General features: G+C 36.3%; 4 protein-coding genes and 1 long non-coding RNA gene across 6 annotated transcripts; 4 read left to right on the top strand and 1 right to left on the bottom strand.

The window, feature by feature from the left end:
- Nucleotides 1-16,900: 16,900 nt before the first annotated feature.
- On the bottom strand, nucleotides 16,901-18,581 carry LOC125799419 (uncharacterized). 2 transcript variants are annotated; one of them, XR_007438322.1, is made up of 4 exons: nucleotides 17,518-18,581; nucleotides 17,350-17,432; nucleotides 17,227-17,262; nucleotides 16,901-17,159 (listed from the first exon to the last, which is right to left on the bottom strand). It is a non-coding gene; the product is annotated as an uncharacterized LOC125799419 (long non-coding RNA). The 2 variants fall into 2 exon arrangements; XR_007438323.1 differs by having other exon boundaries at nucleotides 17,350-17,415.
- Nucleotides 18,582-26,346: 7,765 nt separating this feature from the next.
- rdm1 (RAD52 motif containing 1) lies at nucleotides 26,347-36,861 on the top strand. Its single transcript, XM_049476161.1, has 7 exons — nucleotides 26,347-26,671; nucleotides 29,987-30,166; nucleotides 31,638-31,763; nucleotides 32,036-32,198; nucleotides 33,193-33,291; nucleotides 34,370-34,449; nucleotides 34,616-36,861. Exons 1-7 carry the CDS (start codon nucleotides 26,567-26,569, stop codon nucleotides 34,703-34,705), a joined length of 843 nt encoding a protein of 280 aa, XP_049332118.1. The 5' UTR covers nucleotides 26,347-26,566; the 3' UTR covers nucleotides 34,706-36,861.
- Nucleotides 36,862-42,968: 6,107 nt separating this feature from the next.
- LOC125799275 (interferon alpha-7-like) lies at nucleotides 42,969-47,488 on the top strand. Its single transcript, XM_049475562.1, has 5 exons — nucleotides 42,969-43,094; nucleotides 43,184-43,270; nucleotides 46,369-46,518; nucleotides 47,194-47,292; nucleotides 47,374-47,488. The coding sequence occupies exons 1-5, from the start codon at nucleotides 42,969-42,971 to the stop codon at nucleotides 47,455-47,457; spliced, it is 546 nt and encodes a 181-aa protein (XP_049331519.1). The 3' UTR covers nucleotides 47,458-47,488.
- A 9,067-nt stretch (nucleotides 47,489-56,555) lies between these two features.
- LOC111196927 (interferon alpha-1-like) lies at nucleotides 56,556-57,541 on the top strand. The gene is made up of 5 exons (XM_049475529.1): nucleotides 56,556-56,606; nucleotides 56,805-56,891; nucleotides 57,001-57,147; nucleotides 57,251-57,352; nucleotides 57,458-57,541. Exons 1-5 carry the CDS (start codon nucleotides 56,556-56,558, stop codon nucleotides 57,539-57,541), a joined length of 471 nt encoding a protein of 156 aa, XP_049331486.1.
- An 8,585-nt stretch (nucleotides 57,542-66,126) lies between these two features.
- Nucleotides 66,127-68,962, top strand: LOC125799261 (uncharacterized). The gene is made up of 10 exons (XM_049475528.1): nucleotides 66,127-66,252; nucleotides 66,376-66,462; nucleotides 66,564-66,710; nucleotides 66,814-66,915; nucleotides 67,021-67,027; nucleotides 68,016-68,110; nucleotides 68,234-68,320; nucleotides 68,422-68,568; nucleotides 68,672-68,773; nucleotides 68,879-68,962. The coding sequence occupies exons 1-10, from the start codon at nucleotides 66,127-66,129 to the stop codon at nucleotides 68,960-68,962; spliced, it is 984 nt and encodes a 327-aa protein (XP_049331485.1).
- The last annotated feature ends 3,127 nt before the right edge of the window (nucleotides 68,963-72,089 follow it).

Below are 72,089 nucleotides of genomic sequence, written 5' to 3'. Positions count from 1 at the left end.
ACAGGAGAAATCTGCATGACCGAGTCAGATTTGCAACATGGCTTGAGAATGATAACTGGTCATCCATTAATACGCCAAGGCTTCGTGCGTCTGCTGATGGAGTGACCAGTGAGTTATCAGAAGAGATGTGGTGAAGACTTGTAGTTCCTGGGATGAACAGAAGGTCAGTCTTGCTGGGGTTGAGTTTTAGATGATGAGAACTCATACATGACGACATCGGTGAGACATGGAAAGATGCTGGATTAAACCTGAGTGTCGTAAGGAGGACAAGAGAGGATTAGTTGAAGGTCACCAGCATAGCAGTGGTATGAGAATCCATGAGAAGATAATATTTCACCCAGAGAGCCAGTATAGGGTAAGAAAAGAAGAGGACCAGGCACTGAGCCTTGTGGAACCCCAGTGGAGAGCCTGCATGGGGCCCCTTGCCACGTTACCTGGTAGGAACGGTCCTCTAGGTACAATGCCAACCACTGCTGCGCAGAACCAGTGATTCCAAGAATGGTGAGGATGGAAATGAGAATCTTGTGGTTAGCCGGGGCAAAAGCAGCAGAAAGATCAAGAAGAATCAGGACTGATGACAGATTTGGCAGCTTCTGCTGCATGAAGCTTCTCTCTAACGGCAATGAGGGCAGTTTCAGTAGAATGCGCAGGTTTGAAGCCAGACTGGTTTGGGTCCTGAAGATTGTTCTGAGTGAGTGAGAGAGAGAGAGTTGGTTGTAGACAGAGCGTTCAAGGACTTTTAAAAGGAAAGGGATAAAAGAAACTGGCCTTTAGTTGCCAACATCCAAGCTGTCGAGTTGGTTTCTTCAAGACTGGAACCACTCCGGCACTCTTAAAGGATGATGGAACCAGGGTTCCACTTTTTAACTAATACATTTCCATGACCTTTTCATGACTCTTCCATGGCTTCAAGGCAAATTACCATGACCATACAATTTTTAAAACATCAGTGCAGACATGGACAATAAAACCAAAAATCAACTAAAACTTTAAATAAAATTGATTTATAGTAGATCTAAAAGGAATCAGATAAATGTTGACACGATGTATAATAATAAAAAAATGAGCTTCATTGTGTAGGGCTAAATTACTGAATTAAGTCGATATATTTGTAGCTCAAAATTGATCTTTTCCATCGATAAACTGAAACATATTTGTAGACCAAATTTCCATGACTTTTCCAAAACTTCCTGGGTATTTTTATTTTTCCAAAACTTATCCAGGCTTGGAAATTTGCCCAACAGGTTTTTCATGACCCTATGAACCCTGTGGAATATGACCACTGTAATTCACACCTCAACTATCCTAAACTAAACCCGAATGTACTCCTAAATCAACAAGTCCTAGCAAGTCCCAACATGCACAAGATTACCAAAATGGTTCTAACAGAATTAAGCTAAAGTATCTTTAAGTCAGCCTACCTTACAAGCAGAGGATAATCAAGTAAAACTCCAAGCAACCTTTTTCCCCCCATAGCTAATGTCATTATCTGTTTTAATACCATTGTGACTCTGCATGACCCTTTTAATAGCATCAGAAAACAACAGTCAATTCTCTGGAGAACGAACATATCGTGCATATGCGATGCGTATGAGGCCGTGTCTATGGATGCCACCTTACGCAAATTTAACATCCTGCGTAGTACAATACTGTTAAACCTTGTTCTCTGCACTATGGTGTAATCACTTATGACTCCACCAATCCTCACTAATTCCACAATGGCACCATTAGATGCTGTTGAATCAAAGGTTGGAGGTGTGTTTGGTTTTCATGTCTAAAATTTATTCTGTGTTGTTGATCATTAATATGTTCATTAATAGTAATCTCATTTTGTTTGTTTGTTAAAAGATTACTGATCAAATAAATATCTTAATCACTCAGGTGGTTGTCTCACTCAACCTTTTGGATGCCATTTTGTTTGTATGGTTTTGGATACAATAAGAAGCATTTAAAATGAAGAACTTAATTTGATTTTTTAATACCAGAATTAAAACTGGTTGTTTATTCCACATTTTACTACCAGGAGACAAAAGTTATAAACAGTGACATTAATTAATTAATTAATTAATTAATTGGTCCTCAAATGACAATGCAATTTATTTTGATAACTATCTGTCCTGACATTTTTTAAACCAGTGCCTAAATGTGTTTCGTATAATTACTCTTCATTTTTACACTTTTAAAAAGCTATCCATTTATATCATTTAGAACCGATTTCTAACTCTGAATAAAATAAATTCTGTTATTATTTATCATGAGCATTATGTCCTGTTCATGTTACATTAGGAGAATACTAATAATGCTATATGTTATGCTAATGTTTTATTTTATACAATATTTGCCATGTAGGATTAATCTTGTGAAAGCTACCAGTTAAAATAGCTTCTTAAAGCTGAGTACATTTATACATGCTGCTTAGCATGCTTGACTTTCGAAAGCATTCATGATCTTAACATGTTCTTCAGCAGTATCTTCTTCCTTGATGATGGTCTTGATGACCTTGATCAGCAATCCACTGCCCTTAATTCATCTATCATTGTCTTCCTTAAGAACCAAATCAGGACAAGTTAAGTTGAAGCGCCTTGAAACCAGCGGCCATCATTGTCTTCGAAGAGTTGAAACAGAAATAGTGAAAAGCGGCAGTATCTTGTGGAAAACACAAAAATCCTTACACACTTTTTTATAAATCACTGTTAAATGGCTACTCTCTCTCTCTCTCTCCCTGCCTATATGAGCCCTGGCTTCTGTGTGAGGGGCGCTAATCGCAGTATCTTCACCGTGGAATTTGGCCCCCAGACCTAACACTTCTGGATCTGTTCCCGGCTCTCATTCACAGAATCGCTCATTGCTTTCCTTATTTAAAAAGTAGCACATTTAACAGTCAAATCAAATTTATTTGTATAGCGCTTTTTACAACTGGTGTTGTCACAAAGCAGCTTTACACAAACATGATCACAGGACAAAGAATCAGGCAAAACATATTAAATATAGAAAATACACAATGCAAGGAAAAACAGTGTGGCCTTCAATGTTCATCAGTAGTATTTACCATACACAGTCTGTCACAATTTGATTTATGACCCCTGATTTATGGCTTGATTTATGATCTTTTGATTTATGGCATGCTGACTGACAAGGCTTGGGACATGTCTGATTGACAGGCTGACATGTTTATTACCCACCAGCAACCCCCCTCACCAGACGACCCCCGTCCACATTCACCCACTCCTAAGAACACCTGGCTTATTACAGCGCGTTGGTGTGACAGTGGGTGGGGTTCTTGTTTGGGGGCGGTGACATCAGTATATGTAGTATTTAAACATTTTCTTTACCAAGTTAAGTGTGTTTTAACTACAGAAAATAAATCATGTCTTCTACATTCACTCCAGCCTTTAGAGCACATAGCTCTGATAACTTTGTGTTTTGCGCCAAGAAAGAGAATCTACAACCAAGCGTTTACTAGCGACTCTCAAAAACAGTATAAGAGTGTTAAAATTAACCTCTACAGTTCTCAGGCCTATGACGTTTGTGGGGAGGTGCATACAGAACAACCGCCTTCTTCTGAAAACCTGTTAAAAGGAAATCATTCTACACTTCGGGTATTTGGCGACAAGACAGCCCTTAACACTCAAGGTGAAATGTATAAGAAGTTTTCTCCAGCAGACACTGCCAAAACTGACGGTGGCATCGCGGTCTACAACCACGAAGAGACGCCGATGTGTGACACGAGGTCTGTGGACAGCACTACGACCATCACTGGTCATGATGTTAACACAGACGATCCAATGGTCTACGCCGACGAGCGGTCGATGCCGTTTACAACAATATCGGACAACAGCTGGTTGGATCGGCTTTGTGAGGATTTTGGGGGTATGAATTTGACATACCTACCACCAAACTATTATTCGCCAGAGCTGCCAGTGGAGTCTAGATACCAGACATTGCCAGCCGGCATTGAAGATGACGAAACATTGGTTGAAGCTCCTGAAGTCAAAACTGTACCTACAAAACCGGACGACGTGGATGGTCAAGTATGCGCCACGGGTTTAAAGCTTATAAAGTCTGCTGTCGTAGTGATTCTACAGCACATTATACACAACAAACTCAAGGAAACTTGTCTTGGATGTGAAGTGGATCACCCCAGTCAGCTTCGGCATTCGTGTTGGTTTGAGCTGGACATCTTTTTCGAAAAGTACTACAATGATAACACGTTTATTGTTCACGCCTGAGTTGAAACATGCCATAGCAGGACTTTTGAAGTGTTTTGGGATACAGCTACCTTTTCTAAAAATTCAAGGATGTGCTGAAACCCTTGTCTGTGAACTACAGAATGAGCCGTATATTGTGGAAAAACTGCAGGAAATGAGGGAAAGTCTACGTGCTCACATATCCGATCAGTTTGTTTCTGATGCTGTTGACTGTTGGAAATCTGATCCAATCACTGATTAAGACAGAATGGGTAATGTTTGAGGGGTTCGACGTCTGTCAGACAGTGTGTTGAAATATCGCGTAAAGTTTGTTGTATAAATGTATTGAGGACAGCGATGTTGATTTAACACATTTCAGTAGTGCACATGTTGTTAATGCTAAACGTTTGCAAAATTTTAAGAAACAGATGGGTATTGTGAAATCAGTATCAGATGACTGGTACAATTTGATACAAATATGTATAGAAAATAATGAGCCATTCCATGTGACAATTGGTAAGATTCTGTCCCTTATGCCTAAGACAGTGCGAGTCGGCCATGTACTATGTTTGTGTACATACATACTAGATATTTGTGTGATGCAACTTTTAACAAAGAAACCGATTAATGTTTGTAAAGTGGTTGAAACAGTTGTTGAATATTTGCTTGAAAGAAATGTTGATGTATGTGTACAATTTCTGGATTACATTGATGCACAGTGAGTTGTGAATAAAATAGCGTGTCAAACATTTCCAGGGTCATTGTAAGGGCTCACCCAGAAAGGGAATCAAACTTAGGTTATTAGATCAAACCACCTTACTGGGTGAGCTACCTAGTAAAGGCAGTTAATAGGACCCAAGGGCAGTGTAGACAAGACTGAGAGCAGATTAGGTTGAAAAAAAAAAAATAAACCAAAGTTTATTTGGTAGAGGAGTGCTCTACCACTCTTTTAGCCAAAACAGCTGTGGTGAGAAATGGTAGGGATAGTTTTAGAGGTGGTGGGTCCAAAAAGAAGGTGGAAAACCAAAGAACAACCTGCACCCAATGTGGGGGTTTTGGCGGGAAAAAGAGAACAAAGGATGCCAGGAGGAGGCTGGCTTTCCCAGGGGCAGGGAAAAATAGTTAAACAAAACAAAATGGCTCCTCCAACAAAAGGAAAACTGAAAAACTGAGATAGGGGAAAATAAAGGAGAAAAGGAAGGCACAGCCTTCCTTTTACAGATAAATTATTTATTTATTTATTTATTTATATTTATTTATTTATTTATTTATTTATTACTTTTTCTTTTACTCTCTCTTTGTTGAGAGGAAGGGAAAAGGAGGGAAAGAAAGAAATTATGTCTCAGGGACTCGAAAGTATAAGGAATTGTAGCCACTTGGCCTCTCACACACACAAAGACACAGCAACTGCTGGTCTGTGTTCCTCACTCTTTTAAAACCAACCCACAGGTGTTCCTGATTAGGCCTGATTGCTACCTGAGGCTGCCCGTTGCCCCCCTCTGGTGGTCGGAGGGCGCCTAGCCCTTGAGCCAGCCCTTACAGTCATTCTTTTCAGCAAACACCGTCTATCAACATGTCGGATCTTCTGAAAACGGCTTATTACACGCCTTCTAGCGCTGGCTCATTAGGTGGTAAAAATCGTTTGAAACTATGTGTTTTCGAGGATACTGGTATGCGTTTATCTGATCAAGAGGTTTCAGACTGGTTAGCAGGCGAGGATGCATACACACTTCACAAACCCATACGTCACAATTACAAAAGAAACCGAGTAATAGTGTACGGTATTGACTCACAATTCCAAGCTGATCTTGTTGATATGAGCACGTATTCTAAGGAGAATGATGGATACAAATTTATGTTGACCTGTATAGATGTGTTAAGTAAATATGCATGGGTCCGATTGTTAAAAAATAAATCAGGTTTGGAGGTTGCTAATGCTTTTGCATCCATTCTAACGGAAGGTAGAATTCCTAAAAAGTTGCAGACTTTTTTTGACAGGGGTAAAGAGTTTAACAAACATTTTCAAAATATTATTTCGCAACATAGAATTACACATTTTGCCACGGGTAGCGAGCTAAAAGCAAGCGTCATAGAGCGATTTAATAGAACTCTAAAAAGTTGGATGTGGCGCTATCTAACAGCAACGAATTCAAAAAGGTACGTCAATGTTTTACAAGACTTGATGAGTGGGTACAACCATAGTTACCACCGTAGTATCAAAATGAAACCTGGCGATGTAACCAAAGAAAATGAATCTACGGTTTTAAAACACAGTATGGTGTGAAAAACAAACTAGAACAGAAACCTGTCTTTAGGTATAGGCTTGGTGATGTTGTGCGGATTTCTAAAGTCAGGGGTCCGTTTACAAAGGGATACAAGGAAAATTACACACATGAATTTTTTACCATATCAGAGTGTATCCATAGACAACCCCCAGTTTATACAGTAGGTTAAAAGATTATGATGGTGATATTATACAAGGGTGTTTTTATGAAGAAGAGCTGCAAAAAATACACTTGCCTAAAGATAAAACTTTTAGATAAAAAGAAACAGGGTAAAAAAATATTAGTTTTAGTAAAATGGTTAGGTTGGCCATCAAAATTCAACAGTTGGATTCCTGAAAATGATGTCGTGGACATACAAACGCCTTAAAATCTGTGCGCTTTATGAAACTGTTCATTCGCACAAAACAACAATATGGGTGAGAGTGGTTTTTGTGTCACGTTGCCGTGTAATTCGTCAACATCTGTGTACCCTAATAATCAAATTTCTAACTATAGAACCAAACTAAGCAAGCCGTTAGATTTAAAAGGTGACTGGGAAGTGGGTATTATAGAGATTCAATACCCACGAACATGGAACACCTTTGGTGATGCAGATGCTACGTTTGTCGTGTTTGATAAAAAAATCTGGAAAAAACAACCAAATAACGCTGCCTACCAGGTATTATAACAACATACCGACCCTGATTGGTGAGATTAATACACACTTAGTCGAACTATCAACAGCTCTTGGTTATGACCAAATAAGACACAGGGTTTTTATTAAGACACAAGCCGCTGTGGGGGTGACATTTTATGGGAAACTTGCTATCATCTTAGGTTTTAAACCAGGGGTGATTCTAGAATGTGGCGTTAAAGGAAATGATCTGGATGTTGTGCAGAGACAGCATGCACCACACCCTGCAGACATCTATGGGGGTTTCTACTCATTGTTTGTTTACACAGACATCATTGATTACCAGTCATTTGGAGACTGTTTTGTACCCCTGTTAAGATGTGTACATATAACAGGGAACCATCACGACATTGTCACTATTAGATACAACAAGCCACACTACGTGTCAACAACTAAGACACACATTAATGATATAGCTATTGAGGTTAAAACTGATCAGAACCAGTACATTGATTTTTCCTATGGTAAAGTGGTTGTGAAACTACACTTTAGGCCTGTAAAACAAGCAATAGTATTTTAAATGGAATCTTTTAACATACACGCCATGGACCCTGCCATGGGCATGCCGGGGTATGCCGGGAGCCCTGCAATGTATGGGGCTGGATTTGGTGGGTTTTTTAGAAATTTATTCAGAATGGCTATACCGTTTTTTAAGAAGGGGTTTAGTATAGCCAAACCGCATCTAAAAACTGCTGCTAAACATATTGTCAGTGATCTTGTGAGCAATGGTCTGTCCCATGCCATGGGGAACAACCAAGATGGTTCAGGCATGTTAGTGATGGCTCGAAAATCTGTGAAACGACCCCCTGGTAGGAGGCGTGGTCCATCTGCTAAGAAAACCAAGCGTGTCCCCAAAAAACAAATAGTTTCAAAAAAGAAGAGAAAGGGGAAACAGACGAGGAGGCCGTCCTGTAAAAAAGCAGCCAACACTATTTTCTGATCATGGCACTGCTGCATCGCATGTCTGAGGAGTGTATTAAGTCGGAGCTAGACTTGTTCACTGTACCATTGACACAAACTGCTATTGAAAAAAACACTTATGTGGAAATTCCACCGGTTTCGGCGATATCTGACACAGGCCCTTTGGAGTGTTTCATAGCCGGACATGGTGAAGATTATACGGATCCGAATAACACTTTGTTGTATCTACGTCTTAAAATCACAAATCCAGACGGAAGCGACATTGATGACGGTGCTGCTGTGGGTTTGATAAACTATCCAGGGGCCACCATATTTTCAGAGGTCGATGTGTCTCTCGGTGACAGACTTATATCACAGAGTGCAAGTACCTATCCATACCGTAGTATCATAGAGTGCTTGGCCAACTATGGCCGAGATACCTTGGAAACTGTTTTTTCTGAGGGGCTCTTTTACCAGGATACGGCTGGACATATGGATGAGACAAACCCTGCAAGGAACAATAGTGGATTGAGAAAGAGGGCTACGTACACAAACGCTAGCAATGTAGTTGAATTATTGGCCCCCATTCATAGCGATATATTTTTTCAGCAGAAATTGATGCTTAACGGTGTTGATATAAAAGTTCGTATGACTCGTAGTAAAGACGATTTCTGTCTAATGCGTAATGATGCGGTAGCATACAAAATTAACATACTCACAGCATCTTTATTTGTGAAAAAGGTGACAGTATCACCACCTGTAAGACTGGGTCATGCACAGGCGTTGTTGTCAACAACAGCAAAATACCCAATTGACAGAGTATGTATAAAAAAAATTTCTCTATACCTGGAGGAACACGTGTTTCTAACCAAGAAAATTTGTTCTTGGGTACGCTGCCAAAGTCTATGATTATAACGATGGTGGATAATGATGCTTTTACTGGCTCGTACACCAGAAATCCATTTCCTTTTAAACATTATGACTTGGAATTTCTTGCTGTCTATGTGGACGGTCAACAATACCCGGCTAAACCACATCAACCCAATTTTCACACTGGTTCCGCTGTTCGAGAGTTCTATCAGATGGCTTTAGCATCTGGAAGGCATCTGAAGAACAAAGCATTGCCTTTTGATAGGGAGGAATTTCTACAGGGCTACACTCTGTACGCATTTAACCTCACACCTAGGAGGTCAAACCAGGCAATATAAGACTGGAGGCTCGTTTCAGACAACCCCTTCCACACACAATAAATTTGGTTGTGTACGCTGTTTTTGACAGTATCATTGAAGTGTCTAACCGAAGGCAAGTTTTGGTGGATTTTTACTAATGAACACTTTGGAGTTGACCGCAGTTATGGACAAAGTGTCCAATAACAAACATTTTCTTGGTGTGTTAGCATGTGATCAACTACCTACAAATGTTGTGTGGAATTTACCAACAATGGTAATTATTAACACACACACATCTGATCTCCCCGGCGAACACTGGCTGGCCGTGTATATTAGTAAAGACCGTGTCGGATGTTTTTTTGACAGTTTTGGAAACAAACCCGACTATGACAGATTCCCTACGCCGATTAGAGACTTTCTTAACACATCATGCGTAGCCCAACAGTATTCGACCAGACAAGTACAAGATTTCACCTCGACTACATGTGGACAACACGGTGTTTTTTTTCTATATCATATGGCTAAAGGTTGTAGCTATGAAGAAGTGATTTCTAAATATAGTTTTAATTTAATAAAAAATGATAATATGGTTTCAGCTTTTGTGAAAAAATTTTATCCGTGTGTTTGTAAAAACAAAATGTTTAAATGTGTGCAGCATGTTCAAACAGGACAAATGTTTGTGTAATATGTAACCTGCGTAATGTTTGATAAATAAAACAAACAAAATAATTTCAACTCAAGAGTCATTTATTTACAAAATACAACATTTCAATCACTGTGAAACAATATTTACATAATTGACATTTTGTAAACAATACATACAAAAAATACATAAAATAAACAAAAACAAACAACAATACATTAGAAGTTTAACCATTTACTTCTGTCTATAACTGGTGAGATAAACACAGGGGTCTCACGATTCGTGCTTACTGTTTGATCTTTCACCGGTGAGGCATTATCAATATATTTGTTATTTTTCAACAATACAATCTGTTGCCTAACATGTTTATTTGGAATGGTGGAAAGAGGTATATTTAGAACAGCCAACGCTTCTAGAAACTCAGCCCAACCCCGAGGTCTACGGTCATCACCAACCTTGTGCGGTGCTGTGACACTTTTTACCAAGTCCAGAATGTGTGACCCTGCAACAGTTTGCCCATTTAAGACAAATTCTCCCAACTCATTCCATGAAAACACATCTTTTGATTTAGACATTTTATCTAAAACATATTCAACATTCCTCTTACTTCGTATGGGTACATTCCTGAGTATATCTTTAACTACATCGTTTTTGTCATCAGACTTGTCTATAACACTTGTTTCCTTATTAACATTATCTCTGGGTGGTAATGACAATGTTAAAGCGTTGGTCTCCATATCCCCCTGTTTAGCGATAGTTAAATATCGTTGTAAAACTATTGTGTAAAGTTTTACTTTCTCGTGAGCATCAAGATCGACCTGGCCCAAAACATTTCTAATAGACATGTCCAAATAATTTTCTACAAGCTGTCTGATGGGGCCTCTCGAGGTTTCGTTCTTTAACTTGTCCAGCTGGTGTTGCGGTACCAAAAACATTTTTTCAGCGTGCTCCATCTCTTCAGTTTACATTGGCGTTATCAAGCTTGTTATAAACGGTAAAGCTATACTTAACAACGGTAAAAGAAAGCCGCCTTTCTGATTAATGACCTTCTTTTTTCGGGAAACACCGATCTTTTTGTCAGCAATACATTTAATTTCAGACTTCTTATTCTTTAACATGCGATATTGTGTTGGTGTGAGAGGTATGGTACCATTAAGCACATTAAGGGCCACTTCACACAGAGTTAAAACAAACTCGTTGGATGCTGTTTGTAAAATAACACGTCTCTGCGCCGGTTTAGCTTTAAATAAAAGTTTAAGAAGTGGTAGGTTTCTATACAGTCTGTCAGACATGGTAACCTATCGTCGTTTCTTCTGAACGTAAACAACAGGACTGCTTGAAAGCAGATCAGTTCTGAGACGAAAGTCTTCAGGTGTCTTTGCTTTATAATCAATCATAAGGTGCCCAAATGGTTTACTTACAGCGTTTTGAAAACACTCCATGAAAAACTTTGTGTTGCCTGGGTACATCTGTCTACCTAACACACCAACCTGGTTGTTGTCTCTAGGGTTTTTAAATAATACGAGGTAATTTGTGTTTAAACTAATTGTCCTACTAGACTTTCCTTGAAAAAACAAATTTTGGATAAGGTAGATAGCGCTTAAATTTCGATGATGTACATACTGTGTGAAAAACCTTTTCTACCTCAGAGTTATTACTGGCATCTTTCATAACGTCGTCAATAATTAACAAATTATTTCTGTTAAGCGGTAGAATAGTGTCGTCATTTAGTGTTGCCGGTATCCCTTGAACAAAATTAATATTTCTTATTTTTAACATTTCGTCATAAAGAGGTTGCCAACAATCGTAAATGTATACAATGTTTTCTATTTTGTTTGAAACCAGCTCGTCAGTACGTTCAAGCAGTTGTTTAACAAAAAAGGTCTTTCCAGAATTTGACGGCCCGCTTATTACACAAGAAAAAGGGTGTTGTAATCTGAAATCAAACCCATTAACCTCTCGCACACCACGAAATTCGTGGGCATCTTTAGTAGCCATATGGAAGTGTTGAAAAATCAGACAACAGAACCCGTTTGTTGTAGACGACTTTAAAACGCTTCACCACGGACTTGTTTTTCAGTGTAAGGTTCTTTTTATTTCTAACAATGCCGTCTGCGCGAGCGAGTATGTGACGGGAACTGTCGCGATGTACAACGTAATGATCAACAAGATCAACCAATGTGTCGAGCCGAATGACTTTAGAATTGTCAGAATTTAGTGTGATACCTATAGCCTTCATACATGTTTTTCCATCTGATGTACGATAACCATAGGTTTTGGGACCGCCTGAACAGAACTCTGTAATGTAGCCACCGTCTCCAATCTCGTCTGTCAAATCGCCTAAGTAAGGCCCTAGAGGTGGTTCCCAATCACCTTCACGAGAAACAAAAATTACGCTGTCAGTATCACTGTACAAAAGTCTGTCACCTAATCGGTCCATTAGATCAAACAGTTCTAGGCGTGCATGCGCTGTTGTAAATGCGCCTAAAAACACATTAATGTCACGGGTCGGGCAACTGTCTCCGGCAGAGTAACACCACTGGATCAACGCTGTTGTATCAGAAACAAATGAGAAGTGTTTAACATCATACCCGTCACCAAATATGTGTTGTGAAAACTGTTCGGGATCTGTCAACATCTCTGACACAGGCAAATTTTCCCTCATGGAAAAACGACCCCACAAGCTATTCAACAACAGTTTGTTAATAGATCAACGTGCTTGGTTGAGACATAATTTGTCTGGATTCAGTTTAATTTTCTCCTTTTCAAAATAATCCCTGATGTACTCTACCCTTTCCTCCTCTGTGACGGCATTTGCGGGATAACCGCTTGCCTCCTGTTTGTACTGCAGAAAGGTTTTTACATACTCACAAAACAATGTTTCTGAACTGTCTGGAAAATGCCAAACCTCGAGGATTTTTGTCACCACATACCCTTTCTCAACGGCCTTCATCAGTTCGATGCTAACCCACGTCCCTGTGATGGATCTATCTTTATCACTATGTGTACAGCTTTGCAGCTGATTTTCTTGCTCGGCGCAAGTGCGACAAAGTGGAAACATTAACTTGCCATTGCAACGGTATGGTAAAACAGGGTGGAGGAGTTTTCTTGGTGGCTGTACTGTCACTTTGACTAGACCATAGTATTCCTCAAGAGGGCAGAAATCTTGGAAAATTATTTGCGGGTGACCTACGGGGTATTTCTTTCTAGCTTGACAAAATGGGTACAAACTGGTGAAATCCAGATATCTAATTTTTTCACCCTCCTTTGTTTTGTAATGCAATTTATATGCGTTGGTTCTACCACCAAAGAGTGCGTCTCTTGGTTTCAACCTTTCAGGAACGGTGTAATTTGACATAAATGCAGCAACACCCGAATCTAGCCTCTAAGCCGTCGACCACTGACATTCCCACATCACTTCAACATCTAGACCGTACGTTTGAACTAGTGTCTCAACCTTGATGTCAAACTGCTTTCGCAACTCGCCGTATAGCACCTTTGACATAGGATGGGCTTGGTTTGGTCTGTAACGACACTCATGACCATGGTGCATGCAACCATTAAATTCCAAAGCCTTACGTATACCATCCTTTTCATAATAACCATCGACCAAACTTCACTTCTCCGTGAGTTAGGGCATGGTGCACATCAACATCTCTTGTACTCCTGACATACTCAAGCCATTCAATGGAGACATTAGAGAATGTCTTGTGTTGGGTGACATATGCATTGTTGTGTGTGAGTGCTAGTGTGTCCTTTGGTAAGAAATGTGTCTTGTACACGGCCATACAACATGATGCTAGTGTTGTGTAATTAAATGGATCTAGTTGTGTGCATTGAATGAACTCGTCACGGTACTTAATACATGCCTCACGTAGCAAAACAACGTCATTTCTACCATAAACATAGAGTTCCTTTTTGAAGTCAAACACACCACCAGAGACTGTGTTGTACCACTCGTCAAACTGTTGTTTGTCTGTCACTCATTGTGTCATAGCCGTAAAAACTCTTGTCGGGGTATGGACCCACATTTTCGTTTTGTCTTAAATTAAATTTGTGTGGAAAATGCCCTCTCATCACATGTCAGGTTTAAAGCTGATGCTGTTTTAGCCAATCGCATTGGAATGAACGAGTAGGAGTGTATGTAGCGCTGTCTGTATACATCGTCATACATGCATATCAACCTACACCCCATCATTGTGATTTTGACTGCTATGCCTACTTTAGAAAAATATTCCAATAATAGGAAGTTGTCAAACCCCGCAGCGTTGTGCGCCAACCATGTGTACCCCTTATATTTGGGTCGTCTAAACTCTTTGATGAGTTGTTCTACACAATCAGGACCCTCAGCCGTGAACTCTCTACCGTCAAATGTGATTGCACAGACAAAATTTGCTTCATGCTTGCCGTTTTCAAACCGAGTCTCAAAATCAAAAAATATGTATGAACTACTTGGTTCTTTTAATTTGATTGGTTGTATGTAACATTCGTGTGTGGTGTCTGATATCAATTCCTCCTGACAGTGAAAACAACGCCCTGAGAAACACTTGTGTGGTTTTGGCTTTGCTAAACAAATATTATAACGACGACCACATTTTTTACAGAATTTGGTCCGATCACACGGGGCGGCCATCAAACCTGTAGTCGGCTGTTGTTTCTGTTCCTTATGCTTGTCATAACAGTAATCAGACTTACAATAGCGCAAACAATCGTCACAGTATTTGGGTCGGCGGGTTTTCTTGTGGCAGGAGACATCATGACACACATCACAGCTGTATTTACAGCTGTGATCTCTGGCACTAGTGTAACCCTTATAGCAAAACACGCAAACATACGGTGTGCCAATGAACGCTTTCAAATTTTTGATCATGTAATAATGGTTGTCGTGAAGATACAGAAACACAGTCTTTGGGTGTGGTTTGTCTTTTGTTTGATATTTCTCTAGATTGCCAGAACAGCCTTTGTGGAAAACAACTACTTTAACGCCGTACTTGTATTCAAAACTACTGATGTCATTAAAACCAACTTTATGGTCACTCGTGTAGCCAACATCTGTCTGAATCTGTTCTGCTATGGTTTCTAATGCGTTGTGTGGCGTAGATGGATTTAAAAAATGTGCGATACAGATTGCAAAACACAGTTTGTTTGAGGTGTTTGTTGGACAAAAAAGGTTCATTCTGTTCCGGTCAATCACCTGATTGTGTGCAAGGTCACGCACCCTACGTCGTGCACCTCCATTTTTAACCATGGCTACCGAGACAGTCAACACCAAACTATTGTCTGTTTTAATACTATTGTTACTTTGCACAACCCTTTCAATAGCATCCAAAAACCTGTTCACATTATAACCGTCTCTGGAAGACAACACAGCGTTCACATCAGATGTTAAACTATGGCCTCTAAGGGTAATGTCAATAACACCGCCACCAACACTCTGGAGAATGACACTTTTTGCGATAACACATTGTGCACATAAGTAGCGTACGAACCCATGTCTGTAGATGGCGCATGACGTAAATTCAATGACCTGTGTAACACAATACTATTAAACCGCGATCTCGGAACTATAGTGTAATCACCCACAACACCACCATTTCTCACTAACCCCGCAATATCGCTGTCAGATAAACCAAAGTTGGATGCTGTCGGATCGAGTGGCGGATGTCTATTTTCATGTGTACCACCACCTGCCTGATCTGTATGAATAGTTTGTAGACAGTTTTGTGTATCCCTCTCTACAGATTCTAAAACAAGGTTGACATTGTCCTGTAGAAAAGACAACTGCTCACTGTGCGACATCTGTTCCAAAACATCTGTCTGCCAACTATCACCAAACCTACAACGCTTTGATGGCGGGGCTTGTGTGGTACGATTTCTAAACAAGTCAACATCTGCATTACCCTGTGTGAATGTTACTTGTCGGTTATTACTTGGACCGTTAATAGGTGTATCATACGTATTACTTAGATACCGCATTTGTTCGTCAATGGTTAAATGATTAGACAAAACATAATGGTAGCCAAAGTGTTGTGTATCAATGTTTTGCTGAACATTAGGGTTAACATTCGTCTCATACATTTCGCTTAGACGCTGCAATTGTTCATCAAAAGACAACTGGTTCAATGAATCATATTCATCTCTAACACACGGGTTGTTGTCTGACCCCCAAAATCTTTTAGATGCCATATTTGTCTGATTGCTTGTTTTAGATGTAAATATACATTTGAAAATATGTGAAAATGTTGATTTCTGTAACAATGTGGAAAAACACTAGCCTCTAACTATTGGCAACACTAAACACGAGAGGATGGCCCCGCAATAGGCAGAAATGGCGATAATTTTATCTCTAACGCCTTTTGCATTTTAAACATTATTTGTATTAAAGATTTGAATTGATCTTTTGACACATTACCAGACATATCAAATTTTCTAAATTCTTCCAGATATATATTTAGTTGTTTGTGTATCTCTTGAATACCTTTTTCATGTCTACGGTTAACGGCAGATTGTCTACGTAGCTCAATTAAATTGTTCAAATTTTCTTGAGATATCTTTGCATTTAACTGTGACAACCTTTCGTTGTCTTGGGAAGATTTAATACAAGCTTCTGTTAGTTTTCTGTTTGATTCTGTGATTGTTTTGTTATCTAGCAATATTTTTCTGTTTTCTTCAGAAAGCTGTCTTAGAACAGTTAAAACCTCGCCAATACTGTTTAAATCACCATCGGTTCCTACCTGATCTTGATGCTCATGCTCTTGGTTTGATCGTAACTCATTTGCGTCAGTGTCTCTGTGTTTGTCCGAAGCGTTTATTCCAACATTCGGTGGTGCGGCAGCAACAGTTTTTTCGACTGGTTCGCTGAAACTGTTCTGATCCCAGATGTCCGTCAAATCCTCCGACCAGTCGTCCTTGTTTAAAACATCCTGGACATCATTGCGCAACACACTTTCTCCATTCGTAGACTGTCCAGCGTTGTTCCAATCTGTGAATAGAGCACATTACATATGAGTCGCTAATCTTAAAGACAAAAGACAAATTGAAATGTAGAGTATGCCGAAATGTATGTACCTGTATCTAACAGTATGCAGCTGTCTTCCAGCCTGATGCGTTTTCTGCTTGAAGATGGTTCCCTGTTGCAACGTTTACCAAGCAACACCTCCGGACTGCTCGTTAAGTTTGGCTTAAAGGCTCTCCTGTATCCGCTGTTGTTGGTTATATCCTGTAGTTGAGGATTTTTTGGCTGTGTGTACAAATTGTCGAATCCGGGTGGCGTGATACTATCCACTAAGCGTTTTAGACCTGCTATAGAAATAATATAAGTAACTATCAAGCAACAAACAACAAAAAATTGAAAATTAGAAATACTTACCAAGAGGGTCCACATGCGCCGATGTGTTCACAGACTCTGTGGAAATGTAAGAAAATGTTTCTAGTGAATGTCTAGATCTAAACAAAAAGAATAAAAAGACATATATAATTTATACACACATACACTCACAAAGTTGAGATAAACCTTCAATATTTTGAACGGCTTGGATTATTTCCAGCTCACAGGTTCCTAGACCAAGAAAATACCTGTTAAGCAAGAATACATTTGTAACACTTTTAAATGACAGACAACAGAATGTATGTAAAACTTTGTTGTAAAAGTCATGCTTACCAAGAAAGCTTGCGTCCATCGTGGTTTTTTCAGGCTAGCGTCTGAATGGGTACCTCCAACAGAGTTGTGAGCCATCTATATACAAGGCCACGTAGACCACTCCTACCGCTATTAACATATTTAAAACATTTAGCCTGTGATTGGTGTAGCTTTTGAAACGTAACTACCATGTAAATAGGTTTAGTAGATGTGGTATTATGTGTCGATACAGATTCTTAAAATTGTTAAACTGAAAATTCGATTATTTTTATTCACAGGTTTAGAATTTATACTTAAGAGATTACATTAAACATGTATCTTACTTTTTTAATGTGTTTAGGTAAAAGTGTGTTGTTTTACACAAATAACAATCCAAACATTTAACATCAACCACATTTAAAACATAACAAGCTGAAAATGTAGACCTTAAAAAAAAAAAAAAACATCTTAATGTGGACAGACTAAAACTAAAAGGATTCCATACATTTACTTTACATTTAAAACATAATGTTCTGAAATGTATGCCTTAAAGACATCTCAAAATGAACAGACTAAACGTAAAAGACCAGCATAGATTGGTTAGGTGGTAAATGCGACCACACAATAGCTTTAAAAAAACATTTAACAGTCCGATCATTTACAATGATTTAATTGACACCCATAATATAAAACATATATTTTAAATGTCTTCAAATTAAACAAAGCTTAAAGTCTCACACACCAAACAACAAGATCTGATACATAGTAGACAGCATGGCTACAGCATTGTTTTGCATACAATTAACACTGAGGGGGGGCTCTTATCAAACAACTGTGAGATAATTTACATAGTGTTGGATGGTGTTTGTTTAGGGGTGCCTGTGTAGGTCGTAAAACAAGTTACATCCGGGTGGGTGTGAGGTGACGTCTGCGGCAGAAGACAAGGGTGGGGGTTGCTGGTGGGGTAATAAACATGTCAGCCTGTCAATCAGACATGTCCCAAGCCTTGTCAGTCAGCATGCCATAAATCAAAAGATCATAAATCAAGCCATAAATCAGGGGTCATAAATCAAATTGTGACAGACTGTGTATGGTAAATACTACTTTCATCTTATTTTAAGTCATCAATTTATTTGTATCCTTTTATCAAGATTTACGCTTTAAAATCTGACTCAAGGATTCTGATACTTTACTTATTTAAAAAAAATCTTAGTAAAATAAATGTGACAACTCCTTGGCCAGATCATTTATTTAATATAACATATGTCTTGCTTTACATATATATCATCTAATTTTTGGCAAATGTTTTCTTCCAATGTAGTGAACACTTATTTAGTATAGTTAAAAACATTGTGCTATACTTAATGTGTCTTAATGTGAAGAACACTGTTGATTTGGAAAACAGAACACACTTTAATGTGCAGATCTGTGTCTAATATCTGATGATTATCAACTAGCTGGCCACACTAACTGATAACCACTGTTGTGAAGTTTCTTTTAAGAGAGCTCACAGATGTTAGAACACATTATGGCCACCCTGTAGCTCAGAGCTGGCTATAGAAACTCTATTTAGTCCTTATAATAGATTTAACATTGGTGTGTCAGAGTTAGGAAGTTAGTTATATTTAGAGTATTTGCACATTTTATCCTGCTGTTTTCTCTATATGCGATTGGCTAATATTGTGTTCTCATTGAAAATAATGATCCACTGTTTTCTGTCAGTCAGAAAAGTGGCCTTGCAGATCTTAAACTTCTTTTTCTCCATTTCTTTCATTCTCGTAAAACCTCTCTACCACCAATGTTGGGTTTTTGGCTTTGTGGTTTTACTTTGCTGGAAAAATGGTACTTTGTGGGAAGATGCACATTAGTGTCTTTTCCACATGATTACAGAGAAGGATTGATTAGCTTAGCTGGTTTTGTTCTGTAATAAATAGACTTAAGATTTGACTTCCTGCTCACAGAAAAAAAAACTTTAATCCAATTTTACCACTGACACCTTGCTGTTTGTCACCTTTTTTTAAATTTTTTTTTAGCAAAACTACAACTAGAATGTTGATTGCCAGTCTTTGGACACACATACGCCTATTTCTCAGAGTTTCTGTCTACAGTGACTATCACTGCTGACTATGGGGACTTTAGACCCCTCCCTTTCTTTATTCTCTGAGAGACTTCCTTGTGTTCTCCTCTCAGAATGAGGCAACGGCAGTTTTATTGCTTTTTGAACACAATACATTTTCTCTGAAGGCGATTTAGATAGAGAGATTAGAGTTTCTCTTCAAATTTCCTGAGCAGTTTTAAAAGCGGTTTCATGTTCAGAACATTTCTTGTTCCAACTGTTTGATGTGTTCTTGTTGTTCTGCCATAAACAAAATGTCATTCTCTGAAAACTAGCAAACAACCCTCTAAATCCTCTCTGAACACATTGCCCAAACACTGCAAAGCATTGGTCTTGAGTCCCTTCTGATGGTAATTTTTTTTGCACAATCTTGCTTTTTTCTTTGAGCAGAGTATATATATAATCTGGTTTGAATCTCTTAAAAGACATGGATTCAGCAGATTTAGATTTCCTGATGGAAAAACAGGAAAATATTTCAGTGTGACCATTTTTCTCACATAAAATAGGAACAACCAGAGAGAAAAATGATTTCTTATCTGATCCAACTAAACAGAAAACCGCAGTACTGTTTAGAATGTTCCTGAGACACAATTTGTGAGAAACGCTCGCCCACGTATCTTGATAGGATATGGAAGTAGCTTCTTCAGTGTAATACTTTGAACCAGGTGAGTCAGGCCTACTTTAAAAAATATGAATTATTATTTCACAGTTTTAGGGTTATTTAAGGAAATATTTGAAACATGATGTCCCCCTTGGTTTATAGTCACTTCAGTGTCTTCATGAATCTGGTAATGCTAAACATAATCGCCACATTTGCATCTATACAAGCCTTCCTTGATTAGATATGATTAGATAATGATTAAAATTAAGTCCAATTAATGTTGAGAAAGGCCAACTATATTCTCTGCCTCAAAAACCCAGTTTCAAAAAGTCTAATGTATGGCTACATTGTTGAGAGGGGCCTATAATAAAATTGATTGATGCCTTTAAAACTGATTTAAAACAATTTTCAGTGAGTCCTGATTATTTTCAAAATGGTAATTGTCTCCAACAATGATGACATTATCAGAGGAAAGCTATAGCTACAGCTATAGCTGTTATCTGCTGAAACAAACGCTGACTTTTGGAAGCAGAAACAGAGCTTCAAATGACTTAGCATTAAACTCTAAGTTTTGGGTTATACCTATAACTAAATCATTAACCAACACCACAACCTGTATTAGCTATAACCTGGGGGAGTAGACTCATTTAAAGCAATATATTTGTTAGTTGTAACCCAGGTTTTATAGTCATAGTGCACTACGCTGATTATCAGTAATAATTTCATTAACCATAACTGATTTAAGTGCTAGTGATCCTTTAATAGCCCTATTTCAATACAGATGTTGCTAGTACTTAGAGATGGATGAGGCTTGTTCATTTTAATGGGATTATTAAAAAAAAGATTTAACATTTTAGAGAGTTACACTGAGGACAGACAGTCTCAATACTAGAATGTTTAATTATAGCATTATGAGAAAATGGCACAAACTCACTGTAGTATAAGATGGAAAGTGGTAAGGTAAATCATCAGAACAGTATAGCTCTATAAACTGACCATTACTCAGCCCACTAACCTGGCCTCCCAATGGTCCACACAGTTGATCCCAATGGAGCAGCCAGTGGAGTGCAAAGAGGTGGCTGGAGGGCTCGCTTCCATTGCGGTAGGTGGGCATGGGGCCGGAGATGACAATCCTGGCTTTGGTCCTCTTCCGAGTGGTGTGTGTCCAGAAACAAGTGGTAGTGCTCCTTCAGGACCTCACTGTGCAGGGCGGAGGTGTCCTCATCTATAGTGCCGGGGTCCATGCAGTGCCGATGAGCTGCAGGAAGCCGCCGAGTGACATCCAGGACATGAGCACCTGGAAAACAGGACACTGTAGCATTAGCCATAGAGTTAAAAACTTAAATGTCTCATAATTGAGTCTCTGACAATGAAAATACCGCCCTTAGCTGTTTTCTTTGGTACTGGGGAGGTGAAGGAGGCGAAGACAATGAGCTGAGGTCCTCAAACTGGGTTGCAGATGCAAAATTCACCCAAAAATTGTGGGATAAAACCCGATTTTCTTGGGTGCACTGGTGCTTCCAGGCCCTCCCTGACATGGGGGTGAAGTTGGTGACCACCAAGATCCGCCAAGCCGCTAGTACTGAAGTGGAGACGACCATGAAGGAGGAGACCGTCTGCTTCTTTCGATCCAGCGAGACAAGCTCCTCGCAGAGCATCTGGAGTGGGCGTTCCTCTATGGTCACCATGTTTCTCCAGGTAAAAACAAGATAAAGTACAAAATAACGGTTAGTAGTAGCACAAAACCATTGAAAAAAAATAGTAACACAAAATTACTGAGCACTGGTGCTCCCCGAACGTGAGGGTGAAGCTGGCAACCACCAGGGTCCACTGAGCCAGGGTTGAGACGGTTGGGATTGAGGTGTTGAGGGTTTCCTCCAGCCTTGTACCCTGCAAGTGGAGCTCAGTTTGCTTCTTTAGCTGGGCAAACAGAGCATCTGGAGAGCGTGTTCCTCCACAGTCGTCCTTTTCCTCACGGTAACACAAGATGGAAAAACAAATCAGAAAAATTACTGACAAAAAAATGGAATATACAAATTAGGAGAAGATTAAGATTAAACACAATAAAAACATCTATAAAGAGACCAAAAACACAAGTTAGACCTGTCAGCTGGAAGTTGCATCACGATAATAACGCAACCAGTCGAGAAACAGATTGTGTACGATCATTTAAACCCTTTAGACCAGTAGAGGGAGAGCCTACCATTCTATAAACCAGTAGAAACAGAGCCGGACATCCTTTAAAACAAGTAGAAACACAGAACCTACTATCTTTTAAATCAGAAGAAACGCACAGAGCCTGCCATTCAGAGAAGAGAAGAGAAACAGTATTTATGGCAAAAAGAGGCTTTGTGAACCAATGGGCCTCTCCAGCCCAAATGTTTGCCAAGGGTTCATTGATGCTTTGTTAAATGTTTCTCACTAGTGACACCTGCTTTGCAAAAATATATAATGGACTAAATGTATTCTGAGCTAGAGTATCCTAAAATTTGTATGTATTGCACCAAGGAGGCTGGAGTGCTAAAAAAATGTCAGGTAATAAAAAATTTAGAAAAAAAATTTGTTTTTCTCTGCTTCAGTATATAAGTGTATCTACAGGTCTTGCAAGGTTTACTTCAGACTAGTAGCGGTCTACTTCAATTGTTGCACTTGAGCTCAGGCTGCTCTGTCCTAAATGTACAAGGAGAAACAGTTTACCATCCTTTAAAACAGTAAAATATGACTAAGCCTTTCTCCCTTTCAAACAAGATGATAAACAAACTTTACCAACCTGTAAACCAGCAGAAACACACAAAGCCTACTGTTCTTTAAACTTTTGTTTAAAAAAAAAATTGTGACACTTCTTTTAACCAGTTGAAAAAGAGCCTACCATCCTTTAAATCTGTTGAACAGTCTACCATCTTAAATGCGGTAAAAACCTGTAGAAAAACTGAGCCAATCAAGAAACGGTCTACCATCCTTTAAACCAGGGGTGTCCAAAATACGGCGCGCGAGGTATTTTAGAAATAGAATGAAAGTTGGCCCGCTGTTAAGCAGGTTTTTATAATGTGAGATTCAATGTCTGAATGCTAGGTGTCAGAAACGGGACCAAAAGTCTAAAAGCAGTGAGAGTGCTCAGTTGTAGTGCAGAAAAACGGGCCAAAGAGTCTAAAAGCAGAGAGAGTGTTCAGTTGTAGCATAGAAAATGGGCCAAAGAGTCTAAAAGCAAAGAGAGTGCTCAGTTGTAGCGCTGGAAACGGACCAATGAGTCTAAAAGCGGAGAGAGTGCGCAGTTGTAGCACAGAAAAACGGGCCAAAGAGCCTAAAAGCGGAGAGGGTGCGCAGTTTTAGCACAGAAAAAGGGCAAAAAGTTGCCGTAGGAGTTTAATATTAAGAGACATCATAAAATAAAACAAATTTGAAAAAATCTTAGTTTACACAACACTGTCAAAGATAGATAAAGATAGTAAGTCAAGTAAAATAGTGTGTAAATGAAAGTAATCAGGAAAATGTATTATTTAAAAGTGGTATATGTCATTGTTTTATTACAGAGTCTGTGGCCCGTGACTTCAAATATATTTCTCTTTCTGGCCCCCAACAAAATAAGTTTGGACACCCCTGCTTTAAACCATTAAATATAGACCATCCTTTTTTTATTAGTAGAAACACAGAGCCTACCATCCATTGATTCCCTAAAAAAACAAATAGCCTACCAGCCTCCAAACTAATAAACACAGAGCATTTTGTCCTTTAAACCAAATAAGAAACAGAAAGCCTACCATTCTTTAAACCAGTCAAGAAAGAAATAGAGCGTTCCATCCTTTATACCAGTAGAGAAATACAGAGCCTACCATATTTAATACTGATTGAAAAAGGAATTAAGCCCACCATACTTTAAACTAGTCCCGAAATAAATGTCTACCACCCTTTAAACCAGTAAAAGATGACCAAGCCTTTCTTCCATTCAAACCAGCTGAGAAACAAACTCTACCAACCTGTAGACCAGTAGAGAAACAGAGCATTCTGTCCGTAAAAAAACAAGTAGAAATACAAATAAAGCATACTTTTTTTTTAAACCAGTTGAGAAAGAGCCTACCATACTTTAAATCTATTGAACAGTGTACTATCCCTTAATGCAGTAAAAACCTGTAGAAAAACAGAGCCTACCATCAAGCAACAAGTCTGGTTCCCACATCATCTTGGAATGGAGTGCTGTATTGAATATCCAGAGGTCAGTATGAGAGAATTGAATCTAAAGCCCCCTATTCACACCTGAGACCTTGTAACACTAACAAGTCACATGACACAGGGCAGGGAAAATTACTAATTAGGCACAATTTGGCCATTTTCACTTAGGGCAACTCACTTTTGTTGCCACCAGTTTAGCACAGCAAATTTACACAGAGAGCACAGCAAATTTACACAGTTATACAAACTGTACAATGACTACTTTAAATTGTATCAAAATGTTACCATCAGTGTCGTCCCATAAAATATAGAAAAAGATTTAAAAAATCAAACTGTGTTTTAAAAAAAATGTAGCACAAGTTAGGATGCTATAATCGCACAGCTCCGTAACTGAGCAGTAAGCACTGCACACGTCAGCTCCTCCACTTGTCAGTACATAGCCTTATTGCTGTTTTTTTGTGTTTTGCATATGTTTAAAATAAAAGTTGTTTGTTTAGAAAGTGTTTTATTTTCTTAAACATTGTTAATTATATAAGAGTAGACGGGGAGATCATCTTTTTTTAATCTATTTTTATTAAATATTAAGTCTATGCTTCTTCAGTGTTTCAGTGTTAATTAACATCACTCTGAACAGTTTTTTCTTCATTTAGACAGCTGGAATTTTTTTTTTTTAAAGCCTAGTTTTAACACTATACTTATTTAAAAAAAATGTCTCGTTTAAATCTGGCTCGGGCTCATAATGAGTTTATGGGGCGGGTTGGGTCGGGCTTGGGAAGAACGTGCACAGGCTCTGGCCGGTTAGGGCTGGATTTTTTGAGCCGGATCTAAGCTCTTGTTGAGGCCCCAAGACAGAAAGATACAGTGAAAGCAAGAAAATTCAGTTTATTGTTTAGACAGAGTGGTACGAAAATTGGTGTTTTCTTTGTGTTTAGTGTCAGGTTATTCTCTGCTGACCTCAGGACCACCTCTTTGTAAGCTGCCTCACCTCCCCTTGATATGAGTCCGACCAATGGTGGTATTGTCAGCAAACATGATAAGGTTGTTGTTGTGGGCCGGTTTACAGTCATTGGTGTAGAGACAGGACAGGAGGGGGCTCAGCACACAGCCCTGTGGAGAGCCGTGCCCAGCAAATTACATATTGTAATAAAAAAATACTGACTTTTTTGGGTTTTCATTGGCTGTAAGCCATAATCAACAATAAAAGAAATAAACACTTAGACCACAAATATTACACTATGTGTGTAATATATATTTATTAAGAGGTTCACATTTTGACTTGAATTACTAAAATGAAGTAAATTTTTAACGAAATCCTAATTTGTTGAGATGCACTAGTAAATGTCAAATATTTAGAAACACTGATTTTCATTTAAATGGCCGCTAGATGGCGACTCTTACACATATAATGTAATACAATTTTCAGTGCAGTGTGATAAGGCACGTATGGCGTAGTAAGTATTGTTAATATGATTAGGGGTGGCAGTATAAGTGTTATAAGCTTTCAGTTCAGTTTAACTATATAATTTCATATATAATTTAATATTTCTACAAAGACTAAACTGGAAAAGATTTATATTTCCTTGCACAAGTTTTAAACGAATCTAAGCTTCATAGATTTACAGCGTCTGACTAAAAGCTGCATGATTAAAAATACGGATTAATTAAATAACGTGAGTCTGTAGCACTTTTCATTCCTTAATTCCCACCTCTGTATACAGACATACGTGTTTCTCATGTTATTTCTTTTCTCTTTTGTTGTATTAGCTATATTTTATCTATAACAAGTTAATGATTTCATAGCATATCGTATTTTTGAATATCATTACCTTATTAGTATAGTGTGATTTTAGGCTATTTTTCTTTACATTTGTAACGTTTTATTTTCTTAATGTCTGAATTTTTTTATTGTATATCTATTTGAAACTGTGTGTATGTGGTAATTCTGCGCATGCGCGCACGCTCTTATCTCCTTGGTCTTGTTTTCCCTACGTGTGTGTGACGCGTCTGCGCGCGGGCGATTCCGTTTTGTTTGCGGAAGTTTGTGAACGGAGGTATTTTCAGTACTTTCTGTAACCTGCAGTGAACTGTGATTTATTATACCCGCTAAATTACCTCAAGCCTCTGTAATTTACTCTATTCTGCAAGATAAACTCTGAGTTTTGAAGGTTCTCCAGTAGCTGAAGCTTGTTTAGTAGAGCTGGGCCTGAATGGAGATCGAGGTGGAAGTTATTGAATTCAGAGTTCCAGCTGAAAATAACAAAACCATCTTTATCTGGGATATTCAGACTGGCTTTTCCGAAGCGTTTATTTATGTAAGTAAGCAGAATCAGTAAGTAAAATGTTGGTAACCCATTTAATCCCATCGGTTACAAAAGTAGCCCTTAATCCATGAAAGCCCAGACCCATTTCTGAATATTGACTAACAGTTACCTAAACTAAACATAAACCAATTCATTGAGCAGCTGGATATATATCAGTGTACTGAAATAGCACAATCAAAATGTACTTTTATTCAGATGATATTAAAATGCAGATAAAGCAGATAAGATAAGAATAAACTAAAAGAAATATACTTTGAATCTTCGGCATATATATACATATGTGGAAAAAAATAAGATCACTTCAGTTTCTGAATCAGTTTCTCTAATTTTGCTATTTATAGGTTTATGTTTGAGTAAATTTAACATTGTACTTTTATTCTATAAACTACGGACAACATTTCTCCAAAAGTTACAATTTTTACAATCATTTAGAGCATTTATTTGCAGAAAATAAGAAATTGCTAAAATAACAAAAAGATGCAGAGCTTTCAGACCCCAAATAATGCAAATAAAATAAGTTTATACTCAAAGTTTTAATAGTTCAGAAATCAATCTTTGGTGGACATTTTTTATGCATCTTGCTTGTATTGCATCATGTTCTCCTCCACCAGTCTTGCGCACTGCTTTTGGCTTGGTTTCATTGCTTGTGATCATCCATCTTCCTCTTAATTATATTCTAGAGGTTTTCAGTTTGGTCAATTTTAAAAAGTTCATAATTTCTAAGTGGTTCCTATTTTTTCCTGTTTATATAATATATATATATATATACAATGGTATACAAAGGTTTGGGCACCCCTGAGCATTAGTTTTTTATGATTTTCCTTTATAAATCATTGGTTGTTTGGATCAGCAATTTCAGTCAAATATATCATATAGCAAATGAACACAGTGATATTGAGGAGTGAAATGAAGTTTATAGGATTTACAGAAAGCGTTTAATAACTCTTTAAACAAAATTAGGCAGGTGCATTAATTTGGGCTTCCCAACAGAAGAATTAAATCAATATTTATTAGATCCTGCTTTTGCAGAAATAACAGCCTGTAAACGCTTCCTATGAGAGTCTAGCTTCTGGTTGAAGGTTTTTTGGATCATTATTCTTTACAAAACATCTCCAGTTTAGTCAGGTTTGATGGTTTTTGGATCACAAACAGCCTGCTTTAAATCACACCACAGATTTTCAATAATATTCAGGTCTGGGGACTGAGATGATCATTCCAGAACGCTGTACTTGTTCCTCTGCATGAATGCTTTAGTAGATTTTTCAGCAGTGTTCAGTGTTTAGGGTCGTTGTCTTGTTGAAGTATCCAGCCCCAGCGCTTTAACTTCAACTTTGTTACTAATTCTTGAACATTGTTTTGAAGAATCTGCTGATATTGACTGGAATCCATGCAACCCTCAACTTTAACAAGATTCCCAGTACTTCACGCCTTAACTAGAACTGTGCCTGTGGTCTTCCATTTCCTTACTCTGTTCCTCAATTTCACAGTGGAAACTGTCAGCAGAAATCTCTGAAATAGCTTTTTGTATCCTTCCTTAAACCATGATGTTGAACAATCTTTGTTTTCAGGTCATTTTGGAGTTTTGTTTTGCTACTTTTCATAGAAGCTGCAAAGTGAACAAAAACTTGCAATTGGCTCCTTAACCCTTTCTCATAATTGGATTTACCTATGTATGTAGGTCAAGGGTCAATGAGCTTATCAAACAAATTGTGTTCCAATAATTAGTGCTAAAGGTATTCAAATCAAAAACCAACAAGGATGCCCAAATTTATGCACCTGCCTAATTTAGTTTAAAGAATTATTGCACACTTTCTATAAATCCTATAAACTTTTTTTTCACTTCTCAAATATTCTCAAATATATAGTGTTATTCTGGAATTGCTGGTCTAAAAATCATGTAAATTATCAGGGGTGCGCCAACCTTTTCACTACACTGTACCAAATATACTATCATTTGAAAATATAGAATTTTTTCACAAGAGGTGATGAGCACTGTGCATTTTTATAAGATTTTTTTTTTTTTAGCTCTGTTCCAAAATAGTGATAACTAGCCTGGGATACGTAAACAGTTTGACTGCATACAAGGCAAATGTTAAATTGGTGTGGAATACGTTATCCCACTATAAAATTCACTTTTTCACCTTAGACTTTTTCAAAAATTGTAATTGATTATTTTAAAAGGCTGCTAATAACACATGCTTTAGATATTGTTTGTGTCTGGGGGAAAATTTAAGATTAAGTGAATTAAGCCTCCTTTCTCCCCAACTGGGAACACTGCTCTCACTCCTTCACTTCCAGGGCTGGGTAAACTGAACAGGGTTGGGTTATCTGTTCACTGCTTGCAGTAGTTCTTTCTAAAACGACAAAAAAAATCCATATTGTGTATTTGGATGAAAGCCTAATTCTATCTTGAAAGCAGATTATTTCGTGTTTTGCTATATACTGGGAATTTTTATGGATATTTTGTATAATTTTTTTTGCATTAGTGGCGTTAATCAATTAAACAAATGAATCAGATAAATCACAAAAACAAAATTAAGACCTAAACATTTAATAATAGATATTTCAATATTGGAGTGAATGTAAGATATACAAAATGGATTTATCTATATTTGCTGTTAAAATTATAGCATTAACGTTGACAGCACTATTTATGCATATGCGCAAATTTTTTGGCAATTTATTTCTGTAGTATATGTTATTGTTACATTACATTATGCTACATTATTTTCTTTACATTATTATTTTATACAAAATCACAGTCTTGGTAAATTGGTAATATTTACAGCATAAACTAAAGGTGTTTTGTCATTGTTCTCATAGCAAATTAAATAATTACATACGAAACTCAGGTATAAAACTTAAACTTCATTATATATGAACACCCTTTACAGCACTGCATTACATTTTCTCCATTAAAGGAACAGCCTACCTGTGTACTTCATTATGATTTTTCACCTGTAGGAGAACCCTATACAGCACCTTATCTTATTTTCTCTATTGGAGACTGTCTAGTAGAAGTGGCATAGAAGGTACTAGATAGAAGCATTAGATAGATGGGCAATTAGATGGCTGGAATACATAAAAAAATACATTTTTGAATTAGTTAACAACTACTGATTAGTTGATTTGTGATTGACCTTGACCATAGTTATTTAATTTTAGTTAGGAAACTAAGCCTCAGGGTTAGACATGGACTAATTCAAGCTAACGATGTGCACGTTCTGGAAGCAATAAGCAAAATAAACACTTAAATGACATGAGTAGAGCCTCTGATATTGTTTTACACTCTTCTGTGTTTGCTAGGAGGCCCTGTGGAGCGTGTACTCAGCTTTTGGAGCACTCTATCTGTTGAAGGTGTGTCCCAACGCTGCAGTGGCCACACCAGGCTTCTACGCAATGGTCAAGTTTTACTCCTCTGCCCACGCGTCCAAAGCCCAGAGAGCCACAGACAAGCAGTGTCTCTTCCAGAGCTCCCCCGTCAAAGTAAAGTGCTTCTGATTCCCTATTGGTCAGCTAAAATAAACACAGGCTTTAGAGATCAGTTTATTTGTATACATTTACATGCAGATTCTGAACTCATATCTCATATTTTAAATGTGATGTAATGTGTGTCATAAGATGTTCCACAACATCTGCATGTGACTATAGATATCTGACACACTAACACCACCATCTGGCTCCAGTTTCTTTAAGATAACATTTTATTAATCCCAAAGTGAAAATGATATTGTGCTCCAGCTGCAGGGCTGGGATTCCCAAGAGCATTTGTCCCAAGAGAATGAAATGTTCATGTGTGCTACACACTGAGCAATATCTCTCCTATATATGATGAGCTTAATTCCAGAATTAAACCAGCATTTACTTCAATTATTTACAGATAAGATGGTCAATGGTATTCCATATATGGAGTTGTCAATTATATTTGAAGCTATTTGCAGGAGGATTACATTTTCAGAAGCACTTAAGTTTATTAGTGGTGTGAGAGTGTTGACATACGCATTTCAAAGCTTTTTGATGGAAGCAGAACATTCTATAGATCAGGTCAAATACTGGTTGAATATGGAGTATAAAAATAATAAATGTGCTTTTTTTTTTAGGTCAAGTAAAAGTAATTTAAATATACATAAATGTGCTTTTTGTATATTAAATTTACTTTTACTTGACCTAAACTTGAAATATGTCACTATCCAGAATTTTACCATTGATACAGACTTATTATCCAGACTTTTACAATGCTGTTTTGCTATTAAAAAAATACATTTAAAAATAATGTTTAGAATTCAGATCCCCGATTTTCTGATTTAGAAAAATTCAGATCCATACATTAAAATATACTTGATCATCAAAATATTTAATATAAGTCATCTAGATCTAGACAACACGTGGCAAGTTAAGTAAACAAAACTAATTCTTAAAAAAAATTATATATATTTTTTTGAAGTCAAACAATAGCTGGATGTTAATCTACACAGATTTCTCTCCTGAAAATTTGGGTGATATCACTAATAGCAGCTAACCACTAGTGCTAGCTGCAGTTAGCGGCTAATGCCACCTGACCCTGCAACAGTAAGCCAGGATGATATTAGCTAGTGATTTGTCCATTTAGCTTGTTTTAAACACAGTAAACATGTAGACTACAGTCAGATATACTCACCTCTGAATGTCATCTAGATCTAGATTATTTATTTTTTATTTTTTTAAACAACAGTGAATTTCACCAGCACATATGTTAAAAAACTCAAAAAGCTCTGTTAAAAATGAATATTTATGCAATTCTATTTAAATAATTCTAGTTGATGATACATGTAAGTAAAGTACACAAAATGCAGATTTATTACTTGGGTCAGTTTTTAAGCTCCAACTCAATAAATCCATTAAGGGTCTAAAACTCGCAAAACATGTTCTTGTATCCGACTCCATCTCAATGTCTTTATTGATAATTTTTCTTTTCCAGGTGAGATTGAGCACAAAACAGAATCCAAACTTGTTTTTTGGAGGCCAATCCCTCAGTCATGCCAGGTGCCAAAACCTGGCTAATCACTACCTGGGCTTCAACGGCTGGTCTACTCGCATAGTTACAGTAAGAACCTTTATTTCTATTAGAAAGAAATACAACTTTTAGAGCACTCAGTTTTACAGTATAATCCACAGGAATAAGTGAAGTCAGTAAAATTTCTAAATTACTTCTAATACATATAGCAGCATTAAGTTTAAGTTTTGTTTTCTTCTGGATGATGTTGCAAAAAAATTTAGTTTCTAAATAATTCATGCAAAATATAAAGCATTTTTTCTAGCTTAACTAAGATGACCTTCACAAACTGATGCTCATTTTCTGCCCGCTGTTTTCCCTAGCTGAAGGATATCTCAAAATGTGCAGATGCTGGATGGAGCTTGCACACAGCTAGTCAAGGAGAGCTGCTGAAGTATGGCTGTGTTGCAGAGCTGACTTTCCCGCAGTACGGAGTGACGTGTCGTGGGGTTGGTGTTGCTGAGGATGTTGTAGACCCGGAGAAAGGTGAAGTATAAAACAATGAATACACATTGCTGCTGTCAGAAAATTAATTTAAATGTCAATGGAAGTGAATGTTATATAGATGTATTACACACAATGTGATCTATTTTACGCATTTATTTTTTATTGTTTGATCATGGCTTACAGTCAAAGAAAACCCAAAAATCAGTATCTCAGTAAATTTAAATATTATATAAAATCAATTGGTACTTTTGACAGAGTGGGCAGTGTGCCAAATCCTGCTGGAAAATGAAATCCTCATTTCTATTAAAGTTGTCAGATGCAGAGGGAAGCATGAAGTGCTGTAAGATTGTCTGGGAAAACAAAACTGCACTGACTGACAGTGGATCAACACCATCAGATGACATGTCTCTCCAAACCATCACTGATCATCAGTAAATTTTACATTTCATTTGTAAATCAAGGGATCAGAGTCTGGAGGAAGAGTGGAGAGACACACAGTCCAAACTGCTTGAGGTCTAGTGTGAAGTTTCCACCAATCAGTGATGGTTTGGAGAGACATGTCATCTGCTGGTGTTGGTCCACTGTGTTTTATTATCAAGTTCAAAGTCAGTGCAGTTTTGTTTTCCCGCAAAATCTTACAGCACTTCATGCTTCCCTCTGCATCTGACAACTTTTATGACTGTGTAGATTTCATTTTCCAGCAGGACTTGGCACACTGCCCACACTGCCAAAAGTACCAATTGGTCTTATATCATATTCTAATTTTGAGACACTGATTGTTGGGTTTTCATTAGCTGTAAGCCGTAATAATCAACAAAAGAAAAGAAATAAACACTTAAAATAGATCACTATGTAATACATCTATATATGAGTTTCACATTTTAATCTAAATTACTAAAATGCAATAACTTTTTAATTATATTCTATTTTGTTTAGATCCGCTAGTTTATATACAATTTATTTTCATTGGTCAGTTTGCCACAATGTAACACGCAACTGCCCTTTTTTACAATATGTACTTCATGTTTTTTAGGCTTAGAAGAAAAGCTCTGGAAAAGGGGAAGGCTGATGAAATGGGCCAAAGACAAAGCAGTAGTTGGAGCCTTTGAGAAAGTTTTACTAATAGTTTTTGGTATGTATCACACTGATATTTGTTTCAAATGGACAATTCAAGATTTTTGATATTGGATCATTTAAATGACTACACATATTGTTCAATAATAAAAATGTAATTAAATGGTGCTGGTGCTTTAGTGGTTTTAGTTATTAGTCACCAAGGCCATTGTTGGTTCCAAAGAAGGTATTTGGAAGTCCTCTTGGGCACAAATGAAAGCATTATGAAAAGAGAAAAGGACAGTGTGTGGGGAAGCCCACTAGATAAAATTACCTTTAGATCATTTACTATTGTAAGGGGAACTCCATGAGTGTAAAATTACCTTTATGTAACTTTTATATTATTTTTATATTTTATTAACCTGCATTGTTTAATCTAGGCAGTAGAAAATTAAAATTTTATGAAAAATACATTTCTAAAAATTATAATAACCTTTTTTTTTAGAAGAGCTATTAGGGTTTTATGGCTGTTTTTATGAAGAAGTATATTTTGGGTGATGCACCATTATACTGCAAAAAAAACATTTAAAAAGCTAGAAAATCTAAATATATAAGGATTGAGACAGATATGCTTTATAGTAAGGACACAGGATCTTGTATATTATCTGAAAATAGGGTGAACTAATCCTGATATCATATCTTAAATTTGGACTAAAGAATCAGAATAACTTCTCTAATATTTTGTGCTTCTTTTTAGTTCCAGTGTTTAAAATAAAATGAAAATTCAACATGTCACTGATTTGAGGTTGTTTCTAAAATAAGAAAAAAAATCTTACACTTACAATGTTTGGTAAAAAATATCACAATCTCATCAGACAAAAAAAATAAAATATATATATATATATATATATATATATATATATGATTATCTTGAAAATACATAATTTTACTGGCTGCGATTCTGTTTTTTGCAGTGTAGGTCTTGGGTCCATTAAAGTTACATAGTGCTGTTAGCCACATTTCAACTAGCAGAGCCAATGAAAGATGCTAATCTTTCTTTAATTAAAGTCAGTGTACCTTCAAAATGATTCTGAAGCTGCTATTTTAAGTTATAATTCCTGCATTGTGTAAATGCTGCTGAATTAAATGTTTTGCAGGTAATGGAAAAATAGCAGTGGAATGTAGAATAAATCAAGAGGAAGTTCTACCAGATGACGATATTGAGGGGGCCATCCAGGTAAACACATCATTTTTTTTTAAAGGGAAATTATGATTTAATTCTGTTCCACTTTCATGGGAGGTCTTACACATAACTTACCACAGAACAAATCTGTTTATTTTATCTGTTATTTTTATGTTTTTTTCTGAGAAGGTTGATAATAAAAGTCTTCGCTTTCTCACAGGTGAACAATATCTCATGGACAGATTTTGAAGCTGATGGTGGGGAGGATGAAGATTTGCTGTGGGATTTTACTGTAGACCTCTCTCATTAGCCCTCACCTGCTGTATTCCTGGTTGTGCTTTATCTTATCTTTACCTGGACTGCATTATGGAACCATTTTGAACCGTGGTAGCTGTATCATGTTCATTACCAATAAGAATATAAGCTCTCAGATGTGCTGCACATTTTAGTAAACTTACAGTATTTATCACACTATATGGTGCACTAAATTATAAGGCGCACTATTAATAAACATCTATTGTCTGGTCTATTTTTATACATAGGGCACACCAGATTATAAGGCGCATTATGTGACACAAGTAAGAAACAGGGGTGTCACCATGTTTTTCCACCAAGGATGAGTGCAGCAATATTATCTTTAGTGGCTAACCGCTAGCACTAGCCCTGGTTACTGACTAATGCTGCCCGACTACACTGAGGAACACCTGAGGGTTCTGGTAAGCCAAGGCGATATTAGCTAGCCATTGGCCCCACTTAGCTTGTTTTAAACACAGTAAACGCGCAGGCTACAGGCTGATAATATTAGTCTCGGAGGGGCAAAAGAGCTAGTATGGTTAGCGGATAATGCTAATGCTGCCCAAGCAGTGCTAGCCAGGGTTAGCAGCAGGCCGATAATACTCACCTCTGAACATGGAAAGAGCGAGAGCTTAGCGTAGTTAGCAGGTAATGCTAATGCTGCTCCAGTAGCGCTAGCCAGGGTTAGCAGCAGGCTACAGGCCGATAATGTTTACCTCTGAATGGTGAAAGAGCTAGCGCTTAGCGTGGTTAGTGGCTAATGCTAATACTGCTGCAGTCTTGATGCTGGAAATCTAAACTGAAGCTCCTGTATAAAGCTGTACTTTAGCAGAATGGCTTTACTGCTCCGTAATACCTGACTGGTAGAATTCATACGTAAAGGCGCACTGATGATTATTGGGATTTTGGGATTTTAGTTGCACCTTATAGTGCAAAAAAATCAGTAAGTACCAGCATTTGTGCGTCTTTACTGTTTTGTTATAGAATCTATAAAAGTAAAGAAAAATACTCTCCTAGATGTTTGTTTAAAATAAAACAATACTTTTTTTTTGGTGGAGGAGAACATGATGCCAAGATGCATGAAAACTGTGATTAAAAACCAGGGTTATTCCACCAAATATTGATTTCTGAACTCTTAAAAACTTTATGAATATGAACTTGTTTTCTTTGCATTATTTGAGGTCTGAAACTCTGCATCTTTTTTTCCCTCATTTTCTGCAAATAAATGCTCTAAATGACTGTTTATTTGGAATTTGGGAGTAATGTCTGTAGTTTATAGAATAAAACAACAATGTTCATCAGATAAACTGATTCTGAAACTGAAGTGGTCTGTTAATTTTATTTCTAGAGCCGTATTTATTCATGTCTAAACTTGTGTTGATTAATAATTAGTTAATTAATCATTACTAAACCATTTAATGTTTATTACTGTCGTAAGTACTGTTGGTTGTGACACTTATTTAAAGTGCTGGCAAGTGCTGTCTTCTACAAGACAGTTGTAAAAAATTTAAAACTGTCAAATATCTGTCAAAAACTCACAGATAAGTAATGTTTTCATGCATTTTTCTAATATTTGTTTTTCATTTCTGCCTTTGGCATGATTTTCCCATTTTTGCATATTCTGAGAAATATTATGGTATCCAATTTACTTTTGTTACAAGATGCAACAATTTTGCAAAGATTTTGAGGTGTAGAAAGCATTTCATATTTACTATAGTACTAAATGGACAAAAATGAAATCATAGTTTTTATAGTATAGACTGTTTTGTTCTATTTAGTCTCAGATTCTAAGAAAATGTAACAATCATTGCACTGATTTTCGTGGCTTCAGTAAATGGGTGTCAAGTAATAATTAGTTGAGACATTACTTAACCATTTAACAAAGTTTATTACTGTTGTAAGTGCTGTTAGTTGTGACACTTATTGTAAAGCGTTGGCAACAAAAATGTGTACAGTGTCTGGAGTTCACAGAGAAGATCAGCACCCAAATCTAGCCAGTGATTTAAAATTTAATACCGTCAGATAATTTATTCTACACAGTGTTTTGGAAGCCATGCTTATGTTAAATTAGTGATTTTATTATTGTACTGTTGTAAATTGTATTATTTTTGATGATTGCTAGTCTAATAAAGGAGTATTCATGGGAATTCCCGTGGTGCTGATTTACCTGGATCTGTTCATGAGCGTATGTCTGTGTTTTTCTGTGAGGCTGTGTGGGTTCTAGTGAAGAGTGATGGAGAGTGACTAATGAACTGTGTGAGTGAGGGAGTGAGTCATAAATCTGAGTCTGCTGATATCCACATTTAGCTAGCGGGCGTTTGAGAGGTGAGCACAGTTTATACACAGGTGTGTGTGTGTGTGTGTGTGTGTGTGTGTGTGTGTTGGTGAGAGTGAGAGTATGACACTTTTGGCTGCCAGTCCCTCTTTCATGTATTTACCATCAACATGGTTTTCACTTCCCTATCACACCACTATTCAGAAGCAGCATTTTTTTTCTCCATTAAAATTAAAAAACTTGGTAACCACCTCCCTCTCTCTCTCTCTCTCTCTCTCTCATTCTTTCCCTTGGTTTCATGCATACTTTTTCTTTTAATCCAGCTTGCTCTGTCACTTCTATCACTTTCGAGTGAAAGTGGCGGTCTCGGCCTAACACCTGACCTCAAGGGGAAGTAAAATTGTTGCAGAGTATTACTTGTTATTCACTACACGACATCCCCCACGACCTGTTAGTGCCATGTGTGTAACCTTTAATCACTTATCAAGAAGTACATGTTACTTCTTAACTGTGAAAATGAAATTTAATTGAATTTATCCAATCTTCCTTTACCCTGAATGCAGTTAATTAGGTGATTTACAGTGCTGTGAAACAAACAAACAAATTTTAATATCAAACAAAGATAACCTTAGACAATACAGAGGCTTGCACAAGTTTTATCACCCTGTGCACTTTCACATTTTTTGTCATATTCCAACCACAAACTTAAATATATTTTATTAAGTTTTTAAGTGATAGACCAACACAGAGCACATACTGATGAAGTGGAATGAACATTATATGTTTTTTCTATATTTAATTGCCTTTAGAAGTCCAGCTGAGTGTCATTTAATCCCAGTATAAATACAGCTGTTCTGTAAAAGCCTCAGTGGTTTTAGGTTATAAAAACACATCCCAAGCTTTAAGCATCCCATGGAGCACTGTACAACCAACCATCCAAACATGGAAAAAGTGTTCTACAACTGCAAACCTACCAGGACATGGTCGTCCACCCAAACTGACAAAAAGTAGAGCACTGGTCAGAAAATGAGCCAAGAGATCCATGGTCACTCTGGAGGAGCTGCAGAAATCCACAGCTCAGGTAGAAGAATCTGTTCACAGGACAAGAAATCGACATACACACCACAAATCTGGATTTTATGGAAACGTGGCAAGAAGAAAACCATTGTTGAAAGAAAAACATAAGTAGTGTAATTAGCAGTTTTCCACAAGCCATGTAGGGGTCACAACAACATGCAGAAAAAGGTGCTGTGTTCAGTTGAGACCAAAGTGGAACTTCAATGCAATGAAATATTACATTTAGGACTTAAATGAAAGCCGAAATGCAAAGCACTCTGTGTTGCAGAAAAGTAACACTGCTCATCACCCGAATCACACCATTCCCACTGTGAGACAAGGTGGTGGCAACATCATGCAATGTGGAAGCTGGTCAGCTTGATGGGAAGATGGATGGAGGCAATCCTGGAGGAAAACCTATTGAAGCCCACAAAAGACTTGAGACTGGAAAAGAGATTCACCTTCCAGCAAGACAATGACCCTAAACATACAGCCAGAACTAAAGTACAATGCTTTAGATCAAAGAATATTCATGTGTAAAAATGGCACTGTCTTGGGTGGCCCCAGAGCAAGGCGGCAACTACTGCGGGGTAAAGCTTCTGTAAAGCGGTGCAGTCTCTGTCGGCGATTGTGGGGTCAATGAACTCCTGCAGGTCCAGCAGGTGACAAACCATCATTTGCCAGAACTGTGAAGAAAAATAAGTATGCAAAATCAGAAATGTCCAAATTGTGAAGAGGTGAAAAGCAGAAATGCAGCTTGGAAATTCAGAGTTGACAGAAGAAGAAGAAAGGTTAAGAAGATGGAAATGGAAGAAACAACCTTGAATAATTATACGCATGGCATAGGTTAAATGCCCCAAGAGAGAAAAAAGCTGCTGCTTCTTGCAATGAAGGCCTTGACACGGTTCTGCTTGTCCTGGGGAAATGAAACCTAGAAAGAAATGGAATCCAGAACTATTCTGAGAAAATCCAGGAAGCTGGCAGGGCCAGTGGAAAGCTGCAGTCAGAAAGGTAAGGCAGCAGACCGGTGGGAAGTTGGGAGCATCAAATACGAGAAAGTTGCCCAGAACTTGGATTTAGGTGAGGCAGCCATGTTAGCTGGATCAGTTCCATGAGGATTTGTGTCTGGCCAGTATTTGTTGACCTCATTGTTTACAAAGAAATTTGCTTTACCGTTAAACAGCACCTGAAAGAGAACTAAGGGTTTATCGGAAGCACGGGGTTCACATACTACAATCCTAATACACTCTGCTTGTGATGATGCCATTCGTCACATTGCCTGTACTAAAGAAAAATCCAAGTCTGAACATGAAAATGAATACATTTACTTCAACATGAAGCTCCCCACTGTTTTTCTAGTGGAATTTACTACCAGTCTGATACGCCACACACCTACATCCCATTTGAAAATGTGAACTGGAGTCCAAGATGGTGGCACTAAATATGTGCGCAAGGTCTTGGCCTAACAGGTTTCCCCCTTTAACCACAGCTTGTGTCAAAATTTGGATCATCTGCCAAATCATTTTCATTCTTTACTCTCAGAAACCCTGTAATACAACAGCATTTTCATGTTGTGAAATTCAGTTGTGACTTTTGGTTTTCGTGTGTCACCCCAAGATTTACAGTGGCCCTCTTTGGCCATCACTATGAAAAGATTCTGGGTGCGTCACTGCAGTTATATCTTGGTCTAGACAAGAATAATCAAGTCTGTAATTTGCTGCATTTTCAGACAAATACAAACACAAGCAACAGTCAAAAAATGTCTGTGTTCAAAAATAGCGCATTCATCATCGGCCCACCAGGCCTGAAGTATTCTGAGAGGTGCTGTTTTGATAAACAGCAGCATTAGCCATTAGCCCTGAGGGGTAAACCAAAAGATAGGTGAGTCACGCACTGTTACTCATGCATGCCAAGTTATTTGACTTGGAATCCATTTATTTTATTATATAAGGAGATGGGTGTGTTTTGTTTTTGTTTAGAGTTGGCTCCAGGTAATCCCATAATATATCCTGGAGATTTAAACTAGAGTTAACCTAGATCAGCAGTCTGCAAACAGGTCTGTAGTGTAGCATGTGACCCAGTCATATGACCTGCATGAACCTACATGATCCCAAATGTATGATTCAGTATAATCAGGCTTTTAAACACAAGATATTGTAATGAATTGTCTAAACACGGCCCATTGTTTTGTTTTTTTTACTTTTGAATTTAACACAATGGAACTCCATTTTGCCTATGATCAGTTTTATTATTTCCAATGCCATTGGGGAACCAACTGTACATGGCATTTCTGAATATTGGAAGGGACCTTGATATTTTGGTATCTGGATTTGGTATCGGTTCACAATTACAACTTATTACAACATGTAGTACCTTATAGCTGGCTGCATGTCATGTGTTGTAAATTCACATTTTAAAGAACCCTTTGAAAATAAAACAACTATATATATATATATATACATATTCAGTACCAGTTATACACATCTTAAGAATTTGTGTTTTTTAATTATTTTGAAATTCTCTTCTGTGTAGATTAATACTGAAGTCATCCAAACGTTGAAGAAAAACAAAAGTTTTTCAAAGTAGGCATCTTTTGCTTAGGTGACAGCTTTGCTGGCATTTTCTCAGTCAGCTTTATGAGGTAGAGTCACCTAGAATTCAGGCTTTCAGTTAACAGTTGTGCTGAACTAATTAAGAGATAATTACTTGAATTCCTTTCTCTTAATGTGTTTGAGAGCATCAGTTGTAAAGTTGTGAAGAGGTAGAGTTGGTATACAGTGAATAACTCTATTTGAGTAATGTTTTAATCCATATTATGGCAAGAACTACTCAACTAAGTAAAGAAAAATATACTTAAGAAGTGAAAGTCAGTCAGATCACCAGCCTGAAAACTGCAAGTTAACACCCCAGATAAAGGACACTCCTTTGTTACTTTTTTTAACACTTAAATTTACTTTATGGTTCCTTATGTGTTGCTCCATAGTCTGAATTACTATAAATAAATAGTATTTATTCAAAAAATAAAACCATTGTTTGGAAGGTTTTGTACTGTGTATACTATGAAAAACACAGGCCTAATTTTTTTAGTAAGTCAACACTGTGTCACTTAAAGAGCATTGGATTCACAAGACCTCCAAAAGTGTCAAGTGGTATGAAAGCAACAGGCCATTTAAGTCCTGTATGTTGTGAGATAGGGCCTTTGTGAATGGCCTTAATAAGGCTTGGGCATCCATGACCCTGCTGCCAGTTCAACAGTTGTCTCTTGGCTTTTCTCTGAGCTCTTCTAGAAGAAACTGACTACTGCATACTGAAAACACCACAAGATATCTGTGTGAAGTTTTGAAGAGTTTTGTCCAAGTTGTCTATCTGTCCCAATTTAGCAACTTTTGAAATTGGCTCAGACCCCCTAGTGAAAAAAAGTAGATTAAAGTACACTAAGCATTATTATGCTATAGTGCACTAAAGTGTACTTGTAGCCACATTATTATTAATCAGTATATTTAAAGAGCACTAAAATGGAACAACTTTTTTAAAAACTTATTATACTATACTTGTATAAAAATAGTACACAAGTCTTGCATAAATTGTGCTAAGTGCATTTAACTGTACTAAAATGGAACTATTTTAAATATATTTAAGTGACATTTAACCATATTACTTTATGTATGTAACCCCATATTTTAAATATGATTACAGTAAAATTATAATACATTTAATGAGTATAACAACTGTATCACTAGTATACACAGAGTATATTAAATATGTACCAAGAATTAATGTTAATTATTTTTACATTAGAGTACAAAATAAATTTTTTTGTAAATAGCACACTTCTAGTATACTTCATTGGGTATAAAAATATATTTACTGTAATACAATTTTTAGCTTGTTACAAATTTACTTTATTTTTTATTAGTAGTAGTACTTTAATTTACTTACTAAAAAGTTACATGATACATTATTCTTTAAGTGAACTACTGCAACAGATGTTTTTTTTTTTTAACATGCTTTGCTAAAAATGTACAAAAGTATATTTGGAAATAAAGTATTTTAGAAGTATATTAAATTACATTAAACTAAAAGTGTACTTCATAGTAGTCTATTTTTTTAAATACAGTATATTGTACTTTTTAAAAAGTATGATCAAAGTTTTAAACTTTAAAACATTTGATGAAAGCATAATATTAATGTACTTTTAGTATATTTTAGGTAAGTACATAAATTTGTTAGTATATTTATAGCATACTTAGACATTTCTCAATATGTTTTAAGTACAATTAAGTATATATATTTTTCACCAGGGCCCTCAAACTTCAATGCATTGAATTATGTTAATTATAATATTTTGATACCACTTTAAAATAGACTACCTTTATAAAGGGTTTATAAATGGTTTATAATTCGTTTATTAATGGTTAATAACTAGGGCAACAATATAGATGGCTGTGGGTTCACTATTTGGCAAACAACAGGTCATTGTTGCCCTTTCTACGTACCTGTTATAACTGATTTTTAATCATTTTTAAGGCATTTACAACCTAATTAGTAACCATTAATAAACTAATTGTAAACCATTTATAAACCCTTTATAAAGGTAGTCTTATTTTAAAGTGGTACCAATATTTTTATAATTAAGATTGCTTTTTGGTTCACTACCAAATACTGCATGTAGCCATGTAATTATTGTGTGGCAGATTTATGCTTCCAAAATATTGATTCATTCTTTAATGACCTGTTTGGGAAAAATAGAAACAGACTAGTTGTGTCAAGATTGATCTAGAAGACAATGACTCAAAATCTCAAAAGTTAGGTTACAGGGACCTCACAAGATTTTAATAATAGTCCTGAATTAGTATTGCTCATAATGAATGACTCATCGAAACAGCTTATCTTAAGTTTGAGAGGTGTTCTCAGTATCTGATCATTTATCCTCAGGAGAAGATGAAGCATGGTTCTGCGGCGTTTCTCCTGGATAAATGCCCTTCTTTGCATGGCACAGGTCTGCTCTGTTCCCGTGAAGTGCAGTCTCCAGCGGAGACTCGTACAGACTTGTCACCATCTCCTGGATAGCATGGTACGCTAAGCTTCATTATCTTTGGCATGTCCTGGTAAATACTGGATTACCAACATTTGAGTTGCAACATTTGTATTTTTCTCTTTTAGGGGGGTGCATTTCCTTTTCGGTGCCTTGACAATTATGTATTGGTTCCATTTCCCAAAGCTGCATTTGAGTCCAACACCAGGCAAGAGGTAAGATTTTGAGTTCTGTTCAGTAATTTGCTATGATACACACTCTGGCTACATACTGTAATTATGTTTCCAAAGTATATTCTGATACTTTTTTTGTTGTAGTTTCTGTAATATAATTTTAAAAGCATCTTCAGTCGTGCATGATTTATGGCGATGTCTCGTCAGTAAGACCCATACCTCAAGTCAGCCTGTCAGTGTAGTATATATGTAATAAATTGTAATAAATGTGTAGGCTGCATTTTATTTCCCATAAAGCAAAATGTCCTGTACTGAACAATTCCAATGGTAAATTAACATATCCAATGGTTTGTTGAAACATCCAATACTGAGTGAACACCCAACGAGTGTTAATTCATGTAAATCTGTCTAAATCAAACTGGGAGTAAAACAAATACTACAGTATCACCTGCATAATTCAGTATTAGTGATTTTACTATGCTGTTTTAAAATTACATAGAGACCAACAAAGTTTTTACCAAAGGTGATAAATAAGCATACACAATTGTTGTAGTTGAGCAAATACAATCTTCTCAAGATTCTACACAAACGTGCAAAAAAAAAGTCCCTTGCATTAGAATGGTGCCAAGTTTGCTTCTACCGAATAAGAGTTTCTGTTTTTATAAGGCTGTTGGCCTTTATATATATACAGTTGTGTATATAAAAGTTTACATACACTTGTAAAAAAACGTAATGTTATGGCTGTCTTGAGTTTTCAATAAGTTCTACAACTCTTATTTTTCTGTGATAGAGTGATCGGAACACATACATGTTTGTCACAAAAAACAGTCATAAAATTTGGTTCTTTCATAAATTTATTATGGGTCTGCTGAAAATGTCACCAAATCTGCTGGGTCAAAAATATACATACAGCAACATTAGTATTTGGTTACATGTCCCTTGGCCATTTTCACGGCAACTAGGCGCTTTTGGTAGCCATCCACAAGCTCCTGGCAAGCTTCAGGTCGAATGTTTGACCACTCTTCTTGACAGAATTGGTGCAGTTCAGCTAAATGTGATGGTTTTCTTGCATGAACCCGTTTCTTTAGCACTGTCCACATGTTCTCAATGGGGTTTAAGTCAGGACTTTGGGAAGGCCATTCTAAAACCTTAATTCTAGCCTGGTTTAGCCATTCCTTTACCACTTTTGATGTGTGTTTTGGGTCATTGTCTTGTTGGAACACCCAACTGCGCCCAAGACCCAACCTTCGGGCTGATGGTTTTATGTTTTCCTGCAGAATTTGGAGGTAATCCTCCTTCTTCATTATCCCATTTACTTTCTGCAAAGAACCAGTTCCACTGGCAGCAAAACATCCCCAGAGCATAATACTACCACCACCATGCTTGACAGTAGGCATGGTGTTCCTGGGATTAAAGGCCTCACCTTTTCTCCTCCAAACATATTGCTGGGTGTTGTGGCCAAACAGCTCAATTTTTGTTTCGTCTGACCAGAGAACTTTCCTCCAGAAGGTTTTATCTTTGTCCATGTGATCAGCAGCAAACTTCAGCCGAGTCTTAAGGTGCCTTTTCTGGAGCAAGGGCTTCTTTCTTGCACGGCAGCCTCTCAGTCCATGGCGATGTAAAACACGCTTGACTGTGGAGACTGACACCTGTGTTCCATCAGCTTCCAAATCCTTGCAGACCTGCTTCTTGGTGATTCTTGGTTGACTCTTGACCATCCTGACCAATCTCCTCTCGGCAGCATGTGATAGCTTGCGTTTTCTTCCTGATCGTGGCAGTGACACAACTGTTCCATGCACTTTATACTTGCGTATAATTGTCTGCACAGTTGCTCTTGGGACCTGTAGCTGCTTTGAAATGGCTCCAAGTGACTTCCCTGACTTGTTCAAGTCAATAATTCGCTTTTTCAGATCCACACTGAGTTCCTTTGACTTTCCCATTGTAGCTTTTGTAGCTGAGTCTAATCACTGGGTCAAATGAGCCCTATTTAAATGGGCTCATGAGAAGTCAACAGCTGTAGTCAATCAGAATCACTTACAAGAAGTGAAGAGGCCATGACATGAAGCTAATTTGATTGACACAACTCGCTACATCACCAAAATTGACAAATTTTGTTGCTGTATGTATATTTTTGACCCAGCAGATTTGGTGACATTTTCAGCAGACCCATAATAAATTTATGAAAGAACCAAATTTTATGACTGTTTTTTGTGACAAACATGTATGTGTTCCGATCACTCTATCACAGAAAAATAAGAGTTGTAGAACTTATTGAAAACTCAAGACAGCCATAACATTATGTTTTTTTACAAGTGTATGTAAACTTTTGACCACAACTGTATATATATATATATATATATATATATATATATATATATATATATATATATATATATATGTATGTATGTAAATGTCCATTTGTCTGTATGTCTGAATTATTACGATATTTTTTTGCACTATAAGGCACATTTTAAATCCTTTAATTTTCCCAAAAATTGACAGTGCGCCTTATGTATGAATTCTACCATTCACATTTTAAGGAGCAGTAAAGCCACTCCGCTGAAGTACAGCGTTATTAAGGAGTTTCAGTAAAGTTTCTCCAGCACAGAGGCTAAGGCAGTATTAGAATTTAGCATTAGCTGCTAACTAAAGCGCTAGCTATTTTGCTGTTAAGAGGTGAGCGTATCTGACTGTAGTCTGCTTGTTTACTGTGTTAAAACAAGCTAAATGGGACGAACCACTAGCTGCTAGCACCCTGGTTTACTGGAACACTCAGGGTTCCCTGGAGTAGCGTTGTTGGTTTCATTTACTAGCGCTAAACGCTGATAAATGCTGCTAACCACAGCTAATGCTGCTGCTAACCGTGGCTAGCATTGCTGCTAACTGCACTGGTGAAAGTATTGGAAATCTAAGCTTACTGTAAATAAACCGAAGTGCTTTACTCACCCAAATAAACAGTTTTAAGCAGAGAAATATGTGTAGATTAACAATATGGTGACACTATCTCTTAAAATCCATCTCATAATACAGTGCACCTTATAGTCCCTAAAATACGGGACATATTTACTACATATAGTATACAATAGCTACCTGTATGTGATTCAAGACTATTTATGTGTGTTGTTATTTCTACAAAACAGACTGTTGCATTGGAAAAGTCCATTTACATAACACTTGAGTACATCAACTCCATGTTAAACGATCATGAGCTCCCCGACCAGTGGACCTCCCAGGAGAAACTGGACTATTTTCTTCACATCGTGTTCCGACTGATTGAGGAAAACAAATGTGTAAGAATGCAGCAGTCATATTTCTTTTGATTGATGTCTCAGGCTCAACTGTTCTCTCATCACAGCTGTACACAGTAATATATATTATTGTTAAATGAGTAAATATAAGTTTTCCATTGTTTCAGAGTTTCAGACAATTAATTAGCTTTTTTTTAAGGCTGTGGTTAATATAAGTCTGGATGTGCTATTTTTATGTTCCTTCAAACCTTGTCACAAAAGTCAAGCAACCTTGGGTTCCTCTAAGCAGCTGCATATATCTATAAAAAAGTAAAAAAAAAAGCAGGAGAAAACTATAAGAAGTTAGTCTGGAAGATTTAGAAACCCCAACCAAGAAGAACCAACCAAGTGTCCAAAGTTGTAGAACATTGGGTCTTCTAGATACAGTAATTTAGTAATATATTCACACTATAAAAATGTTGCTAGGTCTATTGTTCCCTCCCCTTCAAACCTACAAGGAACACATTGCCACTTTACTGGTTTCTTGGATCTCCAAAAAAAAAAAAAAAAAAAAAATAGTTTTGGCCTTGAATCTTATCCTGTGCTTTCAACACAACTTTAACTTTAAGTAAGGGCCAATATCTTTAGTATTCACGTTGACCAATCCACTACTCTACTTCTGTATTTCCCTTACTATAATTCGAAATAAACTTCTTTTGTTTTGATTTCCCCTTTCAGGTCATGAGCAAAACCCAGGATTCACTGGACGACTTCCTTAAAAGAGAAGCCTCCCTCAGAGCATACTTCCAGAATATAACTGCAGTTCTAATAGAAAAGGTATGGCATAAATTTAAGCATCAGCCATATTGGTTCACTTTGAGGTCAGTTGGATTAATTGCTGTTTTTTCCATGTTTTAGGACTACCAATACTGCGCTTGGGAGTTTGCAAGGTTTGAAATTTTGCATGCTCTGCAGTTTATATTGAATAATGACTCCCAATGAAGTGCAGTCCCAGTGAAGGAATGGAGGACATCTTTGTCTAGTGTTTACCAATGGTATTATTTTTGTTTATGTATATGTATATATTTATTTATTGTGATTTTCTATATTTGTAATAAAACAAACAAACAAAAAATAATTCTACATCATTTTTGCTCATCTAGAAAGTAACAGTTAGCATATTTTCACCATATTTATTTTCACCTTATTTATTTTCACCATATTTGATCTTGCAATAAAACCTATATAAATAAGTAGGGATGTGGGTCATATAATTCCAGTACAGAAACCTGGGGATATTTCTTGTTTTAAAAATGATTTATAAAAACATTATAAATATATTGAAATGGAATTTTCTCATGAGGCTAAAAATGTGTTAATTGGCAGCAACTTAACATAACTGTACAAATTAACCTCTTATTTAGTAACTTTTACACAGACACAGTGATGTGCCTGAAGTACACTGTCATTTGTTTTCTATTGTATTGTCTATATGATTTGGTTAGTTATAAAAGGTTTGTTTTTATCATACATTCTAGTTTCAAAAACTACAACATATTTAACATATTTAAATATTATAACATTAAAATGCAAGAATACAACAACAACAGCCTTTGTTAAACCTTTAAATTAACCCTTTATTTGTTGTAAAAAAAAAAATAAAGTAAAAAACCTGAAATGGTGCTTTAAAAAAATTCATTTACTATTTACAGGCAAATTTTGACAAGTATAAAACACATGTTTTATATATCTTAAAAATGTGACCGTTTTAAATTGAGTGAATTTACTATAGACTTTAATGAACTGCAAATATTGTGATGTTATTTGTAACATACCACCCGTTCTGGTGGAAAATATTATATTTGGCAACATGTTTTCCTTACAATGGAGGTAAAACTACTCTCTTTGCCTGATCTTAATTAGAAAATGAGAGTTTTATCAGCTTTAGGAAAAAGAGAAAAGAGTGTTTTGCGGTGTTGTTCCTAGAAGTGGAAACGGAACAACGAAGTACAAGACGGAAATTTCCGAATTTTGTGGATTACATGTAAATTAATTCATTTTGATAGTAGCAAACATGTAATACTTTTAAGATTAATTATATTTATAAAGAAAGACAATAAAATACAAGTATACTCTTAAAATGTGGTTAGAACGAAGCATTTTGTGTCTTGTTAGGATTTCTTAATAATGTGAATTTTATTCAGTGTTTGTTTCTATATTCAGCCTTCCAATTGAATTCAAGTCAGTATAAATTATCCTTCACAAACATTCTTCTTATCCTTGTGTAACTACCACTACCACATTGGTCACTCACCACGGAGTCACAAACCACAACAAACGTCTTATCACAGTGTAACGTGGCACTTCTTCATTTTTACTTAGGCTTATGTTTAGGTTTGCACATTTCCTGAGTACATTTGAAATACTTTCACTTCAGTACAGTGTACCTACAGTGTCGCCACACTTGGTAAAATACTGAACTTATTCTACACAGGAAATTTGGCAGTGTTAAATCAACACTGTTAGTGTTAAATCAACACTTATTGCTGTTAAACTTTACACTCTCAGTGTTATTTTACCCTAACAGTGTTGATTTAACGCTGACAAATTTCCTGTGTATGGGTTTTATATAATATTACCACTTTAAAAGGAAATGAATTGTGGTGAGCCTTCAGTCGGTGGCATTCGTTAATCCTTTTCGGTTTCTATTGTTTGAAAGGAACAGTTCATTCATAAGACGCAGGGGATTGCCGCGAGAACAAGTGAAGGCAACAAGTGAAAAAAGATGTTGTGCCCATGATTACGTCATGAACGCCTTGATTATGCAACCGCATACTGTAACTGTGCATATAATACAATGAATCCTATCACAATAAACTCTATTTTATTTCAAATGTGAAGAACAATCTGACCAGTTTTGACAAAGGCTTCAACGTTGATTAAAAAAATATTAAAAAGGCTTCACCTGAAAGTGCTCATGAACCTTCCTAAATAAGTCTCTCAGCAGAAAAAAAGTAATTTACCGTAATGTTACAATCAGAATTGTTTTTCCATCCTCCCAGCCCAAAAGTGCAATGGACTTAGAATGGACTTGGAGTTAGAGCCCAATGAAAATCGGACAGTGAAATTGCTAATATTAAAATTAATATGCACATCTTCACTTATATATGCTTGAGTATGTATGGCCTTGGGTGAATGGTGAAGTAATTAATTGTTAATAGCTTATTTTTCTTACATTGTCCTGCAACAAAAAAAGTATAAATGAGCTTTAAATTGTGTTAAATAAAATTAAGTAAAGTGCTTAAAATCTTGAAATTAAAAGCAACACCAGATATCAGTTTTGAGTTTTGATTCTTTGCCACAAATTTTCCCCATTTATTACCCAGTACTTTTCAGACGTGAACCCACGAACCCACAAAAGAAGTGTAATAAAAAGAGGCAGACTGATGAACCTCATCATTCTCACTGGTTCATTGGAGGAACTCGCTCATTTAATAATTCTTCATTAAATCCTCTCCTTTTTGCTTTAGAGATGGTTGCACTGTTGAGTATTCTCGTCCTTGTGATGGTGCACGTGCTGGATGCTGCATTGATTCCGTGCGTCTGGACGCAGTTTAGACTGAAAATCTTGAATGAGGAGAGCATCGAGCTGCTAAATAGCATGGTAAGAAATCTACACATGGCAGAATTCCACATCTTGTAGATTTGCATGAATCCACGAAAGATCTTATTGGTTCTCTTTTGCAGGGTGATCTGCTGCCTCTGAAATGTTTGGAGAAAGGATGGCGTGCGTTACCAGATGACGCGTTTTTTAAAGTACAGGTAAATATTGCAATCAAAAACATGATAAAATAACTTCAAGTGAAAAACATATAAGTACACCAGTATGACTCTCGCTGTGATTCAGGATGAAGATCTGGCAATGGTCAGTCTTGAAGTTCTGAGAGGTGTGGAACGAATCTTCAAGAACGAACCTACAACTGTCACGTGGGACAAGGAAAAACTAGGCCTTTTCAGGAATGTCATATCTTACAGACAGGTGGAAAATCTGCAGAAATGTGTAAGTGTGTCTAATTGCGAAAATACTTTTGGTATTGTGTGGAAGTATGTATCTCTGAGTAGATAACCAGTAGACTTCACCACAAAAGAAACATCTAATACATCTTTTTAGGTTGGGAGAGATGCGTCCCAGAATGCATTGGGAAATCCCTCCGCAGACAGCAGCGTTGGAGTACTGCAGTCCTATTTTGAAGATTTGGAGGAAAACATGAAAATGAAGGTTGGTTTTGATGGAGCTTGTTCACAAATATCATACGACAAATAGATATTCTTTGCTTAAATTATTTAGAAGTTCAGTGATTTTTTTTGTGCATTAAGAGATAATTAATATTGCTTTTATTTTTTAAAAGGGATTCAGCGAGTGCACCTGGGAGATGGCGAGAGATAAAGTTACGAACGTCCTCATGAAGTTCCAGGCTTTTCTAGAAAGCAGAAAGTAGAAATATGTCATCTTTACATTTCGTCAAGATCAAGAACGTAGCCTGTATAATTAGCACTATATTTGATTGTGTGTTTATTTGTTTATGTATGTATGTATGTATGTATGTATTTATTTATTTATTTATTTATTTATTTATTTATTTGTTTGTTTATTCATGATTAAAATACTTGAAGTACATTATTTATGGATACCATCTTTTTAATCTTCTAATAAAGCATATCTCAAATGTAAAATAAAAAAGATTCTTGTTGTTAAAATGTTGTTAAAAAACGAAATGCTGCTTGTAAAACAAAAATGATTTACTATTTATGGGCAACAAGTATGAAATATACATTTTAAATATCTTAAAATGTGCCAGTCTAAAATTTAATTACTTACTAAGACTGTGATGAACTGCAAATAATGTGATCTTATTTGTAACAAAAACAAATAATTGGGCAGTATTTTTTTCTTATAATGGAGGTAAAACGTTTCTCTTTGACTGATCTAAATCAGACTTTGGGAGTAATATCAGCTCTAAAGACAAAGATGTTCTTGCGGTTTTTCCTAAAAGTGAAAAAGGAAAAATGATGTACAACAAAGGAAATGTCCGGATTTTGTGGATTCCGTCTTGATACTTTCACTTATAAAACGTGCTTTTCGATTTACTAACATATATAGAGGCACACTACAAACCCCAATAGCAAGAGCATCAGAGCAATAAGAATTTCTGAAGATCAACCCTACCAGTCCTAAACGTAGGTATGCCATACATTTATCACCAGATTTCAGATTGTTGTGTTCATATCAAACCCAGACACGTTATTTTTTTTCCATTTCTCAGATCTGTACCAGAATGGCATTTCAGTGTTTGATTTGGGTCAGCTCTCTTCTCTTCGCTGCCCAGGTCTGTTCAATGCCCATAAAATGTCAACTTCAGCTGAGGCTCGTCGAAACAACTCACAACTTACTGGAGAACATGGTGTGTAGACGTTTAAAAATACTGACGGAAGGCGAATAGGAAACCTCACTCCGTTTAGAGTTTATTGTTTCTTGTCTTGTCATTTGTGGTCATTTGGTTAGTGAGACTTTTTTCCTTTGATAGGCGGGTCCAATTCCTTTCCAATGTTTAGATGAAAAGTTTGGAATAAAATTGCCCACCTGGGCTCTGCAGTCCAACGACTCCAAACAGGTGAGTCTTGGATCTTGGATTCGCTTTATATGTTCATGTTTGGATGAAAGCACTGTTTTCATGGATTAGCAGCTTTTATAATCAGGCTGTATGTCTGATCTTCGGTAGGATGTGGGCGTCACAAAGGCCGTGTTTAAGACCTTTATGAACATGGGCTCCCTAATGGAGAACGACGGCATTCCGCAGTACTGGGATTCTGGAAAGCTGGAGAATTTTGAGAACATCGTTTATCGACAAATCAGTGAAAACATTTGCGTAAGTGATTTTACTTTACTATGCAAAGTGTGTAAAATTAAGAAGTATAATGGATGAATGTGTTCACTGATTTGACTTCTAAAAAATATTGTTGATGTTGCAGAATTTGGGCGTTTCAGCACAAGAGGATGAAGACGGCTTTGCTCAGAGAGACGCTGCACTCACGCACTATTTTCAGAAACTGGCAGCACTTTTGAAAGAGAAGGTTTGGGCGCTTTTAAAGAAGAATTTTTATTGTACTTATAAAAGTATTAGTTCAAGAATGTCTCGATACATGAGATTCAATTTAACCCTGTATTTTTGTTCACAGGAGTTCAGTGATTGTGCATGGGAAAGGGTACGACATGAGCTTCTGCGTGTTCTGCAGGTCATTCTGTTGGAGAACAACGTATAGTCTAAACAAGTCTGCACATAAGAGCTTTTAAATATGTTTAAAACACGATTTTACATATTTATTTATTTATTTATTTATTTATTTATTTATTTATTTATTTATTTATTGATTGATTGATTGGTGTATGTTTTGATGGTCTGTATGGCAATAAAAAAAACTTGCATTTGAAGCATGTGTTTTACGTGTGTTACTAAAAAGATGTACTAAATGTCTAATTTTCTACACCTTAAATAAACGTATTGTGCAAAGTAAACGTTTGTTCACTATCACAACAATAGACATCAGTCAAAAATCTAATCTGTTCACTCATGTAAATTCAAACAAGACACTTTAATCAGTCTAAAGCAAAACTATGAAAAAAACAAAAAAAATACATGTTATGGATTCTAATTGGCACGCTTTTCCAATTGCACAGCAATACTGAAGGTCAAATATAAGTTTTACTGTTTTAAGCTCTTCGCTTTTTTTTGATAGAACCCTACAATAATAAATTCTTTGTTATTATTTGGTTATCTAATTGACTATAAGTGGAGAAAAGTGTAGAGTTGTGTTAATTACATTGGCTTCTCTCCAACTATGTGAAATAAAGACTTGTGTTGAATGAATATTTGACTGGATTAAATTTAAATTCAAATTGTTGTTGCAGAACAAAATAGGACTGAGATTTCATGCAAAGGACAGTGCTATTACACAGTCATTTCAAGAGCATTAAAAATTCACACTGGACTGCAAAAGTGGCAAACTTTCAAGGTCCAGAGCTTGAATTAACATCAGTATGAATTATCACTAACAAACATTCTTCTAATCCTTGTGTAACTACCACTACCACATTGGTCACTCACCACGGTGTCACAAACCACAACAAACTCCACTGATGTTCCTCATTAGTCTTATCATATAGTGTAAGGTGGCACTTTTTTATTTTTACTTTATTTTTGGTTTTAGGTTTGCACATTTACCTGAGTAAATTTCTTTCACTTCAGTACAGTTTACTTACAGAGTAGCCACGCTTGCTAAAATACTGAACTTATTCTATGGGTTTTACATAATATTACCACTTTAAAAGGAAATTAATTGTGGTGAGCCTTCAGTCGGTGGCACTCGTTAATCCTTTTCGGTTTCTTTTGTTTGAATGGAACAGTTCATTCATAAGACGCAGGGGATTGCCGCAAACACAAGGGAAGGCAACAAGTGAAAAAAAAGGTTGTGCCCATGATTACGCCATGAACGCCCTGATTATGAAACCGCATACTATAACTGTGCAAATAATGCTACAAATCCTATCAAAATAAACTATATTTTTTCAAATGGGAAGAAATATTTGACTAGTACTTACAAATGCTTCAATTTTGATAAAAAATATTGAAAAACGCCTCACCTGACAGTCCTCATGAATCTTCCTAAATAAGTCTCTCAGCAGAAAAAAGTATTTTACTGTACTGTTAAAATCAGAATTATCTTTCCATCCGTCCCCAGAAGCGCCGTTGACTTAGAATGGACTTGGAATTAGAGCCCTATGGAAAGGGACAGTGAAATTGCTACTGTATGTAATTAGTATGCATCTCTTGACTTATATATGCTTAAGGATGTATTGCCTTGGGTGAGTGGCGAAGTACTTGACTGTTAATAGCTTATTTTTTTACTTTGTCCTGCAAAAAAGTATAAATAAAGCATTAAATTGTGTTGAATGAAATTAAATAAAGTGCTTAAAATGTTGAAATTAAAAGCAATACCAGATATCAGTTTTGAGTTTTGATTCTTTGCCACAAAATTTCCCTCTCTATTACCCAGTAGTTTTCAGACGTGAACCCTTAAACCCACAAAAGAAGCGTAATAAAAAGAGGCAGACTGATGAACCTCACCATTCTCACTGGTTCATTGGAGGAACTCGCTCATTCAATAATTCTACATTAAATTCTCCTCTCCTTGTCGCTTTAGAGATGGTTGCACTGAAGGTTTTGAGTATTCTCGTCCTTGTGATGGTGCACGTGCTGGATGCAGCATTGATTCCGTGCGTCTGGACGCAGTTTAGACTGAAAATCTTGAATGAGGAGAGCATCGACCTGCTAAATAGCATGGTAAGAAATCTACACATGGCAGAATTCCACATCTTGTAGATTTGCATGAATCCACGAAAGATCTTCTTGGTTCTCTTTTGCAGGGTGATCTGCTGCCTCTGAAATGTTTGGAGAAAGGATGGCGTGCGTTACCAGATGACGCGTTTTTTAAAGTACAGGTAAATATTGCAATCAAAAACATGATAAAATAACTTCAAGTGAAAAACATATAAGTACACCAGTATGACTCTCGCTGTGATTCAGGATGAAGATCTGGCAATGGTCAGTCTTGAAGTTCTGAGAGACGTGGAACGAATCTTCAAGAACGAACCTACAACTGTCACGTGGGACAAGGAAAAACTAGGCCTTTTCAGGAATGTCATATCTTACAGACAAGTGGAAAATCTGCAGAAATGTGTAAGTGTGTCTAATTGCGAAAATACTTTTGGTATTGTGTGGAAGTATGTATCTCTGAGTAGATAACCAGTAGACTTCACCACAAAAGAAACATCTAATACATCTTTTTAGGTTGGGAGAGATGCGTCCCAGAATGCATTGGGAAATCCCTCCGCAGACAGCAGCGTTGGAGTACTGCAGTCCTATTTTGAAGATTTGGAGGAAAACATGAAAATGAAGGTTGGTTTTGATGGAGCTTGTTCACAAATATCATACAACAAATAGATATTCTTTGCTTAAATTATTTAGAAGTTCAGTGATTTTTTTGTGCATTAAGAGATAATTATTATTGCTTTTATTTTTTAAAAGGGATTCAGCGAGTGCTCCTGGGAGATGGCGAGAGATAAAGTTACGAACGTCCTCATGAAGTTCCAGGCTTTTCTAGAAAGCAGAAAGTAGAAATATGTCATCTTTACATTTCGTCAAGATCAAGAACGTAGCCTGTATAATTAGGACTATACTTGATTGTGTGTTTATTTGTTTATGTATGTATGTATGTATGTATGTATGTATGTATGTATGTATGTATTTATTTATTTATTTATTTATTTGTTTGTTTGTTTGTTTATTCATGATTAAAATACTTGAAGTACATTATTTATGGATACCATCTTTTTAATCTTCTAATAAAGCATATCTCAAATGTGAAATAAAAAAGATTCGTGTTGTTAAAATGTTGTAAAAAAAACTGAAATACTGCTTGTAAAACAAAAATGATTTACTATTTATGGGCAACATGTATGAAATATACGTTTTAAATATCTTAAAAATGTGCTAGTTCAAAATGTTATTACTTACTAAGACTGTAATAAACTGCAAATAATGTGATCTTATTTGTAACAAAAACAAATAATTGGGCAGTATTTTTTTTCTTATAACGGACGTAAAACTTTTCTGTTTGACTGATGTAAATCAGACTTTGGGAGTTATATCAGCTCTAAAGACAAAGAGAGAGTGTGTTTTTGCGTTTTTTCCTAAAAGTGAAAAAGGAAAAATGATGTACAACAAAGGAAATGTCCGGATTTTGTGGATTCCGTCTTGATACTTTCACTTATAAAACGTGCTTTTCGATTTACTAACATATATAGAGGCACACTACAAACCCCAATAGCAAGAGCATCAGAGCAATAAGAATTTCTGAAGATCAACCCTACCAGTCCTAAACGTAGGTATGCCATACATTTATCACCAGATTTCAGATTGTTGTGGTGTTCATATCAAACCCAGACACGTTATTTTTTTTCCATTTCTCAGATCTGTACCAGAATGGCATTTCAGTGTTTGATTTGGGTCAGCTCTCTTCTCTTCGCTGCCCAGGTCTGTTCAATGCCCATAAAATGTCAACTTCAGCTGAGGCTCGTCGAAACAACTCACAACTTGCTGGAGAACATGGTGTGTAGACGTTTAAAAATACTGACGGAAGGCGAATAGGAAACCTCACTCCGTTTAGAGTTTATTGTTTCTTGTCTTGTCATTTGTGGTCATTTGGTTAGTGAGACTTTTTTCCTTTGATAGGCGGGTCCAATTCCTTTCCAATGTTTAGATGAAAAGTTTGGAATAAAATTGCCCACCTGGGCTCTGCAGTCCAACGACTCCAAACAGGTGAGTCTTGGATCTTGGATTCGCTTTATATGTTTCATGTTTGGATGAAAGCACTGTTTTCATGGATTAGCAGCTTTTATAATCAGGCTGTATGTCTGATCTTCGGTAGGATGTGGGCGTCACAAAGGCCGTGTTTAAGACCTTTATGAACATGGGCTCCCTAATGGAGAACGACGGCATTCCGCAGTACTGGGATTCTGGAAAGCTGGAGAATTTTGAGAACATCGTTTATCGACAAATCAGTGAAAACATTTGCGTAAGTGAATTTACTTTACTATGCAAAGTGTGTAAAATTAAGAAGTATAATGGATGAATGTGTGCACTGATTTGAGTTCTAAAAAATGTTGTTGATGTTGCAGAATTTGGGCGTTTCAGCACAAGAGGATGAAGACGGCTTTGCTCAGAGAGACGCTGCACTCACGCACTATTTTCAGAAACTGGCAGCACTTTTGAAAGAGAAGGTTTGGGCGCTTTTAAAGAAGAATTTTTATTGTACTTAGAAAAGTATTAGTTCAAGAATGTCTCGATACATGAGATTCAATTTAACCCTATATTTTTGTTCACAGGAGTTCAGTGATTGTGCATGGGAAAGGGTACGACATGAGCTTCTGCGTGTTCTGCAGGTCATTCTGTTGGAGAACAACGTATAGTCTAAACAAGTCTGCACATAAGAGCTTTTAAATATGTTAAAAACACGATTTTACATAAATGTTTATTTATTTATTTATTTATTTATTTATTGATTGATTGATTGATTGGTGTATGTTTTGATGGTCTGTATGGCAATAAAAAAACTTGCATTTGAAGCATGTGTTTTACGTGTGTTACTAAAAAGATGTACTAAATGTCTAATTTTCTACACCTTAAATAAACGTATTGTGCAAAGTAAACGTTTGTTCACTATCACAACAATAGACATCAGTCAAGAATCTAATCTGTTCACTCATGTAAATTCAAACAAGACACTTTAATCAGTCTAAAGCAAAACTATGAAAAAACAAACAAAAAAACATGTTATGGATTCTAATTGGCACGCTTTTCCAATTGCACAGCAATACTGAAGGTCAAATATAAGTTTTACTGTTTTAAGCTCTTCGCTTTTTTTTTTTAGATAGAACCCTACAATAATAAATTCTTTGTTATTATTTGGTTATCTAATTGACTATAAGTGGAGAAAAGTGTAGAGTTGTGTTAATTACATTGGCTTCTCTCCAACTATGTGAAATAAAGACTTGTGTTGAATGAATATTTGACTGGATTAAATTTAAATTCAAATTGTTGTTGCAGAACAAAATAGGACTGAGATTTCATGCAAAGGACAGTGCTATTACACAGTCATTTCAAGAGCATTAAAAATTCACACTGGACTGCAAAAGTGGCAAACTTTCAAGGTCCAGAGCTAGAATTAACATCAGTATAAATTATCACTAACAAACATTCTTCTAATCCTTGTGTAACTACCACTACCACATTGGTCACTCACCACGGTGTCACAAACCACAACAAACTCCACTGATGTTCCTCATTAGTCTTATCATATAGTGTAAGGTGGCACTTTTTTATTTTTACTTTATTTTTGGTTTTAGGTTTGCACATTTACCTGAGTAAATTTCTTTCACTTCAGTACAGTTTACTTACAGAGTAGCCACGCTTGCTAAAATACTGAACTTATTCTATGGGTTTTACATAATATTACCACTTTAAAAGGAAATGAATTGTGGTGAGCCTTCAGTCGGTGGCACTCGTTAATCCTTTTCGGTTTCTTTTGTTTGAATGGAACAGTTCATTCATAAGACGCAGGGGATTGCCGCAAACACAAGGGAAGGCAACAAGTGAAAAAAAAGGTTGTGCCCATGATTACGCCATGAACGCCCTGATTATGCAACCGCATACTATAACTGTGCACATAATGCTACAAATCCTATCAAAATAAACTATATTTTTTTCAAATGGGAAGAAATATTTGACTAGTACTTACAAATGCTTCAATTTTGATAAAAAATATTGAAAAACGCCTCACCTGACAGTCCTCATGAATCTTCCTAAATAAGTCTCTCAGCAGAAAAAAGTATTTTACTGTACTGTTAAAATCAGAATTATCTTTCCATCCGTCCAGCCCAGAAGCGCCGTTGACTTAGAATGGACTTGGAATTAGAGCCCTATGGAAAGGGACAGTGAAATTGCTACTGTATGTAATTAGTATGCATCTCTTGACTTATATATGCTTAAGTATGTATTGCCTTGGGTGAGTGGCGAAGTACTTGACTGTTAATAGCTTTATTTTTTACTTTGTCCTGCAAAAAAAGTATAAACAAAGCATTAAATTGTGTAGAATGAAATTAAATAAAGTGCTTAAAATGTTGAAATTAAAAGCAATACCAGATATCAGTTTTGAGTTTTGATTCTTTGCCACAAAATTTCCCTCTCTATTACCCAGTAGTTTTCAGACGTGAACCCTTAAACCCACAAAAGAAGCGTAATAAAAAGAGGCAGACTGATGAACCTCACCATTCTCACTGGTTCATTGGAGGAACTCGCTCATTCAATAATTCTACATTAAATTCTCCTCTCCTTGTCGCTTTAGAGATGGTTGCACTGAAGGTTTTGAGTATTCTCGTCCTTGTGATGGTGCACGTGCTGGATGCAGCATTGATTCCGTGCGTCTGGACGCAGTTTAGACTGAAAATCTTGAATGAGGAGAGCATCGACCTGCTAAATAGCATGGTAAGAAATCTACACATGGCAGAATTCCACATCTTGTAGATTTGCATGAATCCACGAAAGATCTTCTTGGTTCTCTTTTGCAGGGTGATCTGCTGCCTCTGAAATGTTTGGAGAAAGGATGGCGTGCGTTACCAGATGACGCGTTTTTTAAAGTACAGGTAAATATTGCAATCAAAAACATGATAAAATAACTTCAAGTGAAAAACATATAAGTACACCAGTATGACTCTCGCTGTGATTCAGGATGAAGATCTGGCAATGGTCAGTCTTGAAGTTCTGAGAGGTGTGGAACGAATCTTCAAGAACGAACCTACAACTGTCACGTGGGACAAGGAAAAACTAGGCCTTTTCAGGAATGTCATATCTTACAGACAAGTGGAAAATCTGCAGAAATGTGTAAGTGTGTCTAATTGCGAAAATACTTTTGGTATTGTGTGGAAGTATGTATCTCTGAGTAGATAACCAGTAGACTTCACCACAAAAGAAACATCTAATACATCTTTTTAGGTTGGGAGAGATGCGTCCCAGAATGCATTGGGAAATCCCTCCGCAGACAGCAGCGTTGGAGTACTGCAGTCCTATTTTGAAGATTTGGAGGAAAACATGAAAATGAAGGTTGGTTTTGATGGAGCTTGTTCACAAATATCATACAACAAATAGATATTCTTTGCTTAAATTATTTAGAAGTTCAGTGATTTTTTTGTGCATTAAGAGATAATTATTATTGCTTTTATTTTTTAAAAGGGATTCAGCGAGTGCTCCTGGGAGATGGCGAGAGATAAAGTTACGAACGTCCTCATGAAGTTCCAGGCTTTTCTAGAAAGCAGAAAGTAGAAATATGTCATCTTTACATTTCGTCAAGATCAAGAACGTAGCCTGTATAATTAGGACTATACTTGATTGTGTGTTTATTTGTTTATGTATGTATGTATGTATGTATGTATGTATGTATGTATGTATTTATTTATTTATTTATTTATTTATTTATTTATTTATTTATTTATTTATTTGTTTGTTTGTTTGTTTATTCATGATTAAAATACTTGAAGTACATTATTTATGGATACCATCTTTTTAATCTTCTAATAAAGCATATCTCAAATGTGAAATAAAAAAGATTCGTGTTATTAAAATGTTGTAAAAAAAACCTGAAATACTGCTTGTAAAACAAAAATGATTTACTATTTATGGGCAACATGTATGAAATATACGTTTTAAATATCTTAAAAATGTGCTAGTTCAAAATGTTATTACTTACTAAGACTGTAATAAACTGCAAATAATGTGATCTTATTTGTAACAAAAACAAATAATTGGGCAGTATTTTTTTTCTTATAACGGACGTAAAACTTTTCTCTTTGACTTATCTAAATCAGACTTTGGGAGTTATATCAGCTCTAAAGACAAAGAGAGAGTGTGTTTTTGCGGTTTTTCCTAAAAGTGAAAAAGGAAAAATGATGTACAAAATAGGAAATGTCCGGATTTTGTGGATTCCGTCTTGATACTTTCACTTATAAAACGTGCTTTTCGATTTACTAACATATATAGAGGCACACTACAAACCCCAATAGCAAGAGCATCAGAGCAATAAGAATTTCTGAAGATCAACCCTACCAGTCCTAAACGTAGGTATGCCATACATTTATCACCAGATTTCAGATTGTTGTGTTCATATCAAACCCAGACACGTTATTTTTTTTTCATTTCTCAGATCTGTACCAGAATGGCATTTCAGTGTTTGATTTGGGTCAGCTCTCTTCTCTTCGCTGCCCAGGTCTGTTCAATGCCCATAAAATGTCAACTTCAGCTGAGGCTCGTCGAAACAACTCACAACTTACTGGAGAACATGGTGTGTAGACGTTTAAAAATACTGACGGAAGGCGAATAGGAAACCTCACTCCGTTTAGAGTTTATTGTTTCTTGTCTTGTCATTTGTGGTCATTTGGTTAGTGAGACTTTTTTCCTTTGATAGGCGGGTCCAATTCCTTTCCAATGTTTAGATGAAAAGTTTGGAATAAAATTGCCCACCTGGGCTCTGCAGTCCAACGACTCCAAACAGGTGAGTCTTGGATCTTGGATTCGCTTTATATGTTCATGTTTGGATGAAAGCACTGTTTTCATGGATTAGCAGCTTTTATAATCAGGCTGTATGTCTGATCTTCGGTAGGATGTGGGCGTCACAAAGGCCGTGTTTAAGACCTTTATGAACATGGGCTCCCTAATGGAGAACGACGGCATTCCGCAGTACTGGGATTCTGGAAAGCTGGAGAATTTTGAGAACATCGTTTATCGACAAATCAGTGAAAACATTTGCGTAAGTGAATTTACTTTACTATGCAAAGTGTGTAAAATTAAGAAGCATAATGGATGAATGTGTGCACTGATTTGAGTTCTAAAAAATGTTGTTGATGTTGCAGAATTTGGGCGTTTCAGCACAAGAGGATGAAGACGGCTTTGCTCAGAGAGACGCTGCACTCACGCACTATTTTCAGAAACTGGCAGCACTTTTGAAAGAGAAGGTTTGGGCGCTTTTAAAGAAGAATTTTTATTGTACTTATAAAAGTATTAGTTCAAGAATGTCTCGATACATGAGATTCAATTTAACCCTGTATTTTTGTTCACAGGAGTTCAGTGATTGTGCATGGGAAAGGGTACGACATGAGCTTCTGCGTGTTCTGCAGGTCATTCTGTTGGAGAACAACGTATAGTCTAAACAAGTCTGCACATAAGAGCTTTTAAATATGTTTAAAACACGATTTTACATAAATGTTTATTTATTTATTTATTTATTTATTTATTTATTTATTTATTTATTTATTTATTTATTTATTTATTGATTGATTGATTGATTGATTGATTGATTGATTGATTGATTGGTGTATGTTTTGATGGTCTGTATGGCAATCAAAAAAAACTTGCATTTGAAGCATGTGTTTTACGTGTGTTACTAAAAAGATGTACTAAATGTCTAATTTTCTACACCTTAAATAAACGTATTGTGCAAAGTAAACGTTTGTTCACTATCACAACAATAGACATCAGTCAAAAATCTAATCTGTTCACTCATGTAAATTCAAACAAGACACTTTAATCAGTCTAAAGCAAAACTATGAAAAAAACAAAAAAATTACATGTTATGGATTCTAATTGGCACGCTTTTCCAATTGCACAGCAATACTGAAGGTCAAATATAAGTTTTACTGTTTTAAGCTCTTCGCTTTTTTTGATAGAACCCTACAATAATAAATTCTTTGTTATTATTTGGTTATCTAATTGACTATAAGTGGAGAAAAGTGTAGAGTTGTGTTAGTTACATTGGCTTCTCTCCAACTATGTGAAATAAAGACTTGTGTTGAATGAATATTTGACTGGATTAAATTTTAATTCAAATTGTTGTTGCAGAACAAAATAGGACTGAGATTTCATGCAAAGGACAGTGCTATTACACAGTCATTTCAAGAGCATTAAAAATTCACACTGGACTGCAAAAGTGGCAAACTTTCAAGGTCCAGAGCTAGAATTAACATCAGTATAAATTATCACTAACAAACATTCTTCTAATCCTTGTGTAACTACCACTACCACATTGGTCACTCACCACGGTGTCACAAACCACAACAAACTCCACTGATGTTCCTCATTAGTCTTATCATAGTGTAAGGTGGCACTTTTTTATTTTTACTTTATTTTTGGTTTTAGGTTTGCACATTTACCTGAGTAAATTTCTTTCACTTCAGTACAGTTTACTTACAGAGTAGCCACGCTTGCTAAAATACTGAACTTATTCTATGGGTTTTACATAATATTACCACTTTAAAAGGAAATGAATTGTGGTGAGCCTTCAGTCGGTGGCACTCGTTAATCCTTTTCGGTTTCTTTTGTTTGAATGGAACAGTTCATTCATAAGACGCAGGGGATTGCCGCAAACACAAGGGAAGGCAACAAGTGAAAAAAAAGGTTGTGCCCATGATTACGCCATGAACGCCCTGATTATGCAACCGCATACTATAACTGTGCAAATAATGCTACAAATCCTATCAAAATAAACTATATTTTTTTCAAATGGGAAGAAATATTTGACTAGTACTTACAAATGCTTCAATTTTGATAAAAAATATTGAAAAACGCCTCACCTGACAGTCCTCATGAATCTTCCTAAATAAGTCTCTCAGCAGAAAAAAGTATTTTACTGTACTGTTAAAATCAGAATTATCTTTCCATCCGTCCAGCCCAGAAGCGCCGTTGACTTAGAATGGACTTGGAATTAGAGCCCTATGGAAAGGGACAGTGAAATTGCTACTGTATGTAATTAGTATGCATCTCTTGACTTATATATGCTTAAGGATGTATTGCCTTGGGTGAGTGGCGAAGTACTTGACTGTTAATAGCTTATTTTTTTACTTTGTCCTGCAAAAAAGTATAAATAAAGCATTAAATTGTGTTGAATGAAATTAAATAAAGTGCTTAAAATGTTGAAATTAAAAGCAATACCAGATATCAGTTTTGAGTTTTGATTCTTTGCCACAAAATTTCCCTCTCTATTACCCAGTAGTTTTCAGACGTGAACCCTTAAACCCACAAAAGAAGCGTAATAAAAAGAGGCAGACTGATGAACCTCACCATTCTCACTGGTTCATTGGAGGAACTCGCTCATTCAATAATTCTACATTAAATTCTCCTCTCCTTGTCGCTTTAGAGATGGTTGCACTGAAGGTTTTGAGTATTCTCGTCCTTGTGATGGTGCACGTGCTGGATGCAGCATTGATTCCGTGCGTCTGGACGCAGTTTAGACTGAAAATCTTGAATGAGGAGAGCATCGACCTGCTAAATAGCATGGTAAGAAATCTACACATGGCAGAATTCCACATCTTGTAGATTTGCATGAATCCACGAAAGATCTTCTTGGTTCTCTTTTGCAGGGTGATCTGCTGCCTCTGAAATGTTTGGAGAAAGGATGGCGTGCGTTACCAGATGACGCGTTTTTTAAAGTACAGGTAAATATTGCAATCAAAAACATGATAAAATAACTTCAAGTGAAAAACATATAAGTACACCAGTATGACTCTCGCTGTGATTCAGGATGAAGATCTGGCAATGGTCAGTCTTGAAGTTCTGAGAGGTGTGGAACGAATCTTCAAGAACGAACCTACAACTGTCACGTGGGACAAGGAAAAACTAGGCCTTTTCAGGAATGTCATATCATACAGACAAGTGGAAAATCTGCAGAAATGTGTAAGTGTGTCTAATTGCGAAAATACTTTTGGTATTGTGTGGAAGTATGTATCTCTGAGTAGATAACCAGTAGACTTCACCACAAAAGAAACATCTAATACATCTTTTTAGGTTGGGAGAGATGCGTCCCAGAATGCATTGGGAAATCCCTCAGCAGACAGCAGCGTTGGAGTACTGCAGTCCTATTTTGAAGATTTGGAGGAAAACATGAAAATGAAGGTTGGTTTTGATGGAGCTTGTTCACAAATATCATACAACAAATAGATATTCTTTGCTTAAATTATTTAGAAGTTCAGTGATTTTTTTGTGCATTAAGAGATAATTAATATTGCTTTTATTTTTTAAAAGGGATTCAGCGAGTGCTCCTGGGAGATGGCGAGAGATAAAGTTACGAACGTCCTCATGAAGTTCCAGGCTTTTCTAGAAAGCAGAAAGTAGAAATATGTCATCTTTACATTTCGTCAAGATCAAGAATGTAGCCTGTATAATTAGGACTATACTTGATTGTGTGTTTATTTGTTTATTTATTTATTTATTTATTTGTTTGTTTGTTTGTTTGTTTGTTTGTTTGTTTATTTATTTATTCATGATTAAAATACTTGAAGTACATTATTTATGGATACCATCTTTTTAATCTTCTAATAAAGCATATCTCAAATGTGAAATAAAAAAGATTCGTGTTGTTAAAATGTTGTTAAAAAAACTGAAATACTGCTTGTAAAACAAAAATGATTTACTATTTATGGGCAACAAGTATGAAATATACATTTTAAATATCTTAAAATGTGCCAGTCTAAAATTTAATTACTTACTAAGACTGTGATGAACTGCAAATAATGTGATCTTATTTGTAACAAAAACAAATAATTGGGCAGTATTTTTTTTCTTATAACGGACGTAAAACTTTTCTCTTTGACTGATCAAAATCAGACTTTGGGAGTAATATCAGCTCTAAAGACAAAGAGAGAGTGTGTTTTTGCGGTTTTTCCTAAAAGTGAAAAAGGAAAAATGATGTACAACAATGGAAATGTCCGGATTTTGTGGATTCCGTCTTGATACTTTCACTTATAAAACGTGCTTTTCGATTTACTAACATATATAGAGGCACACTACAAACCCCAATAGCAAGAGCATCAGAGCAATAAGAATTTCTGAAGATCAACCCTACCAGTCCTAAACGTAGGTATGCCATACATTTATCACCAGATTTCAGATTGTTGTGGTGTTCATATCAAACCCAGACACGTTATTTTTTTCCATTTCTCAGATCTGTACCAGAATGGCATTTCAGTGTTTGATTTGGGTCAGCTCTCTTCTCTTCGCTGCCCAGGTCTGTTCAATGCCCATAAAATGTCAACTTCAGCTGAGGCTCGTCGAAACAACTCACAACTTACTGGAGAACATGGTGTGTAGACGTTTAAAAATACTGACGGAAGGCGAATAGGAAACCTCACTCTGTTTAGAGTTTATTGTTTCTTGTCTTGTCATTTGTGGTCATTTGGTTAGTGAGACTTTTTTCCTTTGATAGGCGGGTCCAATTCCTTTCCAATGTTTAGATGAAAAGTTTGGAATAAAATTGCCCACCTGGGCTCTGCAGTCAAACGACTCCAAACAGGTGAGTCTTGGATCTTGGATTCGCTTTATATGTTGGATGAAAGCACTGTTTTCATGGATTAGCAGCTTTTATAATCAGGCTGTATGTCTGATCTTCGGTAGGATGTGGGCGTCACAAAGGCCGTGTTTAAGACCTTTATGAACATGGGCTCCCTAATGGAGAACGACGGCATTCCGCAGTACTGGGATTCTGGAAAGCTGGAGAATTTTGAGAACATCGTTTATCGACAAATCAGTGAAAACATTTGCGTAAGTGAATTTACTTTACTATGCAAAGTGTGTAAAATGAAGAAGTATAATGGATGAATGTGTTCACTGATTTGAGTTCTAAAAAATGTTGTTGATGTTGCAGAATTTGGGCGTTTCAGCACAAGAGGATGAAGACGGCTTTGCTCAGAGAGACGCTGCACTCACGCACTATTTTCAGAAACTGGAAGCACTTTTTAAAGAGAAGGTTTGGGCGCTTTTAAAGAAGAATTTTTATTGTACTTATAAAAGTATTAGTTCAAGAATGTCTCGATACATGAGATTCAATTTAACCCTGTATTTTTGTTCACAGGAGTTCAGTGATTGTGCATGGGAAAGGGTACGACATGAGCTTCTGCGTGTTCTGCAGGTCATTCTGTTGGAGAACAACGTATAGTCTAAACAAGTCTGCACATAAGAGTTTTTAAATATGTTTAAAACACGATTTTACATAAATGTTTATTTATTTATTTATTTATTTATTTATTTATTTATTGATTTATTGATTGATTGATTGATTGATTGATTGATTGATTGATTGATTGATTGATTGATTTGTTTGTTTGTTTGTTTGTTTGTTTATTCATGATTAAAATACTTGAAGTACATTATTTATGGATACCATCTTTTTAATCTTCTAATAAAGCATATCTCAAATGTGAAATAAAAAGATTCGTGTTGTTAAAATGTAGTTAAAAAAACTGAAATACTGCTTGTAAAACAAAAATCATTTACTGTTTATGGGCAACATGTATGAAATATACGTTTTAAATATCTTAAAAATGTGCTAGTTCAAAATGTTATTACTTACTAAGACTGTAATAAACTGCAAATAATGTGATCTTATTTGTACAAAAACAAATAATTGGGCAGTATTTTTTTTTTCTTATAACGGACGTAAAACTTTTCTCTTTGACTTATCTAAATCAGACTTTGGGAGTTATATCAGCTCTAAAGACAAAGAGAGAGTGTGTTTTTGCGGTTTTTCCTAAAAGTGAAAAAGGAAAAATGATGTACAACAAAGGAAATGTCCGGATTTTGTGGATTCCGTCTTGATACTTTCACTTATAAAACGTGCTTTTCGATTTACTAACATATATAGAGGCACACTACAAACCCCAATAGAAAGAGCATCAGAGCAATAAGAATTTCTGAAGATCAATCCTACCAGTCCTAAATGTAGGTATGCCATACATTTATCACCAGATTTCAGATTGTTGTGATGTTCATATCAAACCCAGACACGTTATTTTTTTCCATTTCTCAGATCTGTACCAGAATGGCATTTCAGTGTTTGATTTGGGTCAGCTCCTTTCTTCGCTGCCCAGGTCTGTTCAATGCCCATAAAATGTCAACTTCAGCTGAGGCTCGTCGAAACAACTCACAACTTACTGGAGAACATCGTGTGTAGACGTTTAAAAATACTGACGGAAGGCGAATAGGAAACCTCACTCCGTTTAGAGTTTATTGTTTCTTGTCTTGTCATTTGTGGTCATTTGGTTAGTGAGACTTTTTTCCTTTGATAGGCGGGTCCAATTCCTTTCCAATGTTTAGATGAAAAGTTTGGAATAAAATTGCCCACCTGGGCTCTGCAGTCAAACGACTCCAAACAGGTGAGTCTTGGATCTTGGATTCGCTTTATATGTTGGATGAAAGCACTGTTTTCATGGATTAGCAGCTTTTATAATCAGGCTGTATGTCTGATCTTCGGTAGGATGTGGGCGTCACAAAGGCCGTGTTTAAGACCTTTATGAACATGGGCTCCCTAATGGAGAACGACGGCATTCCGCAGTACTGGGATTCTGGAAAGCTGGAGAATTTTGAGAACATCGTTTATCGACAAATCAGTGAAAACATTTGCGTAAGTGAATTTACTTTACTATGCAAAGTGTGTAAAATGAAGAAGTATAATGGATGAATGTGTTCACTGATTTGAGTTCTAAAAAATGTTGTTGATGTTGCAGAATTTGGGCGTTTCAGCACAAGAGGATGAAGACGGCTTTGCTCAGAGAGACGCTGCACTCACGCACTATTTTCAGAAACTGGCAGCACTTTTGAAAGAGAAGGTTTGGGCGCTTTTAAAGAAGATTTTTTATTGTACTTAGAAAAGTATTAGTTCAAGAATGTCTCGATACATGAGATTCAATTTAACCCTGTATTTTTGTTCACAGGAGTTCAGTGATTGTGCATGGGAAAGGGTACGACATGAGCTTCTGCGTGTTCTGCAGGTCATTCTGTTGGAGAACAACGTATAGTCTAAACAAGTCTGCACATAAGAGCTTTTAAATATGTTTAAAACACGATTTTACATAAATGTTTATTTATTTATTTATTTATTTATTTATTTATTTATTTATTGATTGGTGTATGTTTTGATGGTCTGTATGGCAATAAAACAAACTTGCATTTGAAGCATGTGTTTTACGTGTGTTACTAAAAAGATGTACTAAATGTCTAATTTTCTACACCTTAAATAAACGTATTGTGCAAAGTAAACGTTTGTTCACTATCACAACAATAGACATCAGTCAAAAATCTAATCTGTTCACTCATGTAAATTCAAACAAGACACTTTAATCAGTCTAAAGTAAAACTATGAAAAAACAAAAAAAAAAATACATGTTATGGATTCTAATTGGCGCGCTTTTCCAATTGCACAGCAATACTGAAGGTCAAATATAAGTTTTACTGTTTTAAGATCTTCGCTTTTTTTTTAGATAGAACCCTACAATAATAAATTCTTTGTTATTATTTGGTTATCTAATTGACTATAAGTGGAGAAAAGTGTAGAGTTGTGTTAGTTACATTGGCTTCTCTCCAACTATGTGAAATAAAGACTTGTGTTGAATGAATATTTGACTGGATTAAATTTTAATTCAAATTGTTGTTGCAGAACAAAATAGGACTGAGATTTCATGCAAAGGACAGTGCTATTACACAGTCATTTCAAGAGCATTAAAAATTCACACTGGACTGCAAAAGTGGCAAACTTTCAAGGTCCAGAGCTAGAATTAACATCAGTATAAATTATCACTAACAAACATTCTTCTAATCCTTGTGTAACTACCACTACCACATTGATCACTCACCACGGTGTCACAAACCACAACAAACTCCACTGGTGTTTCTCATTAGTCTTATCATATAGTGTAAGGTGGCACTTTTTTATTTTTACTTTATTTTTGGTTTTAGGTTTGCACATTTACCTGAGTAAATTTCTTTCACTTCAGTACAGTTTACTTACAGAGTAGCCACGCTTGCTAAAATACTGAACTTATTCTATGGGTTTTACATAATATTACCACTTTAAAACGAAATGAATTGTGGTGAGCCTTCAGTCGGTGGCACTCGTTAATCCTTTCAGTTTCTTTTGTTTGAATGGAACAGTTCATTCATAAAACGCAGGGGATTGCCGCAAACACAAGGGAAGGCAACAAGTGAAAAATAGGTTGTGCCCATGATTACGCCATGAACGCCCTGATTATGCAACCGCATATTATAACTGTGCAAATAATGCTACAAATCCTATCAAAATAAACTATATTTTTTTCAAATGGGAAGAAATATTTGACTAGTACTTACAAATGCTTCAATTTTGATAAAAAAATATTGAAAAACGCCTCACCTGACAGTCCTCATGAATCTTCCTAAATAAGTCTCTCAGCAGAAAAAAGTATTTTACTGTACTGTTAAAATCAGAATTATCTTTCCATCCGTCCAGCCCAGAAGCGCCGTTGACTTAGAATGGACTTGGAATTAGAGCCCTATGGAAAGGGACAGTGAAATTGCTACTGTATGTAATTAGTATGCATCTCTTGACTTATATATGCTTAAGGATGTATTGCCTTGGGTGAGTGGCGAAGTACTTGACTGTTATTAGCTTATTTTTTTACTTTGTCCTGCAAAAAAGTATAAATAAAGCATTAAATTGTGTTGAATGAAATTAAATAAAGTGCTTAAAATGTTGAAATTAAAAGCAATACCAGATATCAGTTTTGAGTTTTGATTCTTTGCCACAAAATTTCCCTCTCTATTACCCAGTAGTTTTCAGACGTGAACCCTTAAACCCACAAAAGAAGCGTAATAAAAAGAGGCAGACTGATGAACCTCACCATTCTCACTGGTTCATTGGAGGAACTCGCTCATTCAATAATTCTACATTAAATTCTCCTCTCCTTGTCGCTTTAGAGATGGTTGCACTGAAGGTTTTGAGTATTCTCGTCCTTGTGATGGTGCACGTGCTGGATGCAGCATTGATTCCGTGCGTCTGGACGCAGTTTAGACTGAAAATCTTGAATGAGGAGAGCATCGACCTGCTAAATAGCATGGTAAGAAATCTACACATGGCAGAATTCCACATCTTGTAGATTTGCATGAATCCAGAAAGATCTTCTTGGTTCTCTTTTGCAGGGTGATCTGCTGCCTCTGAAATGTTTGGAGAAAGGATGGCGTGCGTTACCAGATGACGCGTTTTTTAAAGTACAGGTAAATATTGCAATCAAAAACATGATAAAATAACTTCAAGTGAAAAACATATAAGTACACCAGTATGACTCTCGCTGTGATTCAGGATGAAGATCTGGCAATGGTCAGTCTTGAAGTTCTGAGAGGTGTGGAACGAATCTTCAAGAACGAACCTACAACTGTCACGTGGGACAAGGAAAAACTAGGCCTTTTCAGGAATGTCATATCTTACAGACAAGTGGAAAATCTGCAGAAATGTGTAAGTGTGTCTAATTGCGAAAAAACTTTTGGTATTGTGTGGAAGTATGTATCTCTGAGTAGATAACCAGTAGACTTCACCACAAAAGAAACATCTAATACATCTTTTTAGGTTGGGAGAGATGCGTCCCAGAATGCATTGGGAAATCCCTCAGCAGACAGCAGCGTTGGAGTACTGCAGTCCTATTTTGAAGATTTGGAGGAAAACATGAAGATGAAGGTTGGTTTTGATGGAGCTTGTTCACAAATATCATACAACAAATAGATATTCTTTGCTTAAATTATTTAGAAGTTCAGTGATTTTTTTGTGCATTAAGAGATAATTAATATTGCTTTTATTTTTTAAAAGGGATTCAGCGAGTGCTCCTGGGAGATGGCGAGAGATAAAGTTACGAACGTCCTCATGAAGTTCCAGGCTTTTCTAGAAAGCAGAAAGTAGAAATATGTCATCTTTACATTTCGTCAAGATCAAGAACGTAGCCTGTAAAATTAGGACTATACTTGATTGTGTGTTTATTTGTTTATGTATGTATGTATGTATGTATGTATTTATTTATTTATTTATTTATTTATTTATTTATTTGTTTATTCATGATTAAAATACTTGAAGTACATTATTTATGGATACCATCTTTTTAATCTTCTAATAAAGCATATCTC

This window comes from Astyanax mexicanus, chromosome 3, assembly GCF_023375975.1.
Source record: "Astyanax mexicanus isolate ESR-SI-001 chromosome 3, AstMex3_surface, whole genome shotgun sequence".
Lineage (NCBI taxonomy): Eukaryota > Metazoa > Chordata > Actinopteri > Characiformes > Acestrorhamphidae > Astyanax > Astyanax mexicanus.
Note: the sequence above shows the minus strand (reverse complement) of the source record. Positions and strands in the feature narration are given on the sequence as shown.

Excerpts from the sequence above, each read along its gene's own strand:
- rdm1 (XM_049476161.1), top strand. The coding sequence starts at position 26,567 with ATGGAGATCGAGGTGGAAGTTATTGAATTCAGAGTTCCAGCTGAAAAT. Across the intron at positions 30,167-31,637 it reads TCCAGAGCTCCCCCGTCAAA|GTGAGATTGAGCACAAAACA; the intron begins GTAAAGTGCTTC and ends TTTCTTTTCCAG. Across the intron at positions 34,450-34,615 it reads ATATTGAGGGGGCCATCCAG|GTGAACAATATCTCATGGAC; the intron begins GTAAACACATCA and ends GCTTTCTCACAG.
- LOC125799275 (XM_049475562.1), top strand. The coding sequence starts at position 42,969 with ATGGTTCTGCGGCGTTTCTCCTGGATAAATGCCCTTCTTTGCATGGCA. Across the intron at positions 43,271-46,368 it reads AGTCCAACACCAGGCAAGAG|ACTGTTGCATTGGAAAAGTC; the intron begins GTAAGATTTTGA and ends TCTACAAAACAG. Across the intron at positions 46,519-47,193 it reads TGATTGAGGAAAACAAATGT|GTCATGAGCAAAACCCAGGA; the intron begins GTAAGAATGCAG and ends TTCCCCTTTCAG.
- LOC111196927 (XM_049475529.1), top strand. The coding sequence starts at position 56,556 with ATGGCATTTCAGTGTTTGATTTGGGTCAGCTCTCTTCTCTTCGCTGCC. Across the intron at positions 56,607-56,804 it reads CTCTTCTCTTCGCTGCCCAG|GCGGGTCCAATTCCTTTCCA; the intron begins GTCTGTTCAATG and ends TTCCTTTGATAG. Across the intron at positions 57,353-57,457 it reads CAGCACTTTTGAAAGAGAAG|GAGTTCAGTGATTGTGCATG; the intron begins GTTTGGGCGCTT and ends TTTTGTTCACAG.
- LOC125799261 (XM_049475528.1), top strand. The coding sequence starts at position 66,127 with ATGGCATTTCAGTGTTTGATTTGGGTCAGCTCTCTTCTCTTCGCTGCC. Across the intron at positions 66,463-66,563 it reads AGTCAAACGACTCCAAACAG|GATGTGGGCGTCACAAAGGC; the intron begins GTGAGTCTTGGA and ends GATCTTCGGTAG. Across the intron at positions 68,111-68,233 it reads ACAACTTACTGGAGAACATC|GCGGGTCCAATTCCTTTCCA; the intron begins GTGTGTAGACGT and ends TTCCTTTGATAG.